This window comes from Streptopelia decaocto (genome assembly GCF_964273445.1).
Source record: "Streptopelia decaocto genome assembly, chromosome: 25".
Lineage (NCBI taxonomy): Eukaryota > Metazoa > Chordata > Aves > Columbiformes > Columbidae > Streptopelia > Streptopelia decaocto.
Window position 1 is genome coordinate 1,182,896 of NC_138680.1, and position 60,948 is coordinate 1,243,843.

The 60,948-nt window shown below is 46.9% G+C and overlaps 5 protein-coding genes across 8 annotated transcripts in view; 1 reads left to right on the forward strand and 4 right to left on the reverse strand.

Moving 5' to 3' along the window:
- ANTXR1 (ANTXR cell adhesion molecule 1) overlaps positions 1–1,563 on the reverse strand; it is a 90,298-nt gene extending 88,735 nt beyond the window's left edge. For both annotated transcript variants that reach the window (XM_082072536.1, XM_082072535.1), the window contains exon 1: positions 1,258–1,563. In XM_082072536.1, coding sequence (XP_081928662.1) covers positions 1,258–1,409 — 152 coding nt within the window. In that variant the 5' untranslated portion in view covers positions 1,410–1,563. The remainder of the gene's footprint in view (positions 1–1,257) is intronic.
- Positions 1,564–11,293: 9,730 nt separating this feature from the next.
- Positions 11,294–13,882, reverse strand: LOC309450114 (ciliary microtubule associated protein 1A-like; the record flags this gene model as incomplete). The annotated part of the gene is made up of 6 exons (XM_082072778.1): positions 11,294–11,403; positions 11,633–11,651; positions 12,687–12,824; positions 13,021–13,244; positions 13,492–13,692; positions 13,777–13,882. The coding sequence occupies 6 exons, from the start codon at positions 13,880–13,882 to the stop codon at positions 11,294–11,296; spliced, it is 798 nt and encodes a 265-aa protein (XP_081928904.1).
- An 18,840-nt stretch (positions 13,883–32,722) lies between these two features.
- GKN2 (gastrokine 2) lies at positions 32,723–59,429 on the forward strand. Of its 3 annotated transcripts, none has more exons than XM_082072680.1 (6): positions 32,723–33,122; positions 56,483–56,536; positions 57,058–57,189; positions 57,669–57,779; positions 58,502–58,655; positions 59,226–59,429. In XM_082072680.1, the coding sequence occupies exons 1-6, from the start codon at positions 32,988–32,990 to the stop codon at positions 59,315–59,317; spliced, it is 678 nt and encodes a 225-aa protein (XP_081928806.1). In that variant the 5' UTR covers positions 32,723–32,987; the 3' UTR covers positions 59,318–59,429. The 3 variants fall into 3 exon arrangements, with proteins under 3 accessions (XP_081928806.1, XP_081928807.1, XP_081928808.1); XM_082072682.1 differs by lacking the exon at positions 32,723–33,122 and adding an exon at positions 55,869–55,951; XM_082072681.1 differs by lacking the exon at positions 57,669–57,779.
- LOC309449998 (gastrokine-1-like) lies at positions 39,766–42,227 on the reverse strand. Its single transcript, XM_082072586.1, has 5 exons — positions 42,116–42,227; positions 41,221–41,346; positions 40,658–40,765; positions 40,262–40,403; positions 39,766–39,899 (listed from the first exon to the last, which is right to left on the reverse strand). The coding sequence occupies exons 2-5, from the start codon at positions 41,290–41,292 to the stop codon at positions 39,802–39,804; spliced, it is 420 nt and encodes a 139-aa protein (XP_081928712.1). The 5' UTR covers positions 41,293–41,346; positions 42,116–42,227; the 3' UTR covers positions 39,766–39,801.
- On the reverse strand, positions 45,846–48,999 carry LOC309450087 (gastrokine-1-like; the record flags this gene model as incomplete). The annotated part of the gene is made up of 6 exons (XM_082072751.1): positions 45,846–45,958; positions 46,408–46,549; positions 47,299–47,409; positions 47,628–47,768; positions 48,139–48,192; positions 48,970–48,999. 6 exons carry the CDS (start codon positions 48,997–48,999, stop codon positions 45,858–45,860), a joined length of 579 nt encoding a protein of 192 aa, XP_081928877.1. The 3' UTR covers positions 45,846–45,857.
- Positions 59,430–60,948: the final 1,519 nt, after the last annotated feature.

The window sequence follows — 60,948 nt, forward strand, 5'->3', positions numbered from 1 at the left end:
CCAAACAAACAAAACACACAAAAAAAACCAAACCAACAAAAAACACACAAAAAAAAACATGACAAAACTCTCCCCTGAAGCATTAGGACAACTGGCATACTGTGGTATCCAGTGTCTCTTACATTTTCCCCCAGTACTTGGTAAGAAAGTGTTATGTAATTCCAAGTCATTTATACTAATGGAATGTGGGAGCTACTGCAAAACGCTCAAGAGGATCAGTCAGAAAGCTTCATCCGCGAGCACTTCTGGCAACTTTCAAGTACTTTCCTGTCTCTGAAATTTATGGTCAATACAGTCAGTACCATGGCTCTGGTATGCATATTCTCCAGTATTTCCAAACCTTTGGTTCAAAATAACTATTCTTAAGAAAGTTAGGAAAATCATTTTAGCTAGTACTTTCTTACACCTCTTTGTAAATTCTTGTATTGCTTCAATATGAAGCATTCCAAAGCTCAGCACATCCCCCTCCCACATTATCTACAATCTGAAGACCTGTAAAGAGGCAAACTTAATACTGCCAGGAAGATGACACAACGATAATTAGTGATGAAAAAAGTGAGGTAGGGAGTTATCTTCAGTATAAACAGTTGAGCAATCAAAATATGCATTTGATGAAGAGGAAACAAAGAAAATGTGGCTCAGAGTCTAGAAAATGAAGTTCTCTTTAAATAAGGCACTCCAGCTGTTTTCCATCTCAGTGACCACAATGAGACCTTTCAAAGGGAGCAGCCACCTTGCGGAGCCAGGTCTTTACCTGCAAGTTGCTGCTCTAGAAGGTTCAGAGCGCAGGAGCAAGCGGGACAGCAGCAAAGCTCCAGCCAGGCAGCATCTCCTCCATGTTTTCATCTACAGAATTAACGCTTGCAATAAGGACTCACCAAACCCCGCTTTCACGAGCACCACAACCTTCACGCTTCGCAGGGAACCCAGAGGTGACCAGGGTGCTGCCCTTCTCCCAACCACTCTTTTAAGAAACTACAGGGTCAAGTACACAACAAAGCTGCCCTGCCAGCCACAGCAAAATTTAGAACAATTTGATTTACAGAGTACAACGGGATCATCTATCAGACCTACCAAAGAAGTGACCACAACAAAAACAAAGCTAGAGTAGTAAGGAGTTTGGCAGGTCCCTCAGGGACACAGTGACTTCTACAAAACCAAAATCCAAAGAAGATCTCCTCGGTATCAGTGCATGCCATTTCAGTTCATGCCTAGACAAAGATTTAGTTGAAAAAGAACAAAGTAGAACTGACTTACTTGTCTAGAATGAAATACAAATCAAATCCTCCGTAACAGGCAGGACCACCATTCTCTCTTTTCCCACCTTGTCCGTCACAGGCTAGCAGAAAAGTTGCTAGGATGAGCCATTTGAAGCCAAATCTCAAGATGCTTTGCTTTGCAATGGCCATTCTATCCAGAAAGGAGGAAAAAAAAAAAATCTCTTCTTCCAAGGCTCCTTTATTTTACAGCTTTCTGCAAAAAAGCCATTCAATGACCTTTAAATGTGTATATACATATATTTTATTCCTTGAAACTCCACTCGCAACAGTCGTCCTCGGGAATTGGAAGATTTTCCCCTTGTTTCGCTTGTACTTCTGTTTCTTGGTTTCAGATTTCAAGATGCACAATACTGTATTTCACTTTTTTTTTTTTTAAAGGGACTTGACCCTCAGTCTCACTCACAGCTCTGAAAGCAGCACCATTGTTTTGCAAGAGAAGGAGAAGCCTCCTAACAAATCTTGCTTTGTCACAGGCTTCGGAAAATACAGGGAGGGTTTGAGGTATTTCCCCCCCCTTAATTATTATTGTTATTATTAAGAATGGCAAGTTTTATTTTTTCTTAGTAAAAAAAGCTCAGAGAATGCCACCTTGTGGCGATAACTCAGGCTGACGAGAGTCTCTGGTTTTAAGCATCTCATTCATGCACCCAGCATAATAAAAACATAGCACAGCAGCTTTAGATGCGAACACAGAAATGGTTTGCACACACACTGCACTGGTGGATGAAAAATCGGACATGAGCTGGACCCCTGGGCTGCTCAGTTTTGAGCAATTTTGTAAAAGCACTTGGGGTCAGCTTCTGATCTGAAGTACAGCTCAGGCTCTTGCCACAGCCTGATAAAGAAGTTTCTTGTCACTGGCTTATGACCCGTGTCTGCCTAAAGATTGAAAGCAGACTGAGAATCTCTTTCATTTGTTTCTGAGTGGCCCTGAGATGAACAAACATGCAGAGTACCTCAGGAAAATAATTTTGGCTTGAAGCTAGTAGAGGGAGAAGAAGAGGGGTGGAGGAGGAGATCAGATTCTCTGGGTAGCTGTGGATTCAGGTTGACAGGAAAACTTGGGAAAAAGCCAATGAAGGAGGGAGACATCAGATGAAGTTTAGAACCCTCCAAGATGGGGGGAGCTGCTGAAAAAGTGACACACCATGCTTTGTGCCGTGACTCTACAGGGCTAGTCCTCTTCATATGCCCGTCTTAAGAATGTAGCTTTTTGTTTATGAGCTGGCAGCATCATTATTGTGACACTGTGTGAAAATCAGCTCCATAATAGGAAGCTCAGGTGAGGCACTGGTGGGGGTGTTGAAATGTTTCTGTCCCTCCCTCATTAAAAATACTAGAAAGAAAAATATTATGAAGACTATAGCTTTGTGTGAAAGACCTGACAGTTCTTGGAGAGACTAGGTGTGCTGTATTCTTCATGAGAAAGAGATCAGAAGTAAGGTGCTTAAATTGCATCCAACAGCCTAAGGAGTAATTAAGCTCCAAGTAATGCCCTTGTCTGAATGGAATTTGCGTATGTAAATGAGAGGGGAAGTGGTATCAGCAGATTTTCTCGTTTTATCATCTACTCCCCTACATGTATCTGTGGCACCTTTTCTGAAATGCACAGATTGGAAGAAGCCGGTTCTGTCAGTCTGTGCTGTTGTGATAGGTGAGATGTAGCACGAGACAGCATCGTGTGGGTTTTGTGAGCACCCACTTGGGTGTCTTTAGTGGTGGTTCCCACAGGCTCACAATGTCTGACGTGCAGGGTGGCTTCTGTCAACATCTCACAATCATGTTCCCTAGTTTTCATGGCATTTCGGAAGCTGTTAGAGCAGTCTGCATGGATAACCGAAATTTAACTAATTGCCTATACGGACCAATACTATTATCACAAATGTATCATCACTGTATAAGGAACTACTTCCATGTCCCTAAATTCACTGGCCGTGTTTTCAGATTGAATAATTCAGCACAGCTCTGCTTGTATCAGCAGAACTTCACCGTCTTAGGTGCTGTAGGACCACTGACTGCTTTGGGTAGCTGGTGTGCACTTTCACACTGCAACTGTCCAACACGTAACTCAAGGCTGACACCCAGTGTCCACAAAGGCTTTTTTCTTCCCTGGATTGCTCTAATTTTTCAAGGGATCAGTCAACTCCCCCGGCTCTTACCTTTATCTGCCTGCTCTGCTTTGATTTTATTTGACTCTGCTGCAACACATAAGGCTGCTTTGTGTTATTTTTCTGGTGACTGGAGTTTGTTCCACTAGCTGTTTTAACAAGAGTGTTCACTCTGCATATGTATGTAACTTTTTCCCGAACAGGAATATTTCACTAAGTATACAAGTGAAAATATATTGCTTCTAATGTAGTAAATAAATAGGAGAAAATATGATGTAGGGGGTAAATTTGAGCATAATCTAAGGCAGCCATGCAGTTACTTTTCAAGTCTTGTTTAATTGCTGCCCAGGAGCAGGGGTGCAGTCAGACGAGCTGTTGTCCCCTCTGGTTGGTGCTGTAGGAAACAGGGTTGTGTAACAAGGCCGTGTGCTTCTCAACAGCCAGCTCTCCCTACTCAGTGCTGCAGTTCTATCGCTTTTGTTTGCCTTTAATTGAACCATTTCTGAGCACTTTCCAAGGCCTGGAGCATCCTTGCAGCACCTCTTTCACTCACTTGTAGCCAGACAAAATGCAGCCCAGTCTACTCAGACGCATTTCTCTTCAGTGGCATCTTTCTCTCTAATTCAGATGATCTGCCTGGTTCCCACTGACTCTGAGTTTGGAGCAAATGTTGAGGAAATCATTAGGGGCTTCTGTTTTCCTCAACATTTCTGAAAAATGGGTGGCTGAGTTTGACCTCTACTTAGATGAATGCACTCACTTGAAAGTATTTTCCAAGAACCTGAGCTCAATACTCTCAGTTCTTTAATGACCATGTCCGAACCATACACAGGTGTTCAGATCCTCAGTCCCCTGTGACTCCCAAGATGCAAATTCAGTATCTTCCTTCATAGTCTGTTCAGTTTGATCAGATATTTACTCAGCAATAATTAATCCCTTGGAGACACTAAGGTGTGTAAATCCTGAAGCAATTAAGGCTAAAGTAACAGAGATTATCTAGAAATATGCATCTAACTTTGAGCAAGGGAACATGCAAACAACTCTGACGAAGCACTGTTTGTTTAAATGAATTTTATGACCTTCTGTAGTTTGCTTTCCCTGGTTTCAAGACAAAAGGATAAGCTCCCGTGGCCTGCAGGAGGGAGCAGAGCTGCACAGAATCAAATATTCAGCTATACTAACTACATTTCACATAATCCTGCAGGATTTAAAAAGAAATCCCATAGGTATTGCAGGTGTACTTCTGTTGCTCTGAGAAGTTTCTTCGGTTTGTAAGCTGGCTGAAGTTTCCTTTTGGTTCATGTATACTTGCAATAAAATGCACACACTACTACTAAAAAGTTTCTTTCTGCTCCCTGCTAGGACTGGTGTGTGCTAATCCATGGAATTCAGCTGCTTTGGTATGAAATGGGCCAAAGTGAACTCTGTCTCCTCCCCAACTGCTGCAGAATAAACCTCTGGGGATGGGTGGGAGGGGAACAGAAACTGCGGGATGTTGCAGGGCTGGTGTTCTGCGAGAGAGATTTGTATTCACTGGGTAACCCAGGGCATCCTGCCATTTTTGTTAGAACAGATGAAATAATCTTTAAGTCAAAGTTTTGAGCAACAGTGAATGCGCCTTACTACAGTTTTAGCCTCTAATGGCCTGTCACAGAAACACCCAGAAATCAACATAGGCAGGTGATAAGCTCCAAACATTCTAACCAGAACTGCTTAGCAGAGAAACCACCTAGAAATGGGATTTATCCTAAAGTATTCAGCACTCCAACAACATTTAATAAGCTGTGGGTTCAATATACCAGCTGGACATATTATTACCATACCAGCACACACGAAGGAGGATCCACAGCGTGCAGGAAGGCACTCACAAAAAGAAGAGGCCTCCTTCACTCAGCGGCGCCCAGAAGAAATAATTGCTGGGCTGGGGTAGAGGGGTGGGCAAGGGCTCACTCGAGGATATATCCAGAGGGAAATCACTCACCAAGGAGAAAGTGAGGGCTCTCCAGCCCAGAAGGCTCCTCAGATGGCGTCCCTGATGGCAGGAGAGGGCTCTGCTGGGAGTCCTGCTGCTCCAGAACACAACTCCAAGCGAGCTGTGGCAGCAGCCCTGGTTTATAATAAAGCCAGGTCGATCTGGCCGTGATAAGTACACAGATGATCCAGAGGCTTCTCTGGGCCTGGGCATCTCATTGGCTGCGGACCCTGTCTGTTGTTCAGGGAGGGTCATGAATACCTCAGGTGAAGGTAAGGATACTCAGTTTTCTTTTGTGTGCAAACACACCCTGTGACAGAGAATCACTGAAAAGGTTCCAGAATTACTTGTCAAAGGCACATTATTTTAGAAAATAGTCTCTTTGCTGTCTAAAGGCCCCGTTCGCAGTCCCGCGAGCGGGCGCAGGGCAGGGGCAGCGGCGGCGGGAGGCGCTGAGGGGCCGCCGGGCCCTGAGGGAGAACAACGGGCGGGACAAAGGGCGGGAAGAGGCGGCTGAGGCGGCGGGGCCGGGGCTGCTGCGCGCAGGGACCGCAGGGCAGCGCCGCACTTACCGCGGTCCGCTTCAGCCGCTTACAGTAGTTTAAGGATTTTTGTTCGCAAAAGACTCTTGTTAGATGTCTTGTTGGTGTCTCGAATGAGAAGATCTCTTCTTCTGCTTAAAACAAAAAAAAATTCCCTCAGAGATCAGGCTGTCTCAGCTTCCTGAATGTGAGCAAAGCAGCGCAGCAGAACTGAGGAGAAAGTCCTGTGACTTTGTAATGCTAATGGGTGGCCTTTGGAATTGAAAGGACAGTTTCAGTTAAACGAGGAAGGGTGAAGAGCAGTTTTTCCAGGCAGCCCGAGTTACTGAAGTGATGTTTGTAGATCATGGGAGTTGTGTTTAGTGGTAAAGCTTGGGCCTCCTCCTTGGTGAGCAGGATCTTTTCTTGCAAGGTGAGCAGCTCCACATTTCTGCGCCGTTAAGAATATCTGTATATCTATGTGCAGACATGGAGAGTTTGAGAGTGCAGTATTGCCGTCTCTTCAGGTTCACCAGAGTCTTTGCTGCCATGTCTCTGCTCAGGAATCTCTTTTTGAGTCCCCTTCTCTTCCCAGCAGTCTAAATTTGAATCCATTGAAATCTGAATCATTATTATCATTGTGAAATGTCATGAGAGCCCCGTCAGTGCAAGAAACCTGCCAGAATGTGATATGACAATTAAATTCCTGTGGTCTGTAAGCAGCAGACACTTGGCTTTGTTGGTTAGTACTGGAATATGGGATTTCCTTCTGACAGACCATTCAATGCTCAGAAACTCATTTTGCTCCTTATTGTGAATGTATGAGATTTAATCACCAACTATGCAGATACAAAAAGTTCCGCTTTCCTGTGGGACCAGTATCAAGGCACTCTGACACACGGCATTTGACATATGTGAAAAAAAACTAATAAAATATAGTAGTAAATAGCATCAAATTAATACGTCAAACCTCCAGGAAGTTACTTTGAAGTAATGGTAACAAAGCCTCTGTGTTTCAGTGAAACAGAATAGCATTGAAAAATTAAGAAAATCAGCAGACTGACAGGAAATTATTTTGATGAAACTGTTTATTTCAACACAAAATGTTTCAGTTGGTGAATAAATCTGAATAAAGCACTACACACCTGCAGAAATTAGCATGGCCCGTGGTATAAACAGAACTTGGACTTCCTTCATGAGTTTAAACTTTTCACACACATACATATTTATTGATCTGGAATCTAAGAAAGGCAATTTCTCAAGTCTCTTGCTCCATAAATTGCAATCACTGACAGAAAGAAATCATCGCTCATACAAAGAAATGGCAGCACGTGTTTCAGCAGCATGTGGTTCAGAAGCATGTGGTTTCAGCAGTAGTTTCCTGTCTTCTGTAAAGCTTTAATGGTTACTATAGGATACGTTTTAAGCTTTGCTGGAATAAAAAAAGCTGGGAGATGTATTAAGCATCATGCAGTGTTATGTGATGGTAAAAGTGGGAATTGATGGACATGAGGTTGAAGTCATTTTGTGAAAAGCCCCAATGTTTCCTGTGTCTGCAGCTCTCCCTCCTGGCCCAGCTCCGCAGGCCGGTCCCACCAGGGAAGCTGTGTCCCCCCAGCCAGACGGAAGGTCCCCCCCCAGCTCCCTGCCCGCTGGCACCGCGGCATCCACCTCCCTGCCTGCCCCGACATGAAGTTCGCGCAGAACTGGTGAGTTCCCAGGCAATTGTGCTGCTCAGCTGTGTTTATTGCTGTGTCAGGTTCCCAAATAACGCAGACCTTCGTTTGAGGCGCCTGCGGAGAGAAGAGGCTGCTGAGGTCCCGCCGTGGCCGCGGTGCCGGGGGGTGCGAGGCTGCGGGGCAGCGCTGGGCGCCCTGTGGTGTGCAGGCACCCGGCTGCACGGGGAGCTGCGGTCGGAGCTGCAGGGACACCCTGGCCGAGGTGAACATCTGGGGTTTACAGCAGCACCCAACAGGGTGATTTCTGCTGGCAGGAACACGTCACTATTGTGCTTCTCCCTTTCCATGGCAATGTCGTCCCTCATTTTTCTTCCTAACCTTATTCTGCCTACGTCTGTTGCTGGGTCAGCTCACGTCGAGGCAGAGCCACTTTTAACTAACACTTGGAAGAGGAAGTGCAGGTTTTGCAAAGGAGCGCCCAGGAGCTGAGCGGTCAGTTAAACCATCCTCAGCAGGAACCTCAGTGGAGTTCGGCCAGTAACTAACCTGGCACTTCGGAATACCCTGGCTCTAAAAGTTTCAAGACTAATGGCCGCCATCTGATACAGGAATTTGGCAACACTCCCTGCTCAACAACTCACTTTTGTCTCTTCTTCCACCACAGCAAGCATGTACAAAACATCGCCATCCCAAACAGGATGGAGCCCAAGATTGCCAGAACGCCTTCTGTGCAGTACTTCTTGTAGGTCGCAGGATCCATAGTATTTTTCTTATTCCCAACGTTCCGACCTGGAGGAACAATTCTGTACCTTAGTGTTTCCTGCACACTACGGCTGATCTCACACGAGGTCTGACAGCTGTTTGACCAACTGTCCCTTGGAGTGAGACAGACAGAAACCGTCCCTGTGTCAGGGAATGCCACCCCCAGCTCTCCCTCCCCGGGGACCCACACCCCAGGAGGACAGAGTCCAGCCCATGGGGATTCACCTGAACCCCGCACCCCCTTTGCCTTTGCTCCAGCACGGGCACTGCTTGCACGCCCCCAGCCTTCAGGCCTTGTCTCCCACTTCTGGCCCTGCAAGGCTGCTCTGTACCTGGAATCTTGTCAAGGAGGCCGTTGATTCCAGCCTGGCGGGCTTCCCCAGGGTTGGGCAGCTCTGCCAAGAATCAGAGAGAGGTAAAGCCTCAGCAGAGGATGCAGGAGTTCGGGGCAGGTTCCCCCTAAACCGTGCTTGATCACTCAGCACATTCCTTTGGACCTCAGTGCATCCCTTTGGACCTCAGTGCACAGGAGGGATCCCCTCCCTTGTGCCTGGGGGGGCACTCAAGGCAAGAGTTTGGCTGCTGAGGAGCCTGCAGACACAGGGGTTTTGGTTCATGACAGACGATGACCAAAGGACAGCAATTACCTGGCATGCCTCGTGATTTCATTGCCCGAGTCCCTTCATCGTAGAACAGCACTACCTTATCGCCTCTTTTCTGAAATGCCACAGTCTCCTCAGTGTCATGGCTCAGGTCTTTAGAAAGAAATGGAGTCAGTTTAATGAGAAGTAACCTCTTCAAGAACCAATATCTTCAGGAGGTGATATTTCTCAGAATACATTGATAACACTCAGAAACAAAGCCAGAGCATTTGAGGGTGTCAGTTCAGTTGGGGAAAGCGCCCTTCTGAGGAGCACATGTATCTAAGCCTCCACTTCCCAAGTCTTCTGCTCTAGAGCGATATATACCCACCGTGCTCTACTTTGTCCAGTTCCTTGAGGACTTGGTTGAGGACTGATTTATGCTGGGAAGATTTTCGTCTTAATACCTTACGCTTTGTTCCTTGAGGACCTTAACAGAAAGTAGAAAGTTAAATTCCTGAGCAATAAAATACTGTACATGAGTGCTTAGCCCGTGAAGTCAGCCAAGGCTGAGCACTCATCCTTGCGATGCCAGGCGAGCTGGAAAAGCCCTCCCTTGATTCCCGCCTGCAACTGAACACCCACAAGATGCCTCGAGAACACACTCTGATACCGTCATCACTGAAGAGCTTTGAGCTGGCAGCTCCCGAAAGAAGCAAAATGCCACTACGTACGCATGAGACTGCCCTGAGTGTCCGCTCCAGAAGCCAGTTGGTACCCTAGAAATCCCTTGCGTCCAGCCGTGTCTGCAGACAGACATAACAGAGAAACTCACAGGAAATATTTCAATGGACATCTTTAGAATATTAAACCCTAAATGGTCACTGGTTCAAGTAACAGACCTGAGGGATTGCCGTGATGCTCCCGGACAAGAGCCGGCTGAGGAGTCGCAAGGCCATCGGCTACAGGCACATCTGGAATCAAGCACATTCCGTTAGATCTTGTCATCTGCTTCTTTCTCAGTGACCTGCAGTGACTGGATGGGAGGTCAGGTAATGATGTGGGACCCAGATGTGGGTGGAGGTTCCCAAAGCTGCAGAGGGTCCATGATGACCTGCTTGCTGGCACCTGGCAGCTCTCAAAATACTGTTTCCAGGCCATGTGCAACACCCCTCAAGGGCTGGATGGTCAAACACACAGATCCTCGGGGATTTCTTACTGGAAATCTTTGCGCTGGGTGCCCACCCCCGCCCTCCTGCCTACCAGTTTCCCGTTTTCTGCACGGCGCTGCCCCGACATCCTGGGCTTGCAGAACCAGGAGGAGGAGGATAAAGAGTGAGGTGACCCCCCACCCCTGCATCGTGGCACTGCCACGAGCTCTGCCACAAATACTGCTGCTGCTGTGGCCACTGCAGCTGCTGCAAATAACTGCTGCTGCTGTGACCACTGCAGCTGCTACAGCAAATGCTGCTGCTGCTGTGACCGCTGCTGCTGCAAATGCTGCTGCTGCTTTGGCCACTGCCGCCGCTGCTGTAAATGCTGGCGCTTCTGCTGCAAATGCTGCTGCCGCTGCAGATGCTGCTGCCGCCGCTGCTGCCGCTGCCAGCACTGCCGGAGCGGTGTCCGTGCACAGCACTACACACCAGGTGTGACACAGAGCGGCTCTGTGACCTCACAGCCCAAGCTGAGCCCAGGATACCAGGGGCCTTCTGAGCTGCCAGCTCACAATGTCGACTCGCTTCCAAATTTTCATCCCCCAGGGCTATTCCCTGGTCTCAAAAGCCGTGCAGATGATGGAATGGTTGGAGTCCCTGAGCAGACCAAGAGCCTGCAAGCGCAATGGTCGCGTTGAGATATTTGGAATATATCTGTGATCTTAAACCTGGGCAGTTTTATTACATGGGCTTTACAGTAGTCATGAGTTTTCCTTTCTTTGTGCCTCATTAGAGTATGATATAGATTTATAGATGCCATATTTCAAATGGAGTAAAACTTGTAGGAGTTGATGCTCCTTAGTTCAAGTACAAGCCATAGGGTGGAATGTCCCATTGTACAAATGTCTCCAGTCGCACTGTGTGGATTGTATCTGTCCTCAGCCAGGTGTGCAGCAGGTTTCAGAGGAAGAACAAGACAAGTCCAGGGTGAAGTGAGCAATCAGGATCCTCATTTGGTTGTGTTTAGGGCAATTGGGAGAAAATGTGCAGTTAGACCTGTCTGTGTCGCTTCCTCTTAGGATTTCAATGCTCTCCAATGTGAACTTTGTAGTGTTTTAGCTGCTTGTAGGGTTAAACAGAGCAAGCAGCTCTTCCTCCCCCTCAGAAGACCCCTCCCCATGTCTCAAGGTGAAGAGAAAACCTCTCTGAGCAACACATCGTTTTATTCAACACATCTCAAATGTCAAGGATCACGGGAGTGGTGTACACGGAATGGCACAGTCCAAACGTGGCTGCAGGCGCCTGGGGCTTGATCAGCTCGGTAATAAATTTTGACTCGAAATTAACTTGAATAACAGAAATTTATTCCCGATGGATTTCAACGTAATAAGCAAAAACAGCGCTGGGCTGCCAAAGAGTCTCGGCTCCTCCAGTGGCGCGCGCGCGAAAAACGTCTTCCGAAGTTTTTATAGGGCCGACAGTTCCGGGTTCGTTGCTCAGGGTGCCACGTCACTCGTTCTTTCTGCGCATGTGTCCTCTGTTGCCAGGCAGTTAATCTCCTATCTTCTCACCTACCCCTGCCCCGCCCCACCACCTTTAGAGGATCGAACATTTAAGGCAATTGCATAATAAAGGGCAGGGGCTTCCCGTGTTGCACAATAACCCCTGAGCGTTTCCTTTTAAGAAGCTTTAATGAACAAACATCTCTAACTCCTAGAATTGTTTATTACAAGCTCCACCTGGAAGAGGTAAAGGAGAAAAAGGTGACCATGGGCACTTGTCATCACTTGTCTGGGTGCCTGTTGCCCTGCTCGTTCTCCCGAGCCCAGTGCCATTTCTGGACAGTCGCTCTGTTTGGTCAGGGCTGGCTGTGGGTGCAGCGCAGTTCAGCGTCCTGACCCAGCAGGCTTGTCCTCAGCGACGCCGTCTGCCAGAACAAGGGTGCCGACGTGCACTGGCCGCTCCTCCTCGCACACCCTGTTCGTGTGCCTTGCAGCCTCCAGCTCGCTGCACCTATTCGTGCAGCACGCTTGTTGGAAACCTCAAGTATTAGCAGAGCACTCGAGATGTCCTGAGGCTGTGATTCATTGGATTTCATTCTTGTTTTGGGGGACGTATGTGAACAAAAGAGAAAAACAGTTTAGCAGCAGGTAAAAGACATCCATTGAGTTTGCTTTTGCAGACAGTAAAAAAAAAAATCTGGTTTTCAGTAGCAAACAGGCTGAAAAGTTCATCACAGCTGGTGTGGAAAGCTGAGATGAGCTGAGCTGAGCTGGGTCTGAGTTAAGAGGATGTCGAGCTCCAGCCAGACTTTACTGGATTCCCCTCCCCTCCAAAATCATCTTCCCAGCATTAGGAAGGCTGGGACCTGTGTCTGCTTGTCCCTTCTGAGGAGTGGCCTCCTGAAGAGCTCGCAGTGTATGAGCCTATAACATTTCCTGGCTGAGACAGCATAAGGGGAAAGCAGTGTTCCTTGCCTTCCCTCTGCTGGGCTGGGGACAAGGGAAGGGACAGGAGGGCTGTCCTGCAGCTTGTCACTGCAGCAGGACACTGTGCAGCTCAAGGCAGCCCCAGCGGAAGGGGAGATGCTTTGGCAAAGCCGCGCAGGAGCAGAAGGCGGCTGCCTTACCCTTCCCGTGCCGTAGTCCGCTGGCCCCGGTTTGACCGTCTTGTCTCGGAGCTGGGAGCGGGTTCCCATGGTGTACCCGGGAGCTCTGGTTTTGAAAACGTCCAGCTCGATCTTCGGGAGCGCTGCAGGGCCTGGGGTCTATAAGAGAGTCAGGGCAGCTGCTGGGTGAAAATGGCCAGTGTTTGTTCTTACCTGCGCCTGGCACAGGATGCACCAGTTCAGCGAGCTGGGCAAAGGATTTGGGAACCACACAGCCCTTCTAGTGCAACTTGGTGGAGGCATGGGCAGTGATTTTTCTCTTTGTGTTTTTGTGGCCCCTGGATGTGACTCTCACCTTGGCCAGATCGGCATCGTAGCGATCCCGCTGGCTCCTGCTCTTCATGGAGTGACACGGGCTGGCAGCCGTGTGCGCCGTGTTGGGGCCCAGCACCCTGGGCAAGGTGTAGGTGCCGGGACCTGGACTGAGGTTGGTTTTCATGCCCCAGTTCCGGAAGCCCATGGATTGCTCAGGTGGGCACTTAAAGATGTGTCTGTTGGATTTCTCTGGGCTGTAATCGCCTAGGGCAGAGGACAACAGCACAAAAGCGGTGAAGTTCTGACATTTTTCTCAAGCCAAGGAGGCAGTTTCACCAAGAGCTGCTCTCCCTAACAGCTGCAGAAGTGCCAACTGCTGGAAAACTTCAACAGCTCATTGAAAGGGTGAGCTGAGCCTTTTGTACTCATCTATCTTTTGTACCACTATGGCAGGGAAAGGTGAAAACATATTTGCCTTGTCTGAACAAACAGCTGGAGAAATGTTACTCACTGGGTCCAGGTGTGATCTCCGTCTTGATCCTGGGCAGTCCAGTGATGGCGTAGGCTGGAGCCACGTACTTCCCAGTCCTGGTCATGGAGGGCTCCACGTAATAGCGAGGGCCTGGGGAGCAGCCGCCTTCCGCAGGAGCTTTTGCCCCTCTGCAGGTGTACGCGGGGGCTTTGACTTTGGTGGGGTTGTGGTTGATGTAACCTAGGAAGAAAAGGGAAGCGGGTTTGTAACTGATTTTACCATGGGTGTGCTCAACGTGCCACACACCACTCTGATCTTTCTTACCTGTTGTCCCCTGGACTGAGTATTTGGGTCCAGGGCTGGTGAACTGGGCCGTGATGAGGCCCCGTGGGCGATGAGCTCTCCAAGTCCCCACGAAAGCTCCGTCCATGCTGGGAGCTGCTTCAAAAGCCTGAGGAAGAGGCAGAATTGTGTCTTGGTTTGTGTCTTAGTAGTTCTGAATTACTGTTCAAATGATTGTGCTGTACATTACTAGTGAACCTTGCCGTGGAACTTTGTTAAGTCACACTTTTCTGACATCATATTAAAACCACTTTGGTTAATATCTTTGACAGTGGTTCTTTAAATTATCTCAGTCACCTGTTGATGATATCTTGGTCCTGTACCAAGTGATTCCTGTCTCACCCAAGAATACAAACACTCTTGTTAGAAGAACAGATTTTATGATGAGGGTGTCGAGACCCTTTGCCCAGAGCAGTTGTGGATTCCCCCCCACTGGATTTGTTCAAAGCCTGGGGATGCAAATCCCACTGGTCACAGGGGAGCTCATGGCCAATGCTGAACCATGGCAGGGAAGCAGGAGTCTCCGGACTTCACCTGTCTCAGCCGCGGCATCGAAAGGGATGAGGACGACAACGTCTGCGTCTGCCTCGTCTCTGCGGCACAGAGCGTGGCGAGCAGTGAGAGCAGCCAGAGATGTGGCAAGAGAGGTTGTCAGGGAGGGCAGCCAGAGATGTGGCAAGAGAGGTTGTGGTGGCAGCGGCCAGGGGACCCTGGGGACACCTGGGATCGTCCTGGAAATGCTCTGTGACATCGGGAGGCTGTGCGATGGCATCAGCTGGGGATGCGGGACTGGGGACGTCCGGCCTGCAGGGCCAGGCCTTCCTGAGATCTGCTTGTCCTGTCTCCATGTGTATTTTCAGGGTGCACATGAGACAGATTTTGAACATCAGCAGAGACTGGGGGAGCTTTCCAAAGCACCTGGTTTTACACTGTCTTTACACTCAGTGACAGAGGTGACAAGTGACACAGCGGTCACACAGCACCACTGGGCACCAGAGGCTTTGCCTGCTGAGGCAAACTAATATTTCCAGATTCGTTACTCTAAGACTGTTGGAGGGGGATTTGGGCTTCAATAGCAGAAGAAAAGCATTTCCACTCCAGAACCTCAGCCGCCACATCTCTGATTGTCCGTGTCAGGGACCCACAAACACTGTGTTGCAAAAAATGTGACAGCTATAAAAAGTATCGTATCCTCCCCAAATCACTGTTTCCCTCGCACCCTCAGATTACCGCAGGAATAATCTTGCTCTAATGACCAAATCCAACTCTCAGCACAGGTGTCTGGGTTCTCAGTGCCCTGTGACTCCCAAGATGCAAACTCAGTATTTTCCTTTGCAGTCTGTTCAGTAACAGTGATTACCCCAAAACATGCGTCACTTTGAGCAGGGAACCCGCAAAGAGCTCTGATGAAGCGCTGTTTGGTTAAATGAATATTCGGATCTCCCGCAGTTGGGTTTCCCTGGTTTAAGGCACAAGAACGTGCACATGTGGCCAGCAGGAGGGAGCAGAGCTGCACGGAGTGAGAGACGCAGCTTTACTGACTGCATTTCACGGAATCCTACAAGATTTTAAAATAAATCCCATCTGCATCATGGATGTATTTTTATTGCTGTGAGAAGTTTCTTTGGTGTATAAGTAGATGATGTTTCCTTTGCTTTCACTCATGTACGTTTGGTATTAAAACACACATACTAGTGCTAAAATGTCTCTTTCCAGTTTCTGCTGGAAAGGGAGATAGAGAAATGCCACTACCGAAGTGGAGCATGGCATGATGAGAGCTGAAGGGTTCTGTTGGGATAGAATCTAGTGACTATCAATAAAGTGAAAATCCTTCCTCAGCTTTGATTCTTGCCTCTTTCAGCCATATTTACCCTCAGCCTGAGTAGAAGTAGAGCTGATGTAAAGGGATCCCAAGAACTTGTGTAACAGCAAAAGGAAGGAGATGAGCAGCAACAAACTCCTGTCTGTCTCCTCTACAGGGACTGGTGTGTGCTAATGCAGGGAAATCAGCTGCTTTGGCCTGAGATGGGCCAAAGTGAACTCTGTCTCCTCCCCAGCTGCTGCAGAATAAACCTCTGGGGATGGGTGGGAGGGGAACAGAAACTGCGGGATGTTGCAGGGCTGGTGTTCTGAGAGAGAGATTTGTATTCACTGGGTAACCCAGGGCATCCTGCCATTTTCATTAGAGCAGAGGGAATACAGGACTCCACGCTAGGAACAGAACAACTCTCTAAATCCTACCAATTAGACTCCTTTTCCCTGAGGAAGATCTGAACTCTGCAGATCTTATTTGTGATGGCCACACTCTGATGCTCGCCCGCCTCTGCGGTTGTGCCCTGTGTCAAGATCAGGTTTTGAAAGAGCATTTGAAGGGCTCAAAAGGGGTAGGTACAATCAAACTACGTTTCTGGATGTGCTTATACATGACAGAGGGTACAGCCACAAGAAAGTAGCCAGGTGCGGGTGGAATGAGCCACGGGAACCATCCACCTTATATATGTTTTCGGCATTAGGTGTGGAGCACTTAAGTGTTGAAATAATTCTGTCATTTGTATCTCTGTCTGCGTGTCACTGAAAACTGTTTCCTGCTGTAAGTACTTCATCAATCTGGGGATTGTACTTGTGCAGATTTTGGCCAGCCAGAGTCTGGTTGTTATCAGATAAGAATCCATTTGCAGTGGATTTTCTTTTAATAGGAACTTTCCGGCCTTTACTAATTACTTTTGAAAATTCACATGAAACTTTAGAGCAGACATAGACTACGTTTTTTTTTGAAAAAATGCCTTAGAGTCGACAAAGTAAATAAAAGCCCTTGTACCTTCCAAAATGTGCTCTAAGGTACCATGTAGCCATAGAGTGCACCAAAGTATAGGTGCCAAATATAACATTGCCCCTGGAAATTGTTTTACAATAAATAGGCAATTCAATCCTGTGGGTGTCTGTTACTTTAGGTGGCAACAATAATGTTTTTCACCTTGCCCCAACTTATTTTCTGTGATGTAAATTCTTCTGGAAAGCCGTGCTTGTTCAGTTAGGGAGGGTCATGAATGTTGGGCTTTTGTGTCCCGTTGGTCAGTTTGTTTTGTGTGCGAACTGTGGCAGAGAATCACTGAAAAGGTTCCAGAATCACTTGTCAAAGGCACATTATTTTAGAAAATAGTCTCTTTGCTGTCTAAAGGCCCCGTTCGCAGTCCCGCGAGCGGGCGCAGGGCAGGGGCAGCGGCGGCGGGAGGCGCTGAGGGGCCGCCGGGCCCTGAGGGAGAACAACGGGCGGGACAAAGGGCGGGAAGAGGCGGCTGAGGCGGCGGGGCCGGGGCTGCTGCGCGCAGGGACCGCAGGGCAGCGCCGCACTTACCGCGGCCCGCTTCAGCCGCTTACAGTAGTTTAAGGATTTTTGTTCGCAAAAGACTCTTGTTAGGCGTCTTGTTGGTGTCTCGAATGAGAATATCTCTTCTTCTGCTTAAAACAAAAAAAAATTCCCTCAGAGATCAGGCTGTCTCAGCATCCTGAATGTGAGAAAAACAGCGCAGCAGAACTGAGGAGAAAGTCCTGTGACTTTGTAATGCTAATGGGTGGCCTTTGGAATTGAAAGGACAGTTTCAGTTAAACGAGGAAGGGTGAAGAGCAGTTTTTCCAGGCAGCCCGAGTTACTGAAGTGATGTTTGAGATCATGGGAGTTGTGTTTAGTGGTAAAGCTTGGGCCTCCTCCTTGTTGAGCAGGATCTTTTCTTGCAAGGTGAGCAGCTCCACATTTCTGCGCCGTTAAGAATATCTGTATATCTATGTGCAGACATGGAGAGTTTGAGAGTGCAGTATTGCCGTCTCTTCAGGTTCACCAGAGTCTTTGCTGCCATGTCTCTGCTCAGCAATCTCTTTTTGAGTCCCCTTCTCTTCCCAGCAGTCTAAATTGGAATCCATTGAAATCTGAATCATTATTATCATTGTGAAATGTCATGAGAGCCCCGTCAGTGCAAGAAACCTGCCAGAATGTGATATGACAATTAAATTCCTGTGGTCTGTAAGCAGCAGACACTTGGCTTTGTTGGTTAGTACTGGAATATGGGATTTCCCTCTGACAGACCATTCAATGCTCAGAAACTCATTTTGATCCTTATTGTGAATGTATGAGATTTAATCACCAACTATGCGGTTACAAAAGTTCCGCTTTCCTGTGGGACCAGTATCACAGCACTCTGACACACGGCATTTGACATATGTTGAAAAAAAACTAATAAAATATAGTAGTAAATAGCATCAAATTAATACGTCAAACCTCCAGGAAGTTACTTTGAAGTAATGGTAACAAAGCCTCTGTGCTTCAGTGAAACAGAATAGCATTGAAAAATTAAGAAAATCAGCAGACTGACAGGAAACTACTTTATTTTGATGAAACTCTTTATTTCCATGAAAATGTTTCACTTAGTGAATAAAGCCGAATAAAGCTCTCCACGCCTGCAAAAATTAGTGTGGCCCGTGGTATAAACATAACTTGGACTTCCTTCATGAGTTTAAACTTTTCACACACCAACATATTTATTGATCTGGAATCTAAGAAAGGCAATTTCTCAGGTCTCTTGCTGCAAACATTGCAATTCCTGTCAGAAAGAAATGGCAGCTCATACAAAGAAATCGTGGCACGTGGTTCAGCAGCACGTGGTTCAGCGGTAGTTTCCTGTCTTCTGTAAAGCTTTAATTGTTACTGTAGGACACATGATTAATTTAAGCTTTTGCTGGAATACAAAAGCTGGGAGATGTATTAAGCATCACGATGTGTTATGAGATGGTAAAAGTGGGAATTGATGGACATGAGGTTGAAGTCATTTTGTGAAAAGCCCCAATGTTTCCTGTGTCTGCAGCTCTCCCTCCTGGCCCAGCTCCGCAGGCCGGTCCCACCAGGGAAGCTGTGTCCCCCCAGCCAGACGGAAGGTCCCCCCCCAGCTCCCTGCCCGCTGGCACCGCGGCATCCACCTCCCTGCCTGCCCCGACATGAAGTTCGCGCAGAACTGGTGAGTTCCCAGGCAATTGTGCTGCTCAACTGTGTTTATTGCTGTTACACGTTCCCATCTCCCATGGCCTTGGCTTCGCGGCGCCTGCGGAGAGAAGAGGCTGCTGAGTCCCGGCCGTGGCCGCGGTGCCGGGGGGTGCGAGGCTGCGGGGCAGCGCTGGGCGCCCTGTGGTGTGCAGGCACCCGGCTGCACGGGGAGCTGCGGTCGGAGCTGCAGGGACACCCTGGCCGAGGTGAACATCTGGGGTTTACAGCAGCACCCAACAGGGTGATTTCTGCTGGCAGGAACACGTCACTATTGTGCTTCTCACTTTCCATGGCAATGTCGTCCCTTGTTTTTCTTCCTGACCTTGCTCTGCCTGCATCTGTTGCTGGGGCAGCTCTTGTTGAGGCAGAGCCATTTTAACTAATACTTTGAAGCAGAAGAGCGGTTTTCAGGAAAGAGTGCCCAGGAGCTGAGCGGCAGGTTAAGCCATCTTTCAGCAGGAACCTCAGTGGAGTTTGGCCAGTAACTAAGCGGGCACTTCAGAATACCCTGCCTCTAAATGTTTCAAGGCTAATGGCCGCCATCTGGTACAGGAGTTTGGCAACACCCCCTGCTCAACAACTCACTTTTGTATTCTCCTCTTGCACAGCCAGCATGCACAAAACAGCACTATCCCAAACAGGATGGTGCCCAAGACCCCCACGACGGCTGCTAAGCAGTGGTTCTTGTAGGTCGCGGTGTCAGTAGTATTGTTCTTACTCTTGACGCTCCAACCTGGATGAATAATTCTCTATCTTAGTGTTTCCTGTACACTACGGGTGATCTCACGCGAGGTCTGACAGCTGTTTGACCAACTGTCCCTTGGAGTGAGACAGACAGAAACCGTCCCTGTGTCAGGGAATGCCACCCCCAGCTCTCCCTCCCCGGGGACCCACACCCCAGGAGGACAGAGTCCGGCCCATGGGGATTCACCTGAACCCCGCACCCCCTTTGCCTTTGCTCCAGCACGGGCACTGCTTGCACGCCCCCAGCCTTCAGGCCTTCTCTCCCACTTCTGGCCCTGCAAGGCTGCTCTGTACCTGGAATCTTGTCAAGGAGGCCGTTGATTCCAGCCTGGCGGGCTTCCCCAGGGTTGGGCAGCTCTGCCAAGAATCAGAGAAAGGTAAAGCCTCAGCAGAGGATGCAGGAGTTCGGGGCAGGTTCCCCCTAAACCGTGCTTGATCACTCAGCACATTCCTTTGGACCTCAGTGCATCCCTTTGGACCTCAGTGCACAGGAGGGATCCCCTCCCTTGTGCCTGAGGGGGCACTCAAGGCAAGAGTTTGGCTGCTGAGGAGCCTGCAGACACAGGGGTTTTGGTTCATGACAGACGATGACCAAAGGACAGCAATTACCTGGCATGCTTTGTGATTTCATTGTCCAAGTCCCTTCGTCGTAGATCGGCACTACCTGATCGCCTCTTTTCTGAATCGCCACGGTCTCCCCAGTGTCATGGCTCAGGTCTTTAGAAAGAAATGGAGTCAGTTTAATGAGAAGTAACCTCTTCAAGAACCAATATCTTCAGGAGGTGATATTTCTCAGAATACATTGATAACACTCAGAAACAAAGCCAGAGCATTTGAGGGTGTCAGTTCAGTTGGGGAAAGCGCCCTTCTGAAGAGCACTTGTATCTAAACCTCCACTTCCCAAGTCTTCTGCTCTGGAGCGATATATACCCACCATGCTCTACTTTGTCCAGTTCCTCCAGGACTTGGTTGAGGACTGATTTATGCTGGGAAGACTTTCGTCTTAATACCTTACGCTTTGTTCCTTGTGGACCTTAACGGAAAGTAGAAAGTTAAATTCCTGAGCAATAAAATACTGAAAACAAGTGCTTGGCCCGTGAAGTCAGCCAAGGCTGAGCACTCACCCTCACGATGCCCGGTGTGTTGTGGCTCGGCACCCACGCGAGGAGCTGGAAAAGCCCTCCCTGTGCTCACACCTGCACCTGAACAGCCACGAGAAGTTTCCATCAGACCTTGGGACACACACCACAGAACAGCTCGTTCTGCTGGCTCATGGCCTAGGTCTTTAAAAAGAAGTGGAGTCAGTTTAATGAGAAGTAACCTCTTCAAGAACCAATATCTTCAGGAGGCGATATTTCTCAAAATACATGGACAACACTCAGAAACAAAGTCAGAGCATTTGAGGGTGCCAGTTCAGTTGGGGAAAGCGCCCTTGTGAGAAGCACTTCTGCTGAAGAGCGATATATACCCACCATGTACTACTTTGTCCAGTTCCTTGAGGACTTCGTTGACAATTGAGGGATGCCGGGAAGCTTTTTGTCCTCCTGCCTTAGGCTTTGCTCTTTGATGACCTTAACGGACAGTATAAAGTTAAATTCCTGAGAAATAAAATACTGTACACGAGTGCTTAGCCCGTGAAGTCAGCCAAGGCTGAGCACTCACCCTTGTGACGCCAGGTGAGCTGCGATGCTGGAAAAGCCCTCCCGGTGTTCACACCTGCACCTGAACACCCACAAGAAGTTTCCATCACACACTGTGATGCACACCATCATCACTGAAGAGCTTTGAGCTGGCAGCTCCAGAAGGAAGCAAGAAGCCATGACGTACCCATGAGAACGCCCTGAGTGTCCGCTCCGGAAGCCAGTTGGTACCCTAGAAATCCCTTGCGTCCAGCCGTGCCTGCAGACAGACACAACAGAGAAATCCCAGGAAATATTTCAGTAGACGTCTTCAGAATATTAAACCCTAAATGGTCACTGGTTCAAGTAACAGACCTGAGGGATTGTCCTGATGCTTCTGGACAAGAGCCGGCTGTGGAGTGGCGAGGCCATCGGCTACAGGCACATCTGGAATCAAGCACATTCCGTTAGATGTTGTCATCTGCTTCTTTCTCAGTGACCAGCGGTGACTGGTGGGGGGGGATCAGGTGGGACCCAGATGTGGGTGGAGGTTTCCAAAGCTGCAGAGGGGCCATGGTGACCTGCTTGCTGGCCCCTGGCAGCTCTCAAAATACTGTTACCAGGCCACGTGCAACACCCCTCACGGGCTGGATGGTCAAACACATGGATGCTCGGGGATTTCTTACTGGGAGATCTCTGGGCTGGGTGCCCGCCCCCGTCTGTACGCCTACTGAACACGAGTGCTTATCCCGTGAAGTCAGCCAAGGCTGAGCACTCACCCTTGCGACGCCAGGCGAGCTGCGACGCTGGAAAAGCCCTCCCTTGATTCACACCTGCAACTAAACACCCATAAGTTGTTTCCAGCACACACTCTGATACCGTCATCACTGAAGAGCTTTGAGCTGGCAGCTCCCGAAAGAAGCAAAACGCCATGACGTACCCATGAGACGGCCCTGAGTGTCCGCTCCGGAAGCCAGTTGGTACCCTAGAAATCCCTTGCTTCCAGCCGTGTCTGCAGACAGACATAACAGAGAAAGTCCCAGGAAATATTTCAATGGACATCTTCAGAATATTAAACCCTAAATGGTCACTGGTTCAAGTAACAGACCTGAGGGATTGCCGTGATGCTCCCGGACAAGAGCCGGCTGAGGAGTCGCAAGGCCATCGGCTACAGGCACATCTGGAATCAAGCACATTCCGTTAGATCTTGTCAATCTGCTTCTTTCTCAGTGACCTGCGGTGACTGGAGGGGAGGTCAGGTAATGATGTGGGACCCAGATGTGGGTGGAGGTTCCCAAAGCTGCAGAGGGTCCATGATGACCTGCTTGCTGGCACCTGGCAGCTCTCAAGATGCTGTTGCCGTGTGCAACACTCCTCATGGACTGGATGGACAAACAGACGGATCCTCGGGGATTTCTTACTGGAAATCTTTGCGCTGGGTGCCCACCCCCGCCCTCCTGCCTACCAGTTTCCCGTTGTCCGCACGGCGCTGCCCCGACCTCCTGGGCTTGCAGAACCAGGAGGAGGAGGACAAAGAGTGAGGTGACCCCCCACCCCTGCATTGTGGCACTGCCACGAGCTCTGCCACAAATACTGCTGCTGCTGTGGCCACTGCAGCTGCTGCAAATAACTGCTGCTGCTATGACCACTGCCGCTGCTACTGTAAATAATGCTGCTGCTGTGACCGCTGCTGCTGCAAATGCTGCTGCTGCTTTGGCCACTGCTGCCGCTGCTATAAATGCTGGCGCTTCCGCTGCTGCCGCTGCAAATGCTGCTGCCGCTGCAGATGCTGCTGCCGCCGCTGCTGCCGCTGCCAGCACTGCCGGAGCGGTGTCCGTGCACAGCACTACACACCAGGTGTGACACAGAGCGGCTCTGTGACCTCACAGCCCAAGCTGAGCCCAGGATACCAGGGGCCTTCTGAGCTGCCAGCTCACAATGTCGACTCGCTTCCAAATTTTCATCCCCCAGGGCTATTCCGTGGTCTCAAAAGCCGTGCAGATGATGGAATGGTTGGAGTCCCTGAGCAGACCAAGAGCCTGCAAGCGCAATGGTCGCGTTGAGATATTTGGAATATATCTGTGATCTTAAATCTGGGCAGTTTTATTACATGGGCTTTACAGTAGTCATGAGTTTTCGTTTCTTCACGCCTCATTAGAGTATCATATAGATTTATAGATGCCATATTTCAAATGGAGTAAAACTTGTAGGAATTGATGCTCCTTAGTTCATATTCAAGCCATAGAGTGGAACGTCCCATGGTACACAAACGTCTTCATTGTTCTGGCATCCTTAAAAATGCTCTTTTCTTGTGTTGGTAGGTCGGGACTTAAGTCAGACAATACCAGATCCAGTGACCCAAAGACCTTAGCAAGCAGGGCAGCATAGTGTGGTATAGATCAGTGTCACGGTATGGATCCACTTCATCCCTGCTTCTCAGAAAAGAAAGTTTTGTGCAAGCTAATAGAGAAGTCAGCTGGTAACATCTGATGAATTTGTCGCTTTTCCCAAGGAACGAGCATCAGGACGAGAGGAAACGGCCTCAAGTTGTGCCAGGGGAGGCTGATGTTGGATCTTGGGAACAATTTCTTCCCCAGAGTGCTGTTGGGCTTTGGAACAGGCTGCCCAGGGCAGTGCTGGAGTCACCATCCCTGGAGGGGTTGAACAGCCGCAAAAGTGAAAATCCCTCCTCAGCTTTGATTCTTGCCTATTTCTGTCATTTTCAGCCTCAGCCTGACTAGAAGGGGAGGAGATGGTGTGTAAGGGGATTCCAAGAACTTGTGTAACAGCAAAAGGGAGGAGATGAGCAGCAACAAGCTCCTGTGTGTCTCCTCTAGAGGGACTGGTGTGTGCTAATGCAGGGAAATCAGCTGCTTTGGCCGGAGATGGGCCAAAGTGAACTCTGTCTCCTCCCCAACTGCTGCAGAATAAACCTCTGGGGATGGGTGGGAGGGGAACAGAAAGTGCGGGATGTTGCAGGGCTGGTGTTCTGCGAGAGAGATTTGTATTCACTGGGTAACCCAGGGCATCCTGCCATTTTCATTAGAGCAGAGGGAATACAGGACTCCACGCTAGGAACAGAACAACTCTCTAAATCCTACCAATTAGACTCCTTTTCCCTGAGGAAGGTCTGAACTCTGCAGATCTTATTTGTGATGGCCACACTCTGATGCTCGCCCGCCTCTGCGGTTGTGCCCTGTGTCAAGATCAGGCTTTTGAAAGAGCATTTGAAGGGCTCAAAAGGGGTAGGTACAATCAAACTACGTTTCTGAATGTTCTCATATATGACGGAGGGTACAGCAACAAGAAAGTAGCCAGAGTTAATCCATGCTAAGGCGCTTTATTGAAAGTTGTGGTCAACAATTGACCTGTTTCAGCATTAGAATCATCAGGAAGGGAACTCTTGGCAGAGGAGATGTCAGGGCAGAACAGCATCGGGGTTGGCTTTGTGCAGCAGCGATCGAGCATCTGTACGTGGTTCCAGAAAGGTGAGATTTTCAGACCTTGATGTTGACGTTGGTACGGCAGTAGTTCAGCTGCACAAGGTTCAGGACATTGAGTCTAGTGCAGGCTCCTTCGTTGTAGATGGGTTGGAGTTCTTTACAAACAAGAAAAGCAAAAGCAAATGCCATGAGATAAGGTGTTAAGTGATCTGTGCGCTCTTTGGCAGTCCTTAATACTGGGCACGTTGCACTCGTGTTCTAAGCAAATTGAGCCATCTCAAGTACCAAAGCAATGACGAGAGAAAAAGAAACATGAGGGGCTGGAAATGCTGCTGTGTCTGAATGCAACAGCTTGCACCTGATCTGTAGAGCATCTTTGTCATACAGGGTTTGCAGACGAGGCTCCGGTTCATAGCGGTTAGTTACAGAGATAATTCATTTGCCTGTACTCACCAGGAACTGGAGAAGCCATTACGGTTGTGGACTCTCTGCACGTGTTGAAGATGTCAGGTCCATAAATGTTGAGGTCAGGGACAACTCTCTGGCCGAAGGCGAATGTGATCACACGTGTCGGTTGTATTTGACCCTTCAGACCCTGAACATCAAAGAACAGAACGCAGCACAGTGAGTGCCTTGGCCCATGGGTTGCTGTGCATGTTCCTGTGTCTGGATGGTGACTCGGTGTTTGGTGTTTCCTCAGCAGTGTATTTAGTGACGGCTTTTCATCCCCTGCGTGACTCTGGGGCCCTTGGCAAGTGCTGAATTCAGCTCCTGCGGCAGATGTTCCTGAGGAGTCCAGGTGCCGGGAGGCTAAAGAGAGCAACCTGCCACCCTAAACCTGCTCAGGGAAAACCGTCCCCGTGGCCAATTCCCAAGCACGTTACTGTTCAGAACAACAGTCCTGCCGCTTGGAAAATCTCATCCTCTAACAAAGAAAAAGCACAGGGGCCACGGTAAGACGTAGGCAGCCGGGATGTCGGGGATTGAGATTGGCTTTAAAATTAGGGTGGGATTTTATCCAAGAGTTGTCTACAGTGGCACAAACCCATGGAAACGCCCCACTGCAAGCATCCTTTTTGATCTCACCTGGAAGCCCTGAACCACTGTGGGGAATGTCTCAAAGGTGGGCAGCAGGTTTCTGTTCATTGGGGAAATGAGGCAGATTCCTTCGGACGTCAGTTCGGTTGCAATAAAGCCCTGGAAAATAAAGTTATTGACAACTAGGAATTCAGCTTTCCTATTATTACGATTGGAATTACAATCGCATTCAAAAAGCCATAAATGCAGAGAGTTGTTACCGACACACTGGGACTGAACATGTTGAGACTAAAGAAACAAGTCCTGTATTTTAGTCAGCCTTAGCAGAGCTCGTCTCCCTGTGCATTTTCTGCACAAGCTTGCTCCTTGCCGCTCACCGTGTTGAAGTTCCAAATGGTTTTCCATGTCCCAAATTCGCTCCTTTGCTCGACAACGACCACACGCAATTCCCTGTTGATGCTCAGGATTTGGACGCCGCCATTAACCCTGATTTCCCTGGTGACTTGCTGGTTCTGAAACTAGAACACACAATGGAAAAACACTTTAGACTTGCAAGTTAGTCAGTTCTCTCCCCAAAGCTTTAGGAAATCACAGCTGTAGTAGAAGAAATGTGGGTTCACAGGGAGCCCCTCTAGTGAGCAGGGTATTGTCAAAATGACAAAGAATTGAGGCTGTGACATTCTGGAGTAGCTGAAAGAATTCTTTTAATAGATTCAATGAATAATTTTTGTTTCCTACAACGGTCATCTGGAGGTTTTAGAGGTTTATGCATGAAAGACGGTTCAGATTTCTCTGTGCCCAAGGGATGGGACAGAAGCAAGGAAAGCTCCAGCAGCAGGGCCCAGAGAAACAGCGGCAACGTGTGTGAGAGCTGGTCCCTGTACTCACGTATTGAGCGAGGGCTGGAGTCAGCAAGAGTCCGAGCAGGACGGTGGTCACAACCTGGAAGGAAAAGCAAAACCAAGAGTGTAACTGCAGCTCTGGCTGACACAGCTGGTCAGGAGAATCCCAGGGCCTTTTTCCTTTTTCCTTGCTCCAGGCGTGCAAAAGCGTTGACAAAAATGGACATGGCTTAGGCTTCCTGTATATCGTATAATGTGCAGTTAAACCCTTAACAAAATCCTTACCACCTCGTCTGATTAGTTTAATGGGGTCTGAGTTGCTCACTGTGGAGAACAAAACCCTCCCCAGAGAATTCCCTTTTTCTAGAGACACTTTACTAAAGACACTTCAGAGAGAGAAAGGCAAGGGTGTCGAATCAAAGTTGTAGTTTATAAGGAGAAAAGCCGCATACTCACGGTGAGTTTCATCTTGACTGCAGAGCAGATGCTGGTGCAGGTGGAATGAGCCACGGGAACCATCCACCTTATATATGTTTTCGGCATTAGGTGTGGAGCGGTTAAGTGTTGAAATAATTCTGTCATTTGTATCTCTGTCTGCGTGTCACTGAAAACTGTTTCCTGCTGTAAGTACTTCATCAATCTGGGGATTGTACTTGTGCAGATTTTGGCCAGCCAGAGTCTGGTTGTTATCAGATAAGAATCCATTTGCAGTGGATTTTTGTTAATAGGAACTTTCCGGCCTTTACTAATTACTTTTGAAAATTCACATCAAACTTTAAAGCAGACATAGACTACAGGTTTTTTTGAAAAAATGCCTTAGAGTCGACAAAGTAAATAAAAGCCCTTGTACCTTCCAAAATGTGCTCTAAGGTACCATGTAGCCATAGAGTGCACCAAAGTATAGGTGTCAAATATAACATTGCCCCTGGAAATTGTTTTACAATAAATAGGCAATTCAATCCCGTGGGTGTCTGTTACTTTAGGTGGCAACAATAAAGTTTTTCACCTTGCCCCAACTTATTTTCTGTGATGTAAATTCTTCTTGAAAGCCGTGCTTGTTCAGTTAGGGAGGGTCATGAATGCTTGGGCTTTTGTGTCCCATTGGTCAGTTTCCTTTTGTGTGCGAACTGTGGCAGAGAATCACCGAAAAGGTGATTACTTGTCAAAGGCACATTATTTTAGAAAATAGTCTTTTTAATCTATAAAGTCCCCGGGAAGGGCGGGAAGAGACGGCTGAGGCGGCGGCGGGGCCGGGGCTGCTGCGCCACAGGGACCCGCACGGCCAGCCCAGCACTTATCGCGTTCCCGCTTCATTCGCTTACAGTAGTTTAAGTATTTTTGTTCGCAAAAGACTCTTGTTAGGCGTCTTGTTGGTGTCTCAAATGAGAATATCTCAAAAAAAAATTCCCTCAGAGATCAGGCTGTCTCAGCTTCCTGAATGTGAGCAAAGCAGCGCAGCAGAACTGAGGAGAAAGTCCTGTGACTTTGTAATGCTAATGGGTGGCCTTTGGAATTGAAAGGACAGTTCCAATTAAACGAGGAAGGGTGAAGAGCTGTATTTTCCAGGCAGCCCGAGTTACTGAAGTGATGTTTGCAGATCATGGGAGTTGTGTTTAGTGGTAAAGCTTGGGCCTCCTGCTTGGTGAGCAGGATCTTTTCTTGCAAGGTGAGCAGCTCCACATTTCTGCGCCGTTCAGAATATCTGTATATCTATGTGCAGACATGGAGGGTTTGAGAGTGCAGTATTGCCGTCTCTTCAGGTTCACCAGAGTCTTTGCCGTCATGTCTCTGCTCAGCAATCTCTTTTTGAGTCCCCTTCTCTTCCCAGCAGTCTAAATTTGAATCCATTGAAATCTGAATCATTATTATCATTGTGAAATGTCATGAGAGCCCCGTCAGTGCAAGAAACCTGCCAGAATGTGATATGACAATTAAATTCCTGTGGTCTGTAAGCAGCAGACACTTTGCTTTGTTGGTTAGTACTGGAATATGGGATTTCCTTCTGACAGACCATTCAATGCTCAGAAACTCATTTTGATCCTTATTGTGAATGTATGAGATTTAATCACCAACTATGCAGATACAAAAAGTTCCGCTTTCCTGTGGGACCAGTATCACAGCACTCTGACACATGGCATTTGACACTTGTCAAAACAAACTAATGGAATATATTTACTACTATTTACTAATAGCATATTGATGCTATTTACTAATAGCATCAAATTAATATGTCAAGCCTCCAGGAAGTTATTTTAAAGTAATGGTAACAAAGCTTCTGTGTTTCAGTGAAACAGAATAGCGTTGAAATATTAAGAAAATCAGGAGACTTACAGGAAACTATTTTGATGAAACTTTATTTCAATGAAAATGTTTCAGTTAGTGAATAAATCTGAATAAAGCACTCCCCGCCTGCAGAAATTAGCATGGCCCGTGGTATAAACAGGACTTGGACTTCCTTTATGAGTTTAAACTTTTCACACACAGACATATTCATTGATCTGGAATCTAAGAAAGGCAATTTCTCAGGTCTCTTGCTGCATACATTGCAATTCCTGTCAGAAAGAAATGGCAGCTCATACAAAGAAATCGTGGCACGTGTTCAGCAGCACATGGTTCAGCGGTAGTTTCCTGTCTTATGTAAAGCTTTAATTGTTACTATAGGACAGATGGTTTATTTAAGCTATTGCTGGAATAAAAAAGCTGGGAGATGTATTAAGCATCACGATGTGTTATGAGATGGTAAAAGTGGGAATTGATGGACATGAGGTTGAAGTCATTTTGTGAAAAGCCCCAATGTTTCCTGTGTCTGCAGCTCTCCCTCCTGGCCCAGCTCCGCAGGCCGGTCCCACCAGGGAAGCTGTGTCCCCCCAGCCAGACGGAAGGTCCCCCCCCAGCTCCCTGCCCGCTGGCACCGCGGCATCCACCTCCCTGCCTGCCCCGACATGAAGTTCGCGCAGAACTGGTGAGTTCCCAGGCAATTGTGCTGCTCAACTGTGTTTATTGCTGTTACACGTTCCCATCTCCCATGGCCTTGGCTTCGCGGCGCCTGCGGAGAGAAGAGGCTGCTGAGTCCCGGCCGTGGCCGCGGTGCCGGGGGGTGCGAGGCTGCGGGGCAGCGCTGGGCGCCCTGTGGTGTGCAGGCACCCGGCTGCACGGGGAGCTGCGGTCGGAGCTGCAGGGACACCCTGGCCGAGGTGAACATCTGGGGTTTACAGCAGCACCCAACAGGGTGATTTCTGCTGGCAGGAACACGTCACTATTGTGCTTCTCACTTTCCATGGCAATGTCGTCCCTTGTTTTTCTTCCTGACCTTGCTCTGCCTGCATCTGTTGCTGGGGCAGCTCTTGTTGAGGCAGAGCCATTTTAACTAATACTTTGAAGCAGAAGAGCGGTTTTCAGGAAAGAGTGCCCAGGAGCTGAGCGGCAGGTTAAGCCATCTTTCAGCTGGAACCTCAGTGGAGTTTGGCCAGTAACTAAGCGGGTACTTCAGAATACGCTGCCTCTAAATGTTTCAAGGCTAATGGCCGCCATCTGATACAGGAGTTTGGCAACACCCCCTGCTCAACAACTCACTTTTGTATTCTCCTCTTGCACAGCCAGCATGCACAAAACAGCACTATCCCAAACAGGATGGAGCCCAAGACCCCCACGACGGCTGCTAAGCAGCGGTTCTTGTAGGTCGCGGTATCTGCAGTATTGTTCTTACTCTTGACGCTCCAACCTGGATGAACAATTCTGTACCTTAGTGTTTCCTGCACACTACGGGTGATGTCACGTGAGGTCTGACAGCTGTTTGACCAACTGTCCCTTGGAGTGAGACAGACAGAAACCGTCCCTGTGTCAGGGAATGCCACCCCCAGCTCTCCCTCCCCGGGGACCCACACCCCAGGAGGACAGAGTCCAGCCCATGGGGATTCACCTGAACCCCGCACCCCCTTTGCCTTTGCTCCAGCACGGGCACTGCTTGCACGCCCCCAGCCTTCAGGCCTTGTCTCCCACTTCTGGCCCTGCAAGGCTGCTCTGTACCTGGAATCTTGTCAAGGAGGCCGTTGATTCCAGCCTGGCGGGCTTCCCCAGGGTTGGGCAGCTCTGCCAAGAATCAGAGAGAGGTAAAGCCTCAGCAGAGGATGCAGGAGTTCGGGGCAGGTTCCCCCTAAACCGTGCTTGATCACTCAGCACATTCCTTTGGACCTCAGTGCATCCCTTTGGACCTCAGTGCACAGGAGGGATCCCCTCCCTTGTGCCTGGGGGGGCACTCAAGGCAAGAGTTTGGCTGCTGAGGAGCCTGCAGACACAGGGGTTTTGGTTCATGACAGACGATGACCAAAGGACAGCAATTACCTGGCATGCTTTGTGATTTCATTGTCCAAGTCCCTTCATCGTAGATCGGCACTACCTGATCGCCTCTTTTCTGAATCGCCACGGTCTCCCCAGTGTCATGGCTCAGGTCTTTAGAAAGAAATGGAGTCAGTTTAATGAGAAGTAACCTCTTCAAGAACCAATATCTTCAGGAGGTGATATTTCTCAGAATACATTGATAACACTCAGAAACAAAGCCAGAGCATTTGAGGGTGTCAGTATAGTCAGGGAAAGCGCCCTTCTGAAGAGCACTTGTATCTAAACCTCCACTTCCCAAGTCTTCTGCTCTGGAGCGATATATACCCACCGTGCTCTACTTTGTCCAGTTCCTTGAGGACTTGGTTGAGGACTGATTTATGCTGGGAAGACTTTCGTCTTAATACCTTACGCTTTGTTCCTTGTGGACCTTAACGGAAAGTAGAAAGTTAAATTCCTGAGCAATAAAATACTGAAAACAAGTGCTTGGCCCGTGAAGTCAGCCAAGGCTGAGCACTCACCCTCACGATGCCCGGTGTGTTGTGGCTCGGCACCCACGCGAGGAGCTGGAAAAGCCCTCCCTGTGCTCACACCTGCACCTGAACAGCCACGAGAAGTTTCCATCAGACCTTGGGACACACACCACAGAACAGCTCGTTCTGCTGGCTCATGGCCTAGGTCTTTGAAAAGAAGTGGAGTCAGTTTAATGAGAAGTAACCTCTTCAAGAACCAATATCTTCAGGAGGCGATATTTCTCAAAATACATGGACAACACTCAGAAACAAAGTCAGAGCATTTGAGGGTGCCAGTTCAGTTGGGGAAAGCGCCCTTGTGAGAAGCACTTCTGCTGAAGAGCGATATATACCCACCATGTACTACTTTGTCCAGTTCCTTGAGGACTTCGTTGACGATTGAGGGATGCCGGGAAGCTTTTTGTCCTCCTGCCTTAGGCTTTGCTCTTTGGTGACCTTAACGGACAGTATAAAGTTAAATTCCTGAGAAATAAAATACTGTACACGAGTGCTTAGCCCGTGAAGTCAGCCAAGGCTGAGCACTCACCCTTGTGACGCCAGGTGAGCTGCGATGCTGGAAAAGCCCTCCCGGTGTTCACACCTGCACCTGAACACCCACAAGAAGTTTCCATCACACACTGTGATGCACACCATCATCACTGAAGAGCTTTGAGCTGGCAGCTCCAGAAGGAAGCAAAAAGCCATGACGTACCCATGAGAACGCCCTGAGTGTCCGCTCCGGAAGCCAGTTGGTACCCTAGAAATCCCTTGCGTCCAGCCGTGCCTGCAGACAGACATAACAGAGAAATCCCAGGAAATATTTCAGTGGACGTCTTCAGAATATTAAACCCTAAATGGTCACTGGTTCAAGTAACAGACCTGAGGGATTGTCCTGATGCTTCTGGACAAGAGCCGGCTGTGGAGTGGCGAGGCCATCGGCTACAGGCACATCTGGAATCAAGCACATTCCGTTAGATGTTGTCATCTGCTTCTTTCTCAGTGACCAGCGGTGACTGGTGGGGGGGGATCAGGTGGGACCCAGATGTGGGTGGAGGTTTCCAAAGCTGCAGAGGGGCCATGGTGACCTGCTTGCTGGCCCCTGGCAGCTCTCAAAATACTGTTTCCAGGCCGCGTGCAACACCCCTCACGGGCTGGATGGTCAAACACATGGATGCTCGGGGATTTCTTACTGGGAGATCTCTGGGCTGGGTGCCCGCCCCCGTCTGTACGCCTACTGAACACGAGTGCTTATCCCGTGAAGTCAGCCAAGGCTGAGCACTCACCCTTGCGACGCCAGGCGAGCTGCGACGCTGGAAAAGCCCTCCCTTGATTCACGCCTGCAACTAAACACCCATAAGTTGTTTCCAGCACACACTCTGATACCGTCATCACTGAAGAGCTTTGAGCTGGCAGCTCCCGAAAGAAGCAAAAAGCCATGACGTACCCATGAGACGGCCCTGAGTGTCCGCTCCGGAAGCCAGTTGGTACCCTAGAAATCCGTTGCGTCCAGCCGTGTCTGCAGACAGACATAACAGAGAAAGTCCCAGGAAATATTTCAATGGACATCTTCAGAATATTAAACCCTAAATGCTCACTGGTTCAAGTAACAGACCTGAGGGATTGCCGTGATGCTCCCGGACAAGCGCCGGCTGAGGAGTCGCAAGGCCATCGGCTACAGGCACATCTGGAATCAAGCACATTCCGTTAGATCTTGTCAATCTGCTTCTTTCTCAGTGACCAGCGGTGACTGGAGGGGAGGTCAGGTAAGGATGTGGGACCCAGATGTGGGTGGAGGTTCCCAAAGCTGCAGAGGGTCCATGATGACCTGCTTGCTGGCACCTGGCAGCTCTCAAGATGCTGTTGCCATGTGCAACACCCCTCAAGGACTGGATGGACAAACAGACGGATCCTCGAGGATTTCTTACTGGAAATCTTTGCGCTGGGTGCCCACCCCCGCCCTCCTGCCTACCAGTTTCCCGTTGTCCGCACGGCGCTGCCCCGACCTCCTGGGCTTGCAGAACCAGGAGGAGGAGGATAAAGAGTGAGGTGACCCCCCACCCCTGCATTGTGGCACTGCCACGAGCTCTGCCACAAATACTGCTGCTGCTGTGGCCACTGCAGCTGCTGCAAATAACTGCTGCTGCTGTGACCACTGCCGCTGCTACTGTAAATAATGCTGCTGCTGTGACCGCTGCTGCTGCAAATGCTGCTGCTGCTTTGGCCACTGCCGCCGCTGCTGTAAATGCTGGCGCTTCCGCTGCTGCCGCTGCAAAAGCTGCTGCCGCTGCAGATGCTGCTGCTGCCGCTGCTGCCGCTGCCAGCACTGCCGGAGCGGTGTCCGTGCACAGCACTACACACCAGGTGTGACACAGAGTGGCTCTGTGACCTCACAGCCCAAGCTGAGCCCAGGATACCAGGGGCCTTCTGAGCTGCCAGCTCACAATGGCGACTCACACCCAAATTTTCATCCCCCAGGGCTATTCCGTGGTCTCAAAAGCCGTGCAGATGATGGAATGGTTGGAGTCCCTGAGCAGACCAAGAGCCTGCAAGCGCAATGGTCGCGTTGAGATATTTGGAATATATCTGTGATCTTAAACCTGGGCAGTTTTATTACATGGGCTTTACACTAGTCATGAGTTTTCCTTTCTTCACGCCTCATTAGAGTATCATATAGATTTATAGATGCCATATTTCAAATGGAGTAAAACTTGTAGGAATTGATGCTCCTTAGCTCATATTCAAGCCATAGAGTGGAATGTCCCATGGTACACAAATGTCTTCATTGCTCTGGCATCCTTAAAAATGCTCTTTTCTTGTGTTGGTAGGTCGCGACTTAAGTCAGACAATACCAGATCCAGTGACCCAAAGACCTTAGCAAGCAGGGCAGCATAGTGTGGTATAGATCAGTGTCACGGTATGGATCCACTTCATCCCTGCTTCTCAGAAAAGAAAGTTTTGTGCAAGCTAATAGAGAAGTCAGCTGGTAACATCTGATGAATTTGTCGCTTTTCCCAAGGAACGAGCAACAGGACGAGAGGAAACGGCCTCAAGTTGCGCCAGGGGAGGCTGATGTTGGATCTTGGGAACAATTACTTCCCCAAAGTGCTGTTGGGCTTTGGAACAGGCTGCCCAGGGCAGTGCTGGAGTCACCATCCCTGGAGGGGTTGAACAGCCGCAAAAGTGAAAATCCCTCCTCAGCTTTGATTCTTGCCTCTTTCTGTCATATTCAACCTCAGCCTGAGTAGAAGGGGAGCAGATGGTGTGTAAGGGGATTCCAAGAACTTGTGTAACAGCAAAAGGAAGGAGATGAGCAGCAACAAACTCCTGTCTGTCTCCTCTACAGGGACTGGTGTGTGCTAATGCAGGGAAATCAGCTGATTTGGCCGGAGATGGGCCAAAGTGAACTCTGTCTCCTCCCCAACTGCTGCAGAATAAACCTCTGGGGATGGGTGGGAGGGGAACAGAAACTGCGGGATGTTGCAGGGCTGGTGTTCTGCGAGAGAGATTTGTATTCACTGGGTAACCCAGGGCATCCTGCCATTTTTGTTAGAGCAGAGGGAATACAGGACTCCACGCTAGGAACAGAACAACTCTCTAAATCCTACCAATTAGACTCCTTTTCCCTGAGGAAGATCTGAACTCTGCAGATCTTATTTGTGATGGCCACACTCTGATGCTCGCCCACCTCTGTGGTTGTGCCCTGTGTCAAGATCAGGTTTTGAAAGAGCATTTGAAGGGCTCAAAAGGGGTAGGTACAATCAAACTACGTTTCTGAATGTGCTCATAGATGATGGAGGGTACAGCAATGAGAAAGTAGCCAGAGTTAATCCATGCTAAGGCGCTTTATTGAAAGTTGTGGTCAACAATTGACCTGTTTCAGCATTAGAATCATCAGGAAGGGAACTCTTGGCAGAGGAGATGTCAGGGCAGAACAGCATCGGGGTTGGCTTTGTGCAGCAGCGATCGAGCATCTGTACGTGGTTCCAGAAAGGTGAGATTTTCAGACCTTGATGTTGACGTTGGTACGGCAGTAGTTCAGCTGCACAAGGTTCAGGACATTGAGTCTAGTGCAGGCTCCTTCGTTGTAGATGGGCTGGAGTTCTTTAAAAACAAGAAAAGCAAAAGCAAATGCCATGAGATAAGGTGTTAAGTGATCTGTGCGCTCTTTGGCAGTCCTTAATACCGGGCACGTTGCACTCGTGTTCTAAGCAAATTGAGCCATCTCAAGTACCAAAGCAATGACGAGAGAAAAACGAACATGAGGGGCTGGAAATGCTGCTGTGTCTGAATGCAACAGCCTGCACCTGATCTGTAGAGCATCTTTGTCATACAGGGTTTGCAGACAATCAGCCTGCAGTAAGGCTCCAGTTCATACGGGTTAGTTACAGAGATAATTCATTTGCCTGTACTCACCAGGAACTGGAGAAGCCATTATGGTTGTGGACTCTCTGCACGTGTTGAAGATGTCAGGTCCATAAATCCTGAGGTCAGGGACAACTCTCTGGCCGAAGGTGAATGTGATCACACGTGTCGGTTGTATTTGACCCTTCAGACCCTGAACATCAAAGAACACAGTGCAGTACGGTGAGTGCCTTGGCCCATGGGTTGCTGTGCATGTTCCTGTGTCTGGATGGTGACTCAGTGTTTGGTGTTTTCCTCAGCAGTGTATTTACTGTGGGCTTTTCATCCCCTGCGTGACTCTGGGGCCCTTGGCAAGCGCTGAATTCAGCTCCTGCGGCAGATGTTCCTGAGGGAGTCCAGGTGCCGGGAGGCTGAAGAGAGCAACCTGCCACCCTAAACCTGCTCAGGGAAAACCGGCCCCGTGGCCAATTCCCAAGCACGTTACTGTTCAGAACAACAGTCCTGCCGCTTGGGAAATCTCATCCTCTAACAAAGAAAAATCACAGGGGCCATGGTAAGACGTAGGCAGCCGGGATGTCGGGGATTGAGATTGGCTTTAAAATTAGGGTGGGATTTTATCCAAGAGTTGTCTACAGTGGCACAAACCCATGGAAACACCCCACTGCAAGCATCCTTTTTGATCTCACCTGGAAGCCCTGAACCACTGTGGGGAATGTCTCAAAGGTGGGCAGCAGGTTTCTGTTCATTGGGGAAATGAGGCAGATTCCTTCGGACGTCAGTTCGGTTGCAATAAAGCCCTGGAAAATAAAGTTATTGACAACTAGGAATTCAGCTTTCCTATTATTACGATTGGAATTACAATCGCATTCAAAAAGCCATAAATGCAGAGAGTTGTTACCGACACACTGGGACTGAACATGTTGAGACTAAAGAAACAAGTCCTGTATTTTAGTCAGCCTTAGCAGAGCTCGTCTCCCTGTGCATTTTCTGCACAAGCTTGCTCCTTGCCGCTCACCGTGTTGAAGTTCCAAATGGTTTTCCATGTCCCAAATTCGCTCCTTTGCTCGACAACGACCACACGCAATTCCCTGTTGATGCTCAGGATTTGGACGCCGCCATTAACCCTGATTTCCCTGGTGACTTGCTGGTTCTGAAACTAGAACACACAATGGAAAAACACTTTAGACTTGCAAGTTAGTCAGTTCTCTCCCCAAAGCTTTAGAAAATCACTGCTATAACAGAAGAAATGTGGGTTCACTGTAAGCGCCTACAGTGACCGGAGACAAGTGGTCGTCTGGAGGTTTGAGAGGTTTATGCATGAAAGACGGTTCAGATTTCTCTGTGCCCAAGGGATGGGACAGAAGCAAGGAAAGCTCCAGCAGCAGGGCCCAGAGAAACAGCGGCAACGTGTGTGAGAGCTGGTCCCTGTACTCACGTATTGAGCGAGGGCTGGAGTCAGCAAGAGTCCGAGCAGGACGGTGGTCACAACCTGGAAGGAAAAGCAAAACCAAGAGTGTAACTGCAGCTCTGGCTGACACAGCTGGTCAGGAGAATCCCAGGGCCTTTTTCCTTGCTCCAGGCGTGCAAAAGCGTTGACAAAAATGGACATGGCTTAGGCTTCCTGTAGATCGAATAATGTGCAGTTAAACCCTTAACAAAATCCTTACCTCCTCGTCTGATTAGTTTAATGGGGTCTGAGTTGCTCACTGTGGAGAACAAAACCCTCCCCAGAGAATTCCCTTTTTCTAGAGACACTTTGCTAAAGACACTTCAGAGAGAGAAAGGCAAGGGTGTCGAATCAAAGTTGTAGTTTATAAGGAAAAAAGCCGCATACTCACGGTGAGTTTCATCTTGACTGCAGAGCGGATGCTGGTGCAGGTGGAATGAGCAGCAGGAACCATCCACCTTATATATGTTTTCGGCATTAGGTGTGGAGCGGTTAAGTGTTGAAATAATTCTGTCATTTGTATCTCTGTCTGCGTGTCACTGAAAACTGTTTCCTGCTGTAAGTACTTCATCAATCTGGGGATTGTACTTGTGCAGATTTTGGCCAGCCAGAGTCTGGTTGTTATCAGATAAGAATCCATTTGCAGTGGATTTTTTTTTAATAGGAACTTTCCGGCCTTTACTAATTACTTTTGAAAATTCACATCAAACTTTAGAGCAGACATAGACTACGGGTTTTTTTGAAAAAAAGGCTTAGAGTCGACAAAGTAAATAAAAGCCCTTGTACCTTCCAAACTGTGCTCTAAGGTCCCATGTAGCCATAGAGTGCACCGAAGTATAGGTGCCAAATATAACATTGCCCCTGGAAATTGTTTTACAATAAATAGGCAATTCAATCCTGTGGGTGTCTGTTACTTTAGGTGGCAACAATAATGTTTTTCACCTTGCCCCAACTTATTTTCTGTGATGTAAATTCTTCTTGAAAGCCGTGCTTGTTCAGTTAGGGAGGGTCATGAATGTTGGGCTTTTGTGTCCCGTTGGTCAGTTTGTTTTGTGTGCGAACTGTGGCAGAGAATCACTGAAAAGGTTCCAGAATCACTTGTCAACAGCACATTATTTTAGAAAATAGTCTTTTTAATGTCTAAAGGCCCCGTTCGCAGTCCCGCGAGCGGGCGCAGGGCAGGGGCAGCCGGAGACGCATGTTTATGATGGTCCAGCTTTATTAGTTTACAGTAATGGAAGTATTTTTTTTTTTCTCTAAAGACTCTTCTTAGACCTGGTGTTGGTGTCTCAAATGAGAATATCTACTTTTGTCTTAAAAAAAAAAAAAATTCCTCATAGATCAGGTTGTCTCAGCATCCTGAATGTGAGAAAAGCAGCCGCAGAACTGAGGAGAAAGTCCTATGACTTTGTAATGCTAATGGGCGGCCCTCAGAATTGAAATTACATTTGTAATTAAATGAGGAAGGGTGAAGAGCTGTAGTTTCCAGGCAGCCCAAGTTACTGACATGATCGTTGTAGATCATGGGAGTTGTGTTTAGTGGTAAATCTCAGGTCTCCTTCTTGTTGAGAAAGATCTTTTCTTGCACAGTGAGCAAGACATGGTTCATGTAACTTCTAATGAAATAAAAAAAGCTAGGAGATATATTAAGCATCGCAATGCGTAATATGATAGTAAAATGGGGATTGATGGACATGCAATTGAATTAGTTTTGTGAAAAGCTGGACCTTGATGCAAATGTTTTCTGCCCTCCCCTCTGGAATTCTTTCACTGGAAAATGCAGGCTTATGTTGGAAAAGGAGAGATGTTCTGCTGAAACTCCCCAGCATGTCAGGCTGGAACTTTGTTTAAATACTGAACCATATGGTTGCTTTACATTGCAGGTGTTAAAATATTTTGGATGACATTTTGCTTCAGTTTTCAGGTCAACTAACTATTACAGAACCCAACTTTAGGCCCACCGTTTGACTCCTTGACATTTCCAACTCCACTTTTAATTGGTATGGGTATGCTTTTTTTGCTGCCTGTGTTAAACATTGATCAAGCATTGTGAACTAACATCTATATTCAACTCCAAACTGCATTTAATACATGTATTCTATGATTTGCAGCTTGATTTCTGGGTTGATCAGTGCAACAGTGCATCTGTCTATTTGTAGTTGGCCATACTGCATTGCAGTGCTTATTTTGAAAATCACGCAGTGTAGTACCTGGCGTGCTACCAAGAAGTTAAAATATCTCAGCTACACATATTTCTGTAAATCTGGATTTCATATCATCTTACATATGGTTGTGCAGTAGATCCACCACCACTTGCTTTGAGTAGCAACGAATAATTGCTTAAAGTAGCACATGAAAAATCTCACTGGGAAATTGTACAGGATGAAGTTTAAATGCCAAAATTGGGATTTTGCAAGAACACTAGTTTAGCAACCTGTCTTGGGAATTGCTTCCATGTTTTTAAAGGATTCATCAAAACACAGGGCAGACCAATGTAGGTTGATGATAAATTTTACTGAGACACAAGAGCCTCCTTCACAAGAGACATGTGAATGATTGAGAAAGTGATCAAGAGAAGATTATCAAGGAGAAAAGTTGTGTTCGTGGGTACAAAGCTCTAAGAATATTCTTCCTCAAAACTTCATCAGGAATAAATAATCACAGTAGTAGATGGGCAGTTTATTAATCTTAACTTTCAAGCAGGAAACATTTTGCTTTGAGAGGTTTGAACCTGAAAGAAAAGGAAAAACTGATTAGACTTGGACTGACACAATAAGAGAACAATGTGGCTTATATAGCTCTACTTCATGTTGGAAGCTGGTATTGTATATGCGGGAAGCCACCTACAAAACTCAGACTGTCAACAGCTGAATCCCAAAACCTTCCAGCAGAAGCCTGGTCTGCAGTTGGGTGCAGCAGATGGACAGACCTGCTGCTTTTCTTTATGTACGCGTTTGCTGATTTCTGGAAAGTCATAGGGAAACCTCACGATTTCAATAACAGTATTACAAACAGGGATGTATAATGTTTAAGTGAAGGTGAACAAGCTACTCTTTATTTTGTCACACAAAGCACTGTCACTGGGATACTCACCCACAGTTGGGTAAGCCAGGTAAGCGGGGATTCCTCTGCACAGGGCTTGGATGCGTTTTCCGTATCGGCGCAAGCTTTGGAGTCTGTTTCTGGAGATAATGAAGCGATTCCCCCTGGGGAGATATTGGCGAGAACCGGGTCCCTAAGCATCAAAGAAACAAACACATGAAAGTGCATTTAGAAAAATAAAAACTGGCATTCAATACCTGTACGTGCATCTTTGGGCATGGAGAAGGGGTTATTCAAGTGCAGCGCAGCTTTTGAAAGCCTGAACTCAAGTGGCTCAGCCCTTGAGTTCTTGTCTTTGGTTCTTGGAGCCTTTTCTCCTCTTGGTGGGTCGGGGGTGAGTACTTTGCACATGGAATTGTTTTCTCACTGTTTTGTTCACTGTCGTACCTTGTGTCCTTGAGGTGCTGCAGGAAACCGTCTATCACGTAAAAACCTCCTGCCCATTTTAGCAACGATGCAGGCGTGTTTTGAAAATACCTTGGTTGCAACGTAGCCCTGTTAACATACAAAAAGCTCATTGTTGCAGATAATATACAGTGAAAGATAAGTGGGTTGCCAGATAGAAAGACGGGCTAAAAAAAAAAAAACCAAAAGCTTTCTACAGTGCAAATAGTCATAGCGAAGGAAAATATTGTTTTTTCAATTATGCTGTCTAGGTAAATGTGTCGTGGAGAATGATGAGGGACGCTGGGGACAGGGCAGGTGAATTGTGAATTGCCTTCCCCAGCAGTGCCACGTGTACGATACGTCATCCCGAGACTTGAGTCAGGCGAAGGAATTCACTGCTGGAGGTGCCTGCAGCACAGACAGCGCAGCAGCAGCAACAAATGGTTAAACGAGAACGCTTTCTGCATCTCCTCTAGAATCCTGTTAAGTTTTGTTGAAGTTTAGGTTTTTTTTTAAACCATTTAATAGTTTTCCCTTTCTGAGCCATGGTGGCTACCACTTACAGTCTTGACGTCCCAGGCAGATTTCCAGCCCTCCAAACCCTCCTCAGAGTCGACGCAGACCCCAGTGTCCATGACGTAGTGGAGCGAGTTCTCACTGTGGTGCTTCTTAAAGTTTTCCGTGTCATTCTGGTTTGTGAAGAAGTTGAAAGGAGGTGTAAGGATTGAGGTGTGTGTATTCCCCATAGTCTTTCACTGAATAAATCAATAGTTGTAGTGCCCATGCTTTGCACAATTACTGTTCTTCAAGGGGAGAGATAATTTCTGGCCACAGAGGGGAGGCTGGGAAGCCACTGGTGCTGTTGGGTCAAACCTCACATTCATGCTTTATCCAGCCCTGGTTTTCCTGTGCCTGCTGCATCCAGCTCAGCAAGACAGAGCAGCTTTAACAGCACGGCTCTATTCCCCTGCAGGCCTATGAGACCGGGTGGAAAAGAACATGGTTTCATTTAAACTCTGGAGAATTCCCTTTAAAGTTAAGCACTAAATGGGATGTGCAGAGCCAGACTTGCAGAAAAATTTCTGGGAAAATAAAATGCGTCCTTCTTGCTCTTTCCCCAGCAGGACCTTGTAGGCAGAGGGTTATTTACAGTATTTCACTGTATGTTGTGCTCAGATCCTTCATGCTAACAGTATTGTTTCCCTGAACAGAACTATTTTCAGTGTTTATACCAACCTCAAGACAAGCTTTGATTTCATATCTAGCAAGTGTCTCTTTCCCTTGATCTATCAAGCACTGAAACATTTTCTGTGGTGTAATAATAACAACCAAAAAAAGGCAGTTTCCTGCTAGGTATCAGTCTTTAAAATCCAGCATCCCTTTCAGAAAAGCTTTTTCAGAGGCCACAGCTAGAGGTTCCTATGGCAGCAGCGTATGAACACACAGCTCCGGACTTACCCTGTTAGCAAGGGCTGGAGCCAGGAGAACTCCCAGCAGAGAAGCCACCACAATCTGAAATGCACAGTTGAGATTCACAACATTGAATATTGTGACTGCTTGTCTTGCATCCACTTATTTGCTGTCATAACATTTTTATTTCCTGTTTAGCTCTGTGCACATGCTCAGTGGAGACTATTGATTTGCATCAGAGCCGTGAATGAGAGGACATTGCCCTCCCAACGTTCCACGGGTGCGTCTCACCCCGTAACACAGCACTTCTCTCTTGCACGTTTGAGTAGGCACACGGCGTGAGGTCCCTGCCAAAAGTGACATTTCACCCGTGCAGTAATGACCCATTTGTCATTTTTACTCCATAATCCCTACATCAATCAGTAATGGCTCACTAGACGCCAAGAAAGACTCCAAATACTTTTCCAGCTGTCCACCTTCATGATTTTTATGAGAAAGTGATACAAGTACTTACAGTGAACCTCATTGTGATGGTAGGTGAGGCACGATCTGCTGGCAATTGGTGTGTACTCTTACTTTTTATACAGTGATATCGTAAAGTTAAATCTTGAAATGAGTTTATCATATTGGCACGTGCGCTGTGTTCACAGAAGTGTGACGGGTTTCCTGGGGAAGTTCTCTGATAAGAGGAGGCTTGGATACCGGCCTGATAGAATTCATTACATACAGGAAGAAAATAAAAGAAAAATAACTTGTTATGGTAACTCCAGTGTCTTTTATAGTAGCTTCTAAATGAAAAAGAACCAGAGAATAGATGCCTACTAAAACCTGTAGCGATGCTTTGTGCCTACGTGGCAAAGGACTTGGCCTGATATTTTATCTAGAGCTGATACTATCCTTTAAATCAACAGAGGTGGTAACCTCGCTATGTTAAAAATGTTAAGTCAGTTTGCAGAAATTGTGAAGTTGGCTCTAAATCACAGAAATCACTGAGTTCTTTTGTTAGCCTTCCTTTCTGGGTTTGGTCAGTGGGGATCTGCTCTCCAGTCTTCAGGCACGGCCCCTGTATCTTCATCAGAGCTGCTTTATGACAATAGTACCTGATCAGGGACTGAGGCTAATTCTAGGAAGGGATCATAAACTAGAGGTGACAAGAAATGAGGAAGGGAGGAGCAGAGCCAACGGGCATTTTACATCAACTATTCTTTAAAATGTGGAATTTAATATTTCTCCATATTTGGTAATCATATACAGAGCATGAGAGCTTATTTGCCTTGTTTGCTGCAGCAACATTGCAAAACGTTTATTTTTTTTAATTGTCTAGTACAGATGTCTGGGTCTTTTTGCCCAGTTGTCCATTGCTGTTTAACTCTGGCTTTTTTCAGGGCTAGTCCTCTTCATAGGCCTGTCTTAAGAATGTATCTTTATGAGCTGGTAATAGCAGCATCATTATTGTGACACTGAGAAAAGCAGCTCCAGAAGAAGCTTTTGTAACAAGGGTGCTCACTCTGCATATATTCCTGAAGGGGAATATTATGCTAAGTATGCAGGTGGAAATATATTGCTTGTAATGTGCTAAATAAAATACTGTAATTATGTAGGAACTAAAACAGTAGAAAATGTGGTGTAGGGAATAATTTGAGCATAATCTAAGGTAGCCATGCAGTTGATTTCCAAGTGCTGTTTAATTGCTGCCCAAACCTGCCCAGGAGCAGGGGTGCAGTCAGACGAGCTGTTGTCCCCTCTGCTTGGTGCTGTAGGAAACAGGGCTGTGTAACAAGGCTGTGTGCTCCTCAACAGCCGGCCCTCGCTTCTCAGTGCTGCAGGTCTATCGTTTTGTTTGCCTTTAATTGAACCATTTCTGAGCATTTTCCCAGGGCTGGAGCAGCCTTGCAGCACATCTGCACCTCTGGTTTGGTTTGTTTGTGGTTTGTGTTGGTTTTGTTTGTTTGTTTTTACGTTCACTTATAGCTGGACGAAATTCAGCCCAGTCTACTCAAGGGACATCTCTTGTTAGTGGCGTCTTTCTCTCTAACTGAATTCAAAGGTGGTCTGCCTGGTTCCCACTGATCATGAGTTTGGAGCGAATGTTGAGGAAATCATTAGGAGCTTTTGGTTCTCTGCATTTCTGAAAACTGGGTGGCTGAGCTTGACCTCCCGTCTTAAATGACAGCATTCAGTTAAAGCCATGTTCTAGGAACCAGAGCTAAAACTCCAAATGCTCCAGAGACTGAGTCCAACCCTCAGCACAGGTGTCCGGATTCTCATTTCCCTGTGACTCCCAAGATGCAAACTCAGTATTTTCCTTCACAGTCTGTTCAGTCTCATCAGATATTTGCACAGCAGAAATTAACCCCTTGGAGACATTAAGGTGTGTGAATCCTGAAACAGTGAAGGCTAAAGTAACAGTGATTATCTGGAAACACACATCTAACTTTGAGCAGGGGAACACGCAAACAGCTCTGATGTAGCGCTGTTTGGTTAAATGAATATTCAGATCTCCTGCAGTTGGGTTTCCCTGGTTTAAGGCACAATTACATGCACATGTGGCCAGCAGGAGGGAGCAGAGCTGCATGGAGTGAAAGATGCAGCTTTACCGACTACATTTCACATAATCCTACAGGATTTAAAAATAAATCCCATCAGCATCAAAGCTGTATATCTGTTGCTGTGAGAAGTTTCATTGGTTTGTTAAGTAGGCGACATTTCCTTTTCTTTCACTCATGAACGTTTGGCATTAAAACACACATACTAGTGCTAAAATGTCTCTTTCCATTCTCCACTAGGAAGGGAGTTCAATAGAGAAATGCCACTACCAAGGCAGAGCAGGGCATGATGAGAGCTGAAGGGTTGTTAGGATAGAGTCTAGTGACTATCAATAAAGTGAAAATCCCTCAGCAGCTTTGATTCTTGCCTCTTTCTGTCATATTTAGTGTCCTTGAGCAAAAGGAGAACTGATGGTATGTAAGGGGATTCCAAGAATTTGTGTAACAGCAAAAGGGAGGAGATGAGCAGCAACAAACTCCTGTGTGTCTCCTCTACGGGGACTGGTGTGTGCTAATGCAGGGAAATCAGCTGCTTTGGCCGGAGATGGGCCAAAGTGAACTCTGTCTCCTCCCCAGCTGCTGCAGAATAAACCTCTGGGGATGGGTGGGAGGGGAACAGAAACTGCGGGATGTTGCAGGGCTGGTGTTCTGAGAGAGAGATTTGTATTCACTGGGTAACCCAGGGCATCCTGCCATTTTTACTATAACAGAGGAAATAATTATGATGTTAAAGTTTTGAGCTACAGGGACCGTGCCTTACTAAAGCTTTAGCCTTTAATGACCCTAGTGCTTTTTAAAATTGTCCTTTAATTCCCTCTAAACTTCTCTGCTTTCAGATCCTTAGCATTGGCTTCGTACTCTCTGAATTATTGATTCTTGTCTAGGACAGTGGCTTATTTGTGATGGCCGCACTCTGATGCTCGCCCGCCTCTGCGGTTGTGCCCTGTGTCAAGATCAGGCTTTTGAAAGAGCATTTGAAGGGCTCAAAAGGGGTAGGTACAATCAAACTACGTTTCTGAATGTGCTCATAGATGATGGAGGGTACAGCAATGAGAAAGTAGCCAGAGTTAATCCATGCTAAGGCGCTTTATTGAAAGTTGTGGTCAACAATTGACCTGTTTCAGCATTAGAATCATCAGGAAGGGAACTCTTGGCAGAGGAGATGTCAGGGCAGAACAGCATCGGGGTTGGCTTTGTGCAGCAGCGATCGAGCATCTGTACGTGGTTCCAGAAAGGTGAGATTTTCAGACCTTGATGTTGACGTTGGTACGGCAGTAGTTCAGCTGCACAAGGTTCAGGACATTGAGTCTAGTGCAGGCTCCTTCGTTGTAGATGGGTTGGAGTTCTTTACAAACAAGAAAAGCAAAAACAAATACCATGAGATAAGGTGTTAAGTGATCTGTGTGCAGCCCTTAATACCTGGCACATTGCACTCGTGTTTTAATCAAATTGAGCCATCTCAAGTACCAAAGCAATGACAAGAGAAAAACGAACATGAGGGGCTGGAAATGCTGCTGTGTCTGAATGCAACAGCTTGCACCTGATCTGTAGAGCATCTTTGTCATACAGGGTTTGCAGACAATCAGCCTGCAGTAAGGCTCTGAGTACTTTGCTTCAGGGTTAACTCCTCTGAGTAAAATGTGGTTCCTTTACTTGTACTTTTAAATAATACTTTTTTCCCCCCCCCACAATAAAATAAATTCCCTTGCAAGTGATCAAAGTATGCTTATGGCATCCACAGAAACGCAAGTTATTTGTAGCGGTTAATTGCAGAGATAATAAATTTGTACTCACCGGGAACTGGAGTAGCCACCACGGTTGTGACCTCTCTGCACATGTTGAAGATGTCAGGTCCGTAAATCCTGAGGTCAGGGACAAGTCTCTGGCTGAGGAGGAATGTGATCACACGTGTCGGTTGTATTTGACCCTTCAGACCCTGCACATCAAAGAACAGAATGCAGCAAGATCAGTGTCTTGGTCCATTTAATGCTGTGCACGTTCCTGTGTCTGGAAAAATGACTCGGTGTTTGGTCTTTTCCTCGGGAGTGTGTTCTGTCCCAGAGTTCCTGAAATCCCAGTGCAATGTGCTGCCCTCTTGCTGGTGAGCAAGGAGTTGAGATGAGCTTCATGGACACAGAGATGGACCTCACTACCAACCAGCCTGGAACTGCAGCGCGAGGGGAATGGTTTTGCTCAGCCTGTACTGATGGAGCTCTCCCCTCTTCCTTCCCCACCAGGCCTTCCTGCCCTTCACAGCCTGGAGTTTTATAAGGACTCAGCTCCCAGACTTCAGGAGAAGCCAGTGTCTACAAAAGCTTAGTATGCTGGATGCTGAGATAATTTTTACAATGTCTGTGCTAATTCTGTGGACTGAACTCATGCTACTGTGGTGCAGAGTTCTTTTCAAAAAGGTTTCAAAGCTTCAGATCTTATTTGGGACCCCTCCTTACTGGGTTAGTTCTTCTTCCTAGGCTGGAGCAAAGTGAGATTATGAAGAGTACCATGCCAATAATCTAAACTCTCTAACCATAAAACAGCCTCGGTTTTCTAACTTTTCAGAGTCCAAAATTATGTTATTGTAAATGATGTGATCTAAATGGTTGGTTTAAAGCTTTTGAGAATTGCAAGGTCTCTGACATCAGTTTACTTTGAGTTATTGCTGTAACAACTCCTTTATGGTCTTACCTGGAAGCCCTCAACCACTGAGGGGAATGTCTCAAAGGTGGGTATCAGGTTTCTGTTCATTGTGGAAATAAAGCAAGTTCTCTCTGGGAACACTTCAGTTGCAATAAAGCCCTGGAAAATAAAGTTATTGACAACTAGGAATTCAGCTTTCCAATAATTAAGATTGGAATTAAAATCACATTCAAAAAGTCATAAATGCAGAGAGTTGTTACCGACATACTAGGGCTGAAAATGTTAAGACTAAAGAAACAAGTCCTGTATTTTAGTCAGCCTTAGCAGAGCTCGTCTCCCTGTGCATTTTCTGCACAAACTTGCTCTTTGCCGCTCACCGTGTTGAAGTTCCAAATGGTTTTCCATGTCCCAAATTCGCTCCTTTGCTCGACAGTGACCACACGCAATTCCCTGTTGATGCTCAGGATTTGGACGCCGCCATTAACCCTGATTTCCCTGGTGACTTGCTGGTTCTGAAACTAGAACACACAATGGAAAAACACTTTAGACTTGCAAGTTAGTCAGTTCTCTCCCCAAAGCTTTAGAAAATCACAGCTATAACAGAAGAAATGTGGGTTCACAGGGAGCCCCTCTAGTGAGCAGGGTATTGTCAAAATGACAAAGAATTGAGGCTGTGACATTCTGGAGTAGCTGAAAGAATTCTTTTAATAGATTCAATGAATAATTTTTGTTTCCTACAACGGTCATCTGGTGGTTTTAGAGGTTTATGCATGAAAGACGGTTCAGATTTCTCTGTGCCCAAGGGATGGGACAGAAGCAAGGAAAGCTCCAGCAGCAGGGCCCAGAGAAACAGCGGCAACGTGTGTGAGAGCTGGTCCCTGTACTCACGTATTGAGCGAGGGCTGGAGTCAGCAAGAGTCCGAGCAGGACGGTGGTCACAACCTGGAAGGAAAAGCAAAACCAAGAGTGTAACTGCAGCTCTGGCTGACACAGCTGGTCAGGAGAATCCCAGGGCCTTTTTCCTTTTTCCTTGCTCCAGGCGTGCAAAAGCGTTGACAAAAATGGACATGGCTTAGGCTTCCTGTAGATCGAATAATGTGCAGTTAAACCTTTAACAAAATCCTTACCTACTGGTCTGTTTAGTTTAACGGGGTCTGAGTTGCTCACTGTGGAGGACAAAACCCTCCCCAGAGAATTCTCTTTTTCTAGAGACACTTTGCTAAAGACACTTCAGAGAGAGAAAGGCAAGGGTGTTGAATCAAAGTTGTAGTTTATAAGGAGAAAAGCCGCATACTCACGGTGAGTTTCATCTTGACTGCAGAGCGGATGCTGGTGCAGGTGGAATGAGCAGCGAGAACCATCCACTTTATATATGTTTTCAGCATTAGGTGTGGAGCGGTTAAGTGTTGAAATAATTTTATTTTGTCATTTGTATCTCTGTCTGCGTGTCACTGAAAATTGTTTCCTGCTGTAAGTACTTCATCAACGTGGGGAATGTACTTCTGCAGATTTTTGGCCAGAGTCAGGTCATTATCAGATAAGAATCCATTTGCAGTGGATTTTTTTTAAATAGGAACTTTCCGGCATTTACTAATTACTTTTGAAAATTCACATCAAACTTTAGACCAGAGATAGACTGGCGTTTAAAAAAAAAAAAGATCTTACAGTAGACAAAATAAATAAGAGTCTTTGTGCCTTCCAAAATGTGCTCTAAGGTACCATGTAACCATAGAGTCCACTAAAATACATGGCCCGAATACAACATTGCCACTGGAAATTGTTTTACAATAAATAAGCAACTCAAGCCTGTTGGTATCTGGCAACAATAATGTTTTTCACCTTGCCTCAGCTGATTTTCTGTGATGTAAATTCTTCTTGAAAGCCGTGCTTGTTCAGTTAGGGAGGGTCATGAACACTTGGGCTTTTGTGTCAAGTTCCTCAGTTTTCTTTTGTGTGCAAACTGACCCTGTGGCAGAGAATCACTGTAAAGATTCCAGAATTACTTGTGACCAGCACTTTATTTTATAAAAGAGGGTTTTTACTGTATAAAAATCACGGGTGGCGGGAGACACTGAGGGGCCGCCGGGACCTGAGGGGAGAAGCGCGAGGGGCGGGAAAAATGGCGGGAAGAGGTGGCTGAGGCGACAGCAAGGGCTCCGCACATTTATGTAGCTCCAGCTTTATTAGTTTACAGTTGATGATGCATTTTTTTTCTCAAAAGACTCTTGCTAGGCCTCTTGTTGGTGTCTCGAATGAGAATATCTATTTTTCTGTTTAAAAAAAAAAAAAAATCCCTGAGAGATCAGGTTGTCTCAGCATCCAGAATGTGAGAAAAGCAGCAGCAGAACTGAGGAGAAAGTCCTGTGACTTGTGGCCTGGGTGGCCCTCAGGATTTAGATTAGAATTGTAATTAAACAAGGGAAGGTGATGAGACAACCTGAGTTACTGAAGTGATCGTTCTAGATCATAAAGCTCAGGCCTCGTCCTTGTTGAGCAGGATCTTTTCTTGCAAGAAGAGCAAGACATGATTCATGTAAGCTTCTAATGGAATAAAAAAAGCTGGGAGATGCATTAAGCGTCACAGAAACCCAGAATCCCAGAATGTCAGGGATTGGAAGGGACCTGGAAAGCTCATCCAGTGCAATCCCCCCATGGAGCAGGAACACCCAGATGAGGTTACACAGGAAGCCGCCACAATCTGAAATGCACAGTTGAGATTCACAACACTGAACACTGTGACTGCTTGTCTTGCATCCACTTATTTGCTGTCTTAAAATGATTTTGACTTTCTGTTGAAGTTTGTGTACGTGCTCAGGGCTTTTCTGAAGTGAGGTCTAGCTGAAGCTTATTTCCAATATGCAGAAGAATTCTTTATTAATGAGCTTACACTAGATCCATCAATTCATATAAATTAGTGTTAACCCCAGTGATTTACTTTGCACAGGTAAGAAGATCCCTGAAAAAACAGTGGGATTTAAAATATGTTCAGCCCCAGTTTAGTAAACCCCTTGGAAAAGGTGTTCTGAAGTATTTTGTATCAAGAGTGAACTTTTCAGCCTGAGGTTTTGATTTTAGATACAGAGCAGATCCAAGCAGTGCCCATGTGCATGGGCACCTGTTGTAGAGTTAGAATCTGGGTGCGCAGCTCTGTACTTGGAACACAGCAGCAAAGGGCCTTGAATCCTCAGAGTAGATCTCATGCCTCTGAGTACAAGGCTAATACTACAAGAGTAGACACAACCAGTTTTGTAGATTCAAGTTAAATCTTGAAATGAGTTTATCTTATTGGCACGTGCCCTGTGTTCACAGAAGCGTGACGGGTTTCCTGGGGAAGTGCTCTGATAAGAGGAGGCTTGGATACCGGCCTGATTGAACCTACCAGGACTAGTTTTCTTTCATCTTTCTAGTATGTAATTAATTCAGTGTAGTTTATAGTAACTTTTAAACAGAAAAAAATAATCAGAATCGGCGAATAGACTCCTACTAAAACTTGTAGCAATGCTCTGTGCCTACGTGGCAAAGGACTCGCCCTGATATTTGTGGATGTCCAGATTGCCTAACTGCTCCCTAACCCAGTCCTCATCAACCCAGGCAAACCCCTCACTGTCCTGCCTTCCTCTGGGGCCTCAGCGGTACGGGGCTCCTCAGGACAGGCTCCGGCAGAGTAGAGAGACAAAGAAGCATTCAGTAACTCTGCCTTCTCTGTATCTTCTGTCACCAGGGCACCCACCTCGTTCATCAGTGGGCCTACATTGCCTCTGGTGTTAGTTTTATCTGCCATGTATTGGAAAAAGCTCTTTCTGTTGTCCTTGAGCCCTCTCGCCAGGTTTAATTCTAAGGAGGCCTCAGCTTTCCTAGTTGCCTCCCCACACCCTCTGACAACAGCCTGATATTCTCCCCAAGTGCCCAGCCCCTCCTTCCATGATCTATAAACTCTCCTCTTCCACTTGAGCTCACCCAGCAGTTCCTGTTTAACCACGCAGGTCTCCTGGCTCCTTCCTTGACTTCCTACGTGTCGGGATGCTCCGATCTTGTGCCCGGTAGAAACAGTCCCTGAACACTAACCAGCTCTCTTGGGCCGCTTTACCTTCAAGCAGCCTTGCCCATGGGATTTCCCCCAGCAATTGCCTGAAAAGGCCAAAGTTTGCCCTGCTGAAATCCAGGGTTGCAATTCTGCTTGCTATCCTACTCCTGTCACATGAGATCCTGAACTCCACCATCTCATGGTCGCTGCAACCAAGGCAGCCCTCAACCTTTACCGCTTCAACCAGCCCCTCCTTGTCAGTGAGGATGAGGTCCAGCAGTGCACCTCTTCTAGTCGGCTCCTCCACCCTTTGCATCACAAAGTTATCGTCAATGCACTGGAGGAACCTCCTGGACTGTGGCTGCCGGCCGAGTCGTCCTTCCAACAGACATCAGGGAGGTTAAAATCCCCCACCACAACCAGGGCCTGTGATTGTGAGGCCGCTCTCAGCTGTCTGTAGAGGCCTCGTCAACTTCCTCAAAGTTTCCTTTTTGTTGCCAGAAAGGCAGGATGGGAACTCAGTGGCTTTATAAACTAATGTCTCTGCACTAACTTCTCCACTGTCAGCGATTGCTGAGCATCATCGTTGCAGCTGTTGTTGGAAAAGCCTGGGAATCTTGTTTTCCAATTCTCATTTATACCAGTTACCCCTTCATTCTGCTACGAAGTGATGTGGTGAGTGTGGAGGTGCAGCAATCTGCCAGCACTGAGTGGAGAGCTCTGCTTTTCATCTCTTTTGCACCCACTCTGCAATTTGCACGAGGTGCAAAATATGCTGAATGAAAGTGATAAATTATAAAGGGAAAATATTTACAGACCTCCTAATTGGCCAGGTTTGTGGATGCCAAATGGAGACAGGTATGTCCTTAGCCTCCAAGATCCAAAATACACAGCAAAGTCTTATTTTGTATGTCACGAAATCCTCTCTGGAAACTTAATTAATCATCTAATTCTTAGGAAACTGCACGGTATAATGCTAATCCCTGCGGTGCCATTAGCGATGAGTTGGCAAGCGCTTTGTCTGCTGCTTCGAACAACCGTAGCCAATTTGGCCATTACAGTAATGTGTCACGCTAGGGATCTTGAATCTCCAAATCTTCCATCAGCTTCTGATTTCTTGAGTAGTTTGTACGGCAAACACAGGCAGCTGGAGCGTTTGACATGAAGAATGGCTTAACAAACTAATTATAGTGGTAGAAGCCAGGAAAAGGGGCAGGGAAAGGAGCTTTTACTCTGTGAGACGCTGTTCTTTTTTCAATACAAGTTTGTTTCATTTTTAAAGCTCTTCCATTTCCATCCTAAATTTTTGTACCACTGTACAGCAAACTCCCAAAAGCTGTTCCGGTTTTAACCCTTTTCTCAAATTAATTTTGTACACACGTCCATGTTTTCCCATGTTTTTCTAGGCCTTACTCTCCAGTAAGAGTACAACTGCTGAAATTATCTCTGGATTCATTCTTGAAACTTCGTTTATTATGTAACTACAGAATGTGATTAATTCTGTTTGACCTGTCCTTGTGCCACATATTTTTTATTTTCCTAGACTGTGCCGCCCCATCTTTATCTCGTGTGTGGTGTGAGCAGCTGAATGTGAATGGAAGCATAGAGAACTTTGTTGATTTTGTGAGGTGTTGCTTCATTCTTTACTTTTCTCCCACTGCCTGCTCCCTCCCTGATAAAGTAAATACTTCTGAAAAGAAAATACCTGAAAAAACCCCCATGAGTCACCAGGAGAGTTTGTTATGATTGTATAATCTCACCTTAACTTGCCTGAATCCATCTCCCTTACAAGTTAAAATTACCCGTGGGTGCTGAGGGAGATGTACTGTCAGCAAGTTTGCTGATGACACCGAGCTGGGAGGAGTGGTGACACTGGAGGCTGTGCTGCCATCAGAGACCTGGACAGGCTGGAGAGCTGGGCGGGAAAAATTTAATGGAATAGAACAAGGGCAAGTGTAGAGTCTTGAATCTGGGCAGGAACAACCCCAGGTTCCAGTGTAAGCTGGGGAATGACCTATTAGAGAGCAGCGTAGGGGAAAGGGACCTGGGGGTCCTGGGGACAGCAGGGGGACCATGAGCCAGCACTGGGCCCTTGTGGCCAGGAAGCCAATGGGACCTGGGGTGGGTTAGAAGGGGGTGGTCAGTAGGTCAGAGAGGTTCTGCTGCCCCTCTGCTCTGCCCTGGGGAGACCACACCTGGAATCTTGTGTCCAGTTGTGGCCCCTCAGTTCCAGCAGGACAGGGAACTGCTGCAGAGAGTCCAGCGCAGGGCAGCAAAGATGCTGAAGGGAGTGGAGCATCTCCCGGGTGAGGAAAGGCTGAGGGAGCTGGGGCTCTGGAGCTGGACAAGAGGAGACTGAGGGGGGACTCATTCATGTTCACAGATATCTAAAGGGGGAGTGTCAGGAGGATGGAGCCAGGCTCTTCTTGGTGACAACCAGTGATAGGACAAGGGGTAATGGGTGCAAACTGGAACACAGGAGGTTCCACTTAAATTTGAGAAGAAACTTGTTCCTGGTGAGGGTGGCAGAGCCTGGCCCAGGCTGCCCAGGGGGTTGTGGAGTCTCCTTCTGTGCAGACATTCCAACCCGCCTGGACACCTTCCTGTGTAACCTCATCTGGGTGTTCCTGCTCCATGGGGGGATTGCACCGGATGAGCTTTCCAGGGCCCTTCCAACCCCTGACATGCTGGGATTCTGTGATTCCTGTTTGGTCATTAGACTTAAACTGAAATGGTACAATTATTCTCTTCAATTGATGTTCAAGGTTCTTTTGTTTAAATGGTTCCAAGACAGCTCCAAATAATGGGTCAAATTCTTCTGGGAATTTTACTTACTTAGATTAGAAGTAATTCTGTAGTTTAACCATGTTTCTTCAGGGTGAATTAGAATGTATTTGAAAATATTTGGCCTTATGACAATAACAAATTAAGTTCACTGTGACAATAAATGTTATTGTGTTGTAACAATATATTACTTGTTCTGAACCTGACTCAAATTCCATTTTCTGTTGGTTTCCCTAATATGACCAATCAAATCAATTTATCAAATGCTTTTTAGAAATTAATCCTGAATTTTTGGCCTTGTCTGATTGGATCAGCAACACTCAGTCCAATGTAAGCTGAAATACATGAGGTTGTGGCTGTTGTTGTAATTCTCCTCCGCTAAATAACTGTCCATTTCAGATATTGCTCTGTTCTTACCTGGGCCTAAACATATTAATGCTTAAGAAAGCAGAAGCTTATGCTTCTTGGGTGTTTTTTCAAAAGAAATGAGTATATGAAGACACAATGACTAATAGAAAGTTAATTTAACCTTTAGTTTAAAAGCATTTACAACATGCTAAAGCTTTTTTGTGGTGCCTGAACCCTGTTAGACTCCTGCTATGAAAGGTTTGACTGCTGAAATCTACTCTATTTCTGACATATCTGTGATCTTAGAAACAAAGAATCTTTTGAGAAGAAGGGCCAGTGCCGGCTTTCGGGAGGAGGGGAGCACCAATCTAATCTGTGTTTGTCACAACTTGATATCTGTTTATACGTATTCTGATATACTGCCTAGTAGCACAGCTTTGTTACACTTGAGATAACATTTTCCACGTGGGGTTAGGTGGAATAAAGCAAATGTGTGCGGTTTCCTTGTTGTTTTCCTTGAGGCCCGTTTGCTGAGAGAGATTTCCATACAACCTCTTTCATCTTTTTTCCGATGCATGACGTTACAGGAATCAGTTGGCTATTAGGTTGAGTTTTTGTTTTATTAGAAGGGAATAATCCTCAATTATTAGTTTCTAGTAGAAAGTAGAATGTGGTTTTTGTCAAGGTTCCGGCACTGGCTGATACGGAGTCACAGATGAGGAGTCCAGGCAAGGTCGTAGACATGGGACAACAATTCCCATGGCAAAATTATGCAGTTATTATATTTTCATAAAGTACAGAACAGTGGTAGCTATAAAGAAGGAATCTCCATCCTGCTCCTTTTGTTTTGTGACCTTGTGTGAACCGCACGTCGTCTCAAGTTTCAGGTGCCTCCTTTGCATGCTGAGGAGGGTAGAGGTTCCTCGGGTTGTCTTGTGAAGCACAGTTGTTATTCCTACTTACACCACTCATTTCATGCGTGTGTTTTATATGTCAGGGTAACTGATGGAAAACAAGCAGCACTTCTTGTTAAGAGTTTGTGCATGTATTAGATGGAAGAACCAGCATGACGTAGATATTTCTTTCCAGCATTTGTCTGCAGATAATCGAGCTGTTAGGGATTATATTTGAGAAAACAAAATGCAGTTTGTGTGAATGAATAGCATAGTTATCCCTGATGCTATTTAATTCTGGACAATATCCTGTTAAATATTTAAAAAAATGGAACCAGAAGAGTGGGAACTCCTCTAAAGTTTAAACCAGTAAATAACAGCCATTTGTGGAGTGATTGATTTTACAAAAGCTGACTTATTGAGTGCTTTTAACATATTGGGGTCAGGTTATCTGTGTCAAGCCAAAATTCAGATATGAGGCTTACGGTAGTGTGGCTTGGAGATATGGGCTTGCTTGAGTCATGAGGAAAAGTTCTGGGAAGTGTTTCCCACACCTCCAGCAAGATATAAAAGTTGAAGGTCTCTGGGCTTTTCTTGCATTCTTCCTTTCTGCAGCCTCTTGTGCTTATCTGAAAGAAAAATGAACGGATTTGTGAGTATATCCATTTTTGCTGAACTTCTATTATAAAAAGCTCTTTATTTTTAAAAAATAGAGAAGATGCTTGGGGAAGCGGTACAGTACTGGGACTAATATGATCTGTGTATTGTTTCTTTGGGTTGTTCAGTGGGAAACGTGCATTTCCTGGGTGTGCGGATCCCCTTGTAGTTGGTGGCAGCATCGCTTGAGCAAAGAGTGTAGAGCTTGATTACAATTCAGAAGGGGGCTTTAGTTATAATTTAATAATTACAGTTGTAGAGGCAAATCAAGGAGAAAAAAACACTTTTGAAAAATACAAAAAGCGTAGCGGTTAAGGTATCGTTCTACTTTTTCAGTTACAGACAAAACAGCCTAATAGCAAGAATTTTACAATGAGAATTGTGATAGTTTTTAACTAATACACATGTGTAAGTGGGTAATTTTTCAATCTAATGCTACAGCTGCTTCCCTCAATTAATGAACGGGGTTATTTTTACAGCACTGCCCAGTGTTTCTGTTGAGTGACAATTCTTGGTCCTTTTGCAGGCTGCAGCCGTCGTTCTGCTGGGAGTCCTTTGGGCTCCGATTTCTGCATTGGAGGTAAGTACACTGATAAGCCTCCTAGTGCATGTACTCATTAAAAATATGTTAGATCCTGGGGCCAAGGGCAAATGCAGGAAGAAAAGCTTATTGCCAAGTGTAGAGAAAAATAATATTTGCCAAAGGTGACAGTTTTATCAGCCAAAGAGGCAGTTGTGTGCAGGTGCACGGTAAAAAGGAAATTTGAAGGGGGTCGGGCCATAGGTCCCCTTAGTTCAAGCTTAAATGTGGAGACTGTTGCTATCTCCCGACAGTCCCTATTGCCACACATAACAACTGGGCTGCTCCACGTTGTTTCTCCTCGGCCTGCAATGTCCCCTCCTCTCTCACCCTGATGAGCTCTTGGATAATTAATCTCCACCTCAAGGGCCTCCTGAGACTGCTAGAGGGCTCTTAAGGGATTTAGTGTTTACATAAAGCAATTGTACTTGTTTCTCTGAGAGAAAGCATTTGTTTATATTCCACCTTTTAGAGGTGCAAGCCAGATGATCAACAATGATTTTCTGTTTTCTTTGCCAAAGGGCTTTTCCCTGCTGGACCCTGTCAATGGCTACGTCACTGGAACTATGACCATCGACGGTGGGAATCGCGTTGTCGATGTCCATGTCCGTTCTGGCGTGTTCTCCTCTGATAGCATTTTTGACTACTCAACTGTAAGTACATCTAAGAATCTACCGACGCTTAATCTCTAAGGGAGTTTTTAAACTCAGAAATTATTTTAGTGTATTCTCACCATGAGTTGCCCTGAAACGCTGTTTCTTTGAAGACTCCATTGCCTTTCCATCTGTTTCACTCATATGATGGTGCAGTTTAAAAGACTTATAATGAAACCTGTGTTGGTGATTCATCAAAGTGAGAAGAATGCCACTGACCTCAATGCGAGAGGGTTGAGAACAGGATAGTAAATGCAGCAGGGAAGATTTTTCCAGTCTTCTGGACAGACATTAGTGTGCCCATGCTGCTTCTGTTCCCCAAAGGCAACAGTGTAAATGCAGAGTCATTCCACAGTAGTAGCATGTGTAGCCACTTCATCTTTCTTCTAGATTGTCCTAAACAGTAGAGAATCAACTAATATTAGTGGTAGCCATTTTTAATTAATTAACTCTCTATATTTATTTCTTTTGAATCACAGGGGTATGTTGCAACAAGGTTATTTTCAAGGAACGCCTGCTTTATCATGAAACTAGATAAGGACCGCATCCCAGAGCTGGAAAGACTCGGCCGCGTGGCTTTTGAGAGACAGGTGACTTTGTAGTGAAACCTGTACTGTATCCAAGGAACAGCTTGTTCTGAGCAATGTCTCTTACTGACAACATAGAACCTCAAGGGTATATCATATAGAACATTGTTTTAAGATTATTAAATGCGATTATGGCGTCCTCTGCAGTTTTGCAGTGGGTTGTCGTTGTGACTAAAACTGTAAGATCCCTTGTCCTTGGAATTAGCATCATTTAACTGTTTTGAAGTGCTCGCAGTGTGAGTTCAGACAGGCCTTTCCTTTCTTTCATTGTCATGTGGATATTTTGAGCTTGACAGAACTTGAAATTATTTTGTTTGCAGAACAGAATTTAGAAATCAGTTCGCTTCGACCAGACCTTAAGTTGCCTATTCAGGCAAAGGTTTTGTGCAGGTGACTGGAAATATTCTCTGCAGTTGAACTTGAGTTCTGACCTGATTTCTGACAGCCTAACAGTAGTGAAGTTACAGCAAAATGTACTGCTAATTAACATAACTTATTGTGATAGTAATACACCTCAGTTTTGCTATATTGACAGAATTTGTATCTAGTGAACTTTGTTTCTGAATAGATAGAAAATATTTATTTAACAACATGTAGCTTCTTTAGCTCGTGCTTTGTGTGAGGCAAAGGAAGGTGACCTTAGATTTGGGGATTTTCTCAAAGGGTGTCCTAGTAGAATGGAACCAAACCTACATTATTGATGATATCTAACATTTTCTTTTCAGACCATGAGGACAGTATACTCTCCGGACAACGTGTGGGTAGAGTTTCAATCTGGCCATTCCAGGTTGGGGGATATGGAAGACTGGCTTCGCTATGGTAAACCCATTGAGCGCCTCTGCGCAGGTCTGCCTATCTACCAGCTTTCGAACACTCAACGTAAGTTCCATGATCAGAAAGATACATTTCTGTTACAGTGCATAAACACCTTTCCATCCTTTAAACTAAAGTCCACGTGGTACCTTTGAGGCAGGAACATATTGCCCTGTTTTAGCAAAGAGGAGTAAACTACCCAGCAGGATTGAAAGGGTAAAGCTCTGGGATGATTCGGAAGATCCAGTAAAGCAGTTTTTCATTGTAGGCATCTAAATATCTGCAGCAGCTTTTCCCAAGTGGTTTTCCTGGTGTCAGAGGAAGCCACTGTGAGCTGCTGTACCCAGCTTATGCCCCAACGGTATGATGGTCCCACAAGGCATCTATTGCACGGCAGTATATGATACCTGCCGTATGCGGGTTATGGGAAAGGAGGAGCACAGAGCTGATTTAAGCCCATACAGACATTTCCTCCCTTTGAGTTACACCACAGACGTTTTCCACGGTATACATCGAGACCAACAGGAGCTTCCAATAGGGCCATAATTGGGGATTTGAAATTTGTGTATTTAACAGACTTGCTGGATACAGGAATCCTGTAGCTTGATAATATCTTCATTTTCTTGGTTCTTTTAGCACCAACGAACACCAGCGCCTGTGCCAGTGCAGGAATTCCAAGCATTCTGGGCGTTAATATCTGTGAAAACCTCACTGCGGAGGGATATTGAAAATTCCACTGCATGGAAACAGCTCGTTTCTTTGCGTGCTCTTATGATGCCTTGTTCTCCATCTGGAACAACACTCGGTGTTATACTCAACTTGTCTGTCCTAAGCTTTGAGTGCAACACACCTATGATACACAAATAAAGTTGATGCAGTAATTAAAATGCCTTGTCCTTTTTCTTCATTCAAAAGCAGAAGTAAAATGTCCCTTGCTAGTTTTCACATAATCCCAGAATGTCAGGGGTTGAAGGGACCTGGAAAGCTCATCCAGTGCAATCCCCCCATGGAGCAGGAACACCCAGATGAGGTTATACAGGAAGGTGTCCAGGCGGGTTGGAATGTCTGCACAGAAGGAGACTCCACAACCCCCTGGGCAGCCTGGGCCAGGCTCTGACACCCTCACCATGAAGAAGTTTCTTCTCAAATTTAAGTGGAACCTCTTGTGTTCCAGTTTGCACCCATTGCCCCTTGTCCTATCACTGGTTGTCACCGAGAAGAGCCTGGCTCCATCCTCCTGACACTCCCCCTTTAGATATCTGTAAACATGGATGAGTCCCCCCTCAGTCTCCTCTTGTCCAGCTCCAGAGCCCCAGCTCCTCAGCCTTTCCTCACCCGGGAGATGCTCCACTCCCTGCAGCATCTTTGTTGCCCTGCGCTGGACTCTCTGCAGCAGTTCCCTGTCCTGCTGGAACTGAGGGGCCACAACTGGACACAAGATTCCAGGTGTGGTCTCCCCAGGGCAGAGCAGAGGGGCAGGAGAACCTCTCTGACCTACTGACCACCCCCTTCTATCCCACCCCAGGTCCCATTGGCTTCCTGGCCACAAGGGCCCAGTGCTGGCTCATGGTCACCCTGCTGTCCCCAGGACCCCCAGGTCCCTTTCCCCTACGCTGCTCTCTAATAGGTCATTCCCCAGCTTATACTGGACCCTGGGGTTGTTCCTGCCCAGATTCAAGACTCTACACTTGCCCTTGTTCTATTTCATTAAATGTTTCCCTGCCCAGCTCTCCAGCCTGTCCAGGTCTCTGATGGCAGCACAGCTTCCAGTGTCACCACTCCTCCCAGCTCGGTGTCATCAGCAAACTTGCTGACACTCACTCTATTCCCTCGTCCAAATCATTGATGAATATATTGAATACTACAGGCCCCAGCACTGCCCCCTGAGGCTCTGCACTGGATACAGGCCTCAACTGGACTCTGCCCCATTGACCACGACTCTCTGGCTTCTTCCCTTCAGCCAGTTCGCAGTCACCTCACTCCCCGCTCATCCAGCCCGCACTCCCTCAGTTCAGCTGTGAGGATGCTGTGGGAGACTGTGTCAAATGCTTGACTCAAGTCAAGGTAGATCACGTCCACCGCTCTGCCATCATCCATCCATCTTGTTATGTCCTCATAAAAGTCAGTGAGGTTGGTCAAGCACGACTTCCCCTTGGTGAAGCCATGTTGCCTGCCCCTGATGACCCTCTTATCCCTGCAATCTGTTTTTCTGTCTAGTTGCACTATAGATGAATCTGAACCTTTGCTGTGTGTGCAGTATAGTGATGATCAGTCCTTTGGGACTCTCATCCTGTCACTACAATTTTAATCAGAATTAGTTACTTTCAAGAAACCTTCTTCATACCACATTCATTTTATT

Excerpts from the sequence above, each read along its gene's own strand:
- GKN2 (XM_082072680.1), top strand. The coding sequence starts at position 32,988 with ATGCTCCCGGACAAGCGCCGGCTGAGGAGTCGCAAGGCCATCGGCTAC. Across the intron at positions 56,537-57,057 it reads CTCCGATTTCTGCATTGGAG|GGCTTTTCCCTGCTGGACCC; the intron begins GTAAGTACACTG and ends TCTTTGCCAAAG. Across the intron at positions 57,190-57,668 it reads GCATTTTTGACTACTCAACT|GGGTATGTTGCAACAAGGTT; the intron begins GTAAGTACATCT and ends TTTGAATCACAG.
- LOC309449998 (XM_082072586.1), bottom strand. The coding sequence starts at position 41,292 with ATGGACACTGGGGTCTGCGTCGACTCTGAGGAGGGTTTGGAGGGCTGG. Across the intron at positions 40,766-41,220 it reads CTGCCTGGGACGTCAAGACT|GGCTACGTTGCAACCAAGGT; the intron begins GTAAGTGGTAGC and ends GTATGTTAACAG. Across the intron at positions 40,404-40,657 it reads CAGCACCTCAAGGACACAAG|GGACCCGGTTCTCGCCAATA; the intron begins GTACGACAGTGA and ends TTTGATGCTTAG.